The sequence below is a fragment of the Canis lupus genome, chromosome X, assembly GCF_003254725.2.
Source record: "Canis lupus dingo isolate Sandy chromosome X, ASM325472v2, whole genome shotgun sequence".
Taxonomy (NCBI): Eukaryota; Metazoa; Chordata; class Mammalia; order Carnivora; family Canidae; genus Canis; species Canis lupus.
The window spans coordinates 25,461,953-25,534,041 of NC_064281.1; the positions used below are offsets into that span (position 1 = coordinate 25,461,953).

A 72,089-nucleotide genomic window follows, 5' to 3' on the forward strand; every position below is an offset into this window, starting at 1 on the left:
GAGAGAGATTTGACACTTAGATACCAGGAAGAAAGCCATGTGTAGACAGAGGTGAAGATGGGAGTAATGCATCTACAAGGTCGAGAACACCAAGGATTGTCAGTGCCCAGAAGCTATGAGAGAGGCCTGGAACACACTGTCCTTTAGAGCCTCCAGAAGGAACCGACCTTGTTGACACTTTGATTTCTGACTTTGGACCTCCAGTACTGTGAATCAATTTCTGCTGCTTTAGTCCACCAAGTTTGTGATAATTTATCTGAGCAGCTTTAGGAAACTAATACATCATCCCTCCTCATACACACATTCAGACAAAGGTACACTTAGACTAATGGCCCCACTTGAGTATTAAACTTACCATAAAGTTGTGTTACCAGATTTGTATTGTTTTTATAATACTAGAAAAATCCATGGTGATTGGGAAAGTTTGTACCCCTTTCCTATGTCACTTCTTTGTGGTCCCAGTTTTCCATAGCCCTACATACTGAGTCATCACCAAGCTAGCAGTTTGTCAAAGTAACAGCTGTAAGCATTTCAACTTTCCCATCCCATGACACATTTCATCATTTCCTTCGTCGTGGCAGTTGATAACGCCTAAGAACAAAGTAGATCTCTTCTTGTAATTTGTTTTTTACTTAGAGTCCTAATTAGCATAAAGGGAGTTGAAGAGCAATTTCTATGTGGAATACTTATTACCGAGGTTAAGAGACACTATGCTTAACATTTAATTGGGTTATAGTGCTGTGAAGCTAGTCTTCAAGGTCATAAAAATCTTACTTATGAACACAAAAAGAAAATGCTAACAGCTGTTTTAAAAACATCAAAGTTGCATTTTCTTCTTGAGCAATGAGGAGTTGTTTCTTACATAGAACACCAAGTTTAATATGTCTTTAAATGTTCTTTTTAGTAATAGAAGAAAGAAACGACCCTGTTCTAAGAACAAATGAGTTGACTGCAAATGTGATGTCTTTTGATTCCCCAGCATTCCCCCATGCAGGAACCAATCTTCCAGTCATTCAGCTTATACTGACAAGGAAGTAAGACCCACTTGAGAGTCTGCCACAGTCTCACAATCTCCTGTCATGCAAGAACATGGTGGCTCAATGCTTTACTGCCAATGAACATACCTGGGTTATGGGTAAGCCTTGTTGAATGGACTAACTCAATACTGTTTCCAAATTTTTCCCTAACCTCCCATCCACCACAACCTATTTTTTATACAGAAGCCATTTAATGACCATTTAAACATTTAAACGAAATGGTCTATTCCCTGACAAAACTCTCTAAGGGCTTTCTACTACCTTTAGAATGAAATCCAAAGACACTACATGATCCAGTCCCTGTCTACACACTCTTCTTATTCTCAACTCAGCATTTGCCATTCCTTCTACCTGCTGTGTTCAGCCCACAGATTTTCCCATTGCTGAATTTTTCTTACCCGTCAGAATTGAACTTAGTGGTTACAAATCCCGAGGAACTTTCAAAAGAGGTGCCCCATGCCCACGGCCGGTCTGTCTATATGGCATAAGCCAACTTTATTTTTTCTGAAATTATTAATCATTTACTGGTGGACTTGTCATTTGTCCCCATCACTTTCACCCTAAACTCGATTATAAACTCCATTAAAGTGGAGCCCTTTTTCATTTTGAATTCTCCTGTCCCCAGAATGGTTCTTAATAAAATATTTGTAGAATGAATGAATGACTATAACCATTTTGATAAATGCCACTATGGACATAGGTCCTTGCTCAAAATTAACCCTCATTTACCACCAATAATTCATGTTTTCTTAAAAAAAAACACCCTTGTATGTAATTATACATTTCACCCCATGACTACTGTATTCATTATTTATGGCTGAATAACAATTTACTTAGTGGTTGGAAGCAACAAATATTGATGGGATGAGCACTGGGTGTTATATGTTGGCAAATTGAATTTAAATTTTTTTAAAAAGGAAAAAATTAAATACATACATACATACAGCAAATATTAATGATCTCATAGTTTCTGTGGGTCAGGCAACTAGGAATGGTGGAGCCGAGTCCTTCTGCCTCAGGGTCTCTCGGGTTGCAGTCAAGGAGTTGGCCAGGGCAGCAATTGTCTCACAGCCCCCAAAGAGAAGTGTATACTTTTAAACTCACTCTGGCTGTTGGAAGGATTCAGCTTCTCACAGGAGGTCTCACAGAAGGCTGAATTAGACTGGCTATCAGCAGAGGCTTTCTTCAGTTCCTTGCCACGTGGACCTTCCCATATAGCCACTCAACACATGGCATTTTGCTTTGGCAGAGTGAGAAAGTGAGAGAGAGTAAGAGCCCTAAGACACACAGAAACGAAATCATTTTGTAGCCACATCTTGAAAATGACATACCATGACCTTTACAGTGTCCTATTTGTTGGAATTGAGTCACTAGATCCAGCCCAAATTGAAGGGAAGGAGATTTCTCTTGAGTATTGGAAATCAGGGATCATTGGAAGCCATTTCAGAGGCCACCTGCCACAACAAATACCTCCATGTTTGCCTAGTGTTTGTCCCTCCCCTCACTCTGTCTAGTTTTCTTGGAGTTTTCTGTTCTTGAAGGCCAAAGCTCTGGTCATCAGGCCCACTTTCTGTCACTTGCCAGTTATTCTTGACAACTTAGCCATCTGGAGTGAAAAGTTTCAGTTCAAAGTATGTAGGAAGCTGGGACAAACAGCAGGTTACAAAATTTCCCTAACACATGGGTATCAGAACTATATGTACCAAGGACTGAGTATCATTAGAAGACAAATATTCATTCATTCTTTCAAGAAATATTTATTGAATGACTGAATGTGCTACATACTGTTCTAGATACTGAGATACATCAATGTTCAAAACTGGAAAAATAAAGCTTGCTCTCATCAACCTTTATAAACTGATGTAGATAGAAGGCAGGTAATAAGCTATAAATAAAAATACACAGTGTGTTAGTGCTAAGTGCTAAGGAGAATGAGGGGGGATATAAGGTGCCAGATTGGGAGGGGGTAACATTTTAGCTGCAGTAGACCACCCTTCTTCCAATCCAGCACTTTATATTTCCTCTCGTCCTCCTTAGCACTTAGCACTATATCCTCATTGAGAAGATGCCCATTGAACAAAGACCTGAAGGATGATCTGCAAAAACCTGGGGGAAGTCATCCAGCCAGCTGAAATAACGAGTACAATGGAGAGACCAGGACCAATGTATGACAGAAAATTTCAAAGTTCAATGTGTCTGAAATGAATGAATAGGGGAAAGTGTAGAAGGAAATGAAGTCAGAAAGTGGGGGTCAGATCATACAAGGCCCTACAGATCGTTGTTACAACTTGGTTTTTCTTGGCAGTGATGTGGGGAGCTTCTTGGAAGATGTCGAGCACAGGACTGATCATGAGCTGCTGTAATATGTTAACAGGGTCATGTTGGCTGCCATGATGGGAGAGCAGACTAATGGGAACTTGGGAAGAAAGAATGAGACATCCTTTACATGGCCAGTGCTATGAGCCAGATTAGAGATGCTAGGCACTCCAAGTAGAGTAGCAACAGTGGGGGTGCATGAGAAGTGATCAAATCCTGGGTATATTATGTTTTGTTTTGTTCTGTTTTTGTATATTTTTTATTGGAGTTCGATTTGCCAACATATAACGCCCAGTACTCATCCAGTCAAGTGCCACCCTCAGTGCCCATCACCCAGTCACCCCATCCCCCCCGCCCACCTCCCTTTCCACTACCCCTTGTTCGTTTCCCAGAGTTAGGAGTCTCTCATGTCCTGTCACCCTCACTGATATTTCCCACTCATTTTCTCTCCTTTCCCCTTTAATCCCTTTCACTATTTTTATATTCCCCGAATGAATGAGACCATATAATGTTTGTCCTTCTCCAATTGACTTATGAATGGATAAAGAAGCTGTGGTCTATGTATACAATGGAATATTCCTCAGCTATTAGAAAAGACAAATTACCCACCATTTGCTCCGATGTGGATGGAACTGGAGAGTATTATGCTGAGTGAAATAAGTCAATTGGAGAAGGACAAACATTATATGTTCTCATTCATTCGGGGAATATAAAAAATAGTGAAAAGGAATGAAGGGGAAAGGAGAGAAAATGAGTGGGAAATATCAGTGAGGGTGACAACATGAGAGACTCCTAACTCTGGGAAATGAACAAGGGGTGGTGGAGGGGAGTTGGGCAAGGGGATGGGGTGACAGGGTGACGGGCACTGAGGGGGAGGCACTTGACGGGATGAGCACTGGGTGTTATGCTATATGTTGGCAAATTGAACTCCTATAAAAAAATTTTAAAAAGAGAAAGAAAAAAATCCTGGGTATATTTTGAAAGCAAAACTGAGAGGATTCATTGAGTGATTAGATAGTATTTGTAGCAGAAGGAGAAGTCATGTCTGACTCCAAGGACTTTGGCCTGGACCAACAAAGAATGAAGTTGCCATAAACTGAGATGGGGGAGTCAGGTTGTGGGAGGAACACATTTGAGGGAGGGATATCAGAGGACCAGTTTTAGACATGTTGACTTTGAAGAGCCTTTCTAGACATCTGAATGCAGATGTTGAGCAGGCAATAGTCTGGAGTTAGGAAAGAGGTTCGGTCTAGAGATAGACACTTGCAAGGACTTATTGTATAGTCGGCATGTAAAGCAATAAGACTGGATGAGATCACCTAGGCCACAAAGGTACCCAGAAAAGAAAGAGGTGAAAACCAAAACATCAGAGTCAAAAGCATGGTTCTGGAATCAGCTCTGTGCTTAAACTAGGTCCAATTACTAGGAGCATGACAGGAATTTCCTGCTGAATAGATGGCTGAGGTACTCCCAGGAGGGTCCCCTTGTTTAGATTTTTTTCTAGCCAGGACTAACATGAGTCAAATAAGATCTTCCTTCTGCCTTCGAGGTGGCAAACCTCAAGGCAAGCTCCACTTCATAGCTGGGCTTCAAGAAAGCCTATTATTTCCTTTCTTCCAACTTTGACCTCGGTTTCCTCTAGGTGGGTGGTTTTCAAGCATCAATGTGTGTAATAATCCCCAGGAGGGTTTGTAGTTTCCTCCCTCCAGAGAGTGTAGGGAGGCTAGAAATTCTGTAGGTGAGTGTAGGGAGGCTAGAAATTCTGAAATGAAGAAATCTTCATTCTTACTAAGTGCCCTGGTTAATCTTGATAAGGGTGCTCCACTTTGAGAAAGCTAGATCATGGCCATTGCTGCTATAAACATCGGGGTGCAGGTGTCCCGGCGTTTCATTGCATTTGTATTTTTGGGGTAAATCCCCAACAGTGCAATTGCTGGGTCGTAGGGCAGGTCTATTTTTAACTGTTTGAGGAACCTCCACACAGTTTTCCAGAGTGGCTGCACCAGTTCACATTCCCACCAACAGTGTAAGAGGGTTCCCTTTTCTCCGCATCCTCTCGATAGCCAAACTGTGGAAGGAGCCTCGGTGTCCAACGAAAGATGAGTGGATAAAGAAGATGTGGTTTATGTATACAATGGAATATTACTCAGCTATTAGAAATGACAAATACCCACCATTTGCTTCAACGTGGATGGAACTGGAGGGTATTATGCTGAGTGAAGTAAGTCAGTCGGAGAAGGACAAACATTATATGTTCTCATTCATTTGGGGAATATAAATAATAGTGAAAGGGAATATAAGGGAAGGGAGAAGAAATGTGTGGGAAATATCAGAAAGGGAGACAGAACGTAAAGACTGCTAACTCTGGGAAACGAACTAGGGGTGGTGGAAGGGGAGAAGGGCGGGGGGTGGGAGTGAATGGGTGACGGGCACTGGGGGTTATTCTGTATGTTAGTAAATTGAACACCAATAAAAAATAAATTAAAAAAAAAAGAGAAAGCTAGATCACCATAACGAGTACTAAGTCTTTATTACTCTAGAAAGGTAAGTTTAAATACTCATAGTGGCTATTAACTCTAGCTTTCTAATGATAATGTAGTTACTTCCTAAGTGCTGTCATAGATTTGAAGCTTAAAATCATATATCATCAGTTACTTAGCTGCTTGAAAATACATTTGGAAAACAAATACTCCTACTCTATTATTTTTTTAAAATTTTTGGAAAGAGTACCAATCAACTATTATTGATTCAGAGAGTTAAGTTCTAAGCATGCAAAAAACGCATTTCTATCTGAAGACCACTGTTATAGGGACATTTGTGATCTTCCATATCCAGTTTTGCTCTCCTTCCAGTTATAGAGGAGTTTTAAACCTTGGCAGGGGAAAGGAGCATGTCATTGGTTCTGGTCAATGGATTGTGAGCAGAAATATTAGAAATATTAGACCTTCCAGACCAAAGTATTTCAGAGTGAGTATTTGACCTTCCAGTAGTTTCTTCCTTTGCCAGAGCAATTGTAGAGGAAGCCTCATGTTGAGTTGATGGATATGGAAGATCAAAACAGTCCACATCTCTAGTCATCTGATGGTGATGTTCACCTTGGTTAGTCTCTGGATTCATAGCAGACTTTGTGAGTGAAAAATATATTTTGTGTGGAGCCACCAAAATTTTTCCTGGTTTATTTGTTACTGTGTCATAAGCCTATCATAACCTGACGCTGTCACTTGCCAATATATCATAAGATAACTATAAAAATGTAGACCCGGAAGAGATTTGATTATTTTAAGTTTGTAACTCATTTTCAGACTACATCCCACTTATTGAAATGTTTCCTTGCTATATATAAAAACAATCAGATCACCTCTCACATAACAACTCTTACTCTCTCTTATGTCTACAATTTCATATTGTTTGCTAAATGTAACATGAAACTTTGCTGCCTGCATGTTCTGGATTATTCTACTTACTCTATTTTGATATTTATATTAGGAAACTGAAACAGAGAGCATCCTATTTTTCAAACACTATTTCCTTTAGTTGTTTCCTGTCCTTTGTTCTTATCCTACCCCCCAATAAGCAAGATCACCAGCTCATCTTTCTAATTTTCCTTTTTACAGAGGCCAGGCTGGGTGCCTACCCAACATCTCTCTTTGCCACCCTCACAGGCTTCTGTAATATTCTCTGCGTCCCTCTCACCACATAATATCAAAGTCTGCTGTCTCTGTATTAGGCTTAAGCTCTTCACCCACAGGGATTGTATCTCATTTGTACCTAGGACCTAGAACATAGAAGATATTCAGTGAATGTTGTTGCACTGAACCTGACCACTTGAGTCACACATGTCAAGCCTGTATGTAGCTCTGCAGATGGAAGGATGGATTCTCAGGAGTGCTCTTCCTCCAGGCCTCATGTAATGCCCCAGTTGTCTCTGTGATAGTTGTAAGAAGCTCTTATGCTTAAAAGGAATATTAACAGTTATTAAAAACATGGAATACTAGCTGTTTGTTCCATATTGATGTGTCAAAAGAATCATACAGGCCTAGAGGATGTGGCCACTTTTTAAAGTAGTCACCATATGCAATGAATACTGGCTGATTTCTAATTCATGAAGTTTTTATCATCCATCTTCTGGAAATGAGTTGGGAATCTAGTTTTATAGACATCTGATTTTATTTGATTAGTTTAAGAAGCAAAAGCACGAGTTAATGGTGTATTACCATTCCCATGTACTAGAAAGATGTGTTAATGAAATATAATTGTCAACTATTCCATATGTTAATGGGAACTACATGTGAGAATCCGATATGCTTGCTTGCTCTATAAAACATCTTGAAGAGGTCTTTATGGGTATTTTACAGCTAATTCAGAGATCTCAACCATGGCCAAGTCAGAGTAACATGATTTTGCATTACTATCTACCTTTCTGCAAAGTGGTTATCATTGCAGTTTGAGAACAGAGAACCTTTTATGCAAACTATGTTTTATAGAACATTGGTAAACTTTGAGATGTTAATAGGACTCCGTGAGTACAAATTTTGGAAGTGCTAGGTAAACCAAAAGTAAACAGGATTTCTCTTTGTAAGACTTCTGCGAGTCTTGCCCTTGCCTTAAGAATGGGACTCATTTATCCAGTAGGCATGGTGCCAGGGCCCGTAATGCTTAGAGGAACCCACAAAAATATCTTCGTTTCTTTCAAAATGAGAAGAATAAATGAATATATAATAATGAATCCAGCCTGGATTATATTAATCTTTATACCAATGTAATCATAAAACATATTTTCATAGTTTTTTATGGAGGAAGTAGCCCACAAGCAAAAGTGTCTAGAACCCTTGGATATTAAAATGCAATCCTGTTTATAATTCTCTAAAAAGTGTGATATGCAGGATTTTCCAGAAATTACTTGTGTATGAGTATCGTTTCATACAGTTTCTCAGAGGACCAGAGCTAAGAACATGTGGGAATATTTATAAATTGAAATGAACACTAGAATAAGAGTTATAAGAATTAGATTTTAGTGATATCTGCTACTAACTAACCATGCATCTTTGAGTAAGCCATGCAACATCCCTGGCTCCCAGATTATTAAGAAAAAATGATGGTATTCAACTGGATGTCTTAAAATATGCTTTCCATCTTAAAGGTAATGTTATTTCATATTTTGACTATCCTTGCTTGGTTTGCTGATTTTTTTAAGTTTATACGCATAGGTTAGAACATGAATTCTGAGCGAAAGTCAGAAATACAAGTTTTATGCCTGCTTTTGGCCTTACCTACCTTCTTCCAATAAGAAAATATGCCAAATGTTCATCTCTCAAACAGGAAAAAAGAGTAAGAAATTGGGGCACCTGGATGGCTCAGTGGTTGAGCGTCTTGCCTTTGGCTCAGGTCATGATCCCAGGGTCTTGGGATGGAGTCTTGCATCTGGCTCACCACGGGGAGCCTGCTTCTCCCTCTGCCTATGTCTCTGCCTCTCTCTCTGTGTCTCTCATGAATAAATAAAATGAAATCTTTTTTTAAAAAAAAAAAGGGTAAGGAACTTGGGAAATTCCCATCTTAAATGTGTTCTCTATTCAGATAGATAGCAATTAAAGTTAACGTCTTTTTTTCCCTATGATAGGGGATGATACAGTGTTGGGGAGGGTGGTTGGTCAAGAAAGAAAAGGCAAATATGTCTCTCAGGTTTTAAGTGTGGGTGACTTCCTGGCTTGGCTAGTTGTACTACCAACTCACTTTTTGACATGTTGAGTTTTTGGTTATTTGTAAGATAACAAAAAGGAGATGCCCCACAGATGGTTCTACACACAAGTCTAAAATTCAGGAGAGAGGCCAGGTCTTGTGTCTTATATGTGGGAATCTTCAGCCTAGTGGAAGCAGTTCAAAGTACTGGAGTAGAAGAAATAATCCTAGGGAATAAGAGAGAAGAATAGTGGACTATGGATGTAAGTATGGGAAACATCAATCATAAGGGGTACTTATAGCAAGATAAACTCCCAAAAGGGGGGACAGGAAAAAACAGAGAAATACAAGAACTAGAAGAGGTTATCATTATACAAATAGAAGACATTATAATGGAAATGGATTAGAAAGTTTAAGACAAAAAGAAAAAGAAACCAGGTACTCCTACTCACTTCAGCTGAGACCATGAATAACTCCTGCTTTCCTAGGAGTCAGTCCGGTAGTGTACAGCACAACCCAAAGAACAATTACACCATGGGACCTGATAATTCCCTTTTAAATAATTTATGATAAAGAAAGAATCCCAAGGAAATTGTCAAAGACTTATGTTCAAGGATGTATATAATACTTTCATTTATTTGTAATTTAAAAAGATTACAAATATGGAGCAAATAGCCAGTAGTACAGGAAAGCATCACCTATGACAGTTTATTTTGTAGAATATCATGCAGTTAGAAGCATTTTCAAAAAATATTAAAGATACGAGGACATATTCACAATATCCATCTATCGAGGTATATGTGTATATGTCAAAATGTTAACAATGGTTATCACCATTTGTGTTTTTACAGGTGAAGTTAATTTTCTTTTTTGTGTTTTCCTATATTTTCCAAATACCGCATAATTGCTATGGTCTGAATGTCGCGATCCTCCAAAATTCATAAGCTGAAATTGTAACCCCCAGAAGTGACAGGATGAGAAGGGGTAGCCTTGGGGAAGTGCCTCAGTGCTTAGGGTGGAGCCCTCATGAATCAGATTAGTGCTTTCTAAATGAGGCTTCAGAGAGCTCCCTTCCCCATCTGCCTTGAGAGAGTTCCATGAGAAGTCTGCAGCCTGGAAGAGGGCCTTGGCTGGCCATGCTGGCACCTGAATCCCGAGCTCCCAGTCCACAGAATGGTAAGAAATAAAGTTCTGTTGTCTCTAAGCCACTCAGTCTGTAGTATTTTGCTTATAGGCATCTGAGTGGACTAAGATGGTAATGAACAGGAAGTGCTGATTTTATAATCAGGAAAAAAGATTACATTTTGAAAGGAGAAAGCAATTAGCAGTGTCAAAGAGTGAAGTCTGGTTACATAATACTAGGAATGTGTATCAGACATGGCAATTAGGTCATGATGGATCTTGGGAAAAACACTTTCAGTAGAGGAACGAGAGGAAGGCTGGTTGCAAGGCTCAAGGAGTAAAATGGAAGTGAAAGCCCCAGCCAGCTTTTCTGTGCTTTCACAAGATCTGAAAGTGGAGCGACGGAGAAGAGCCAGATGGTAGCTGAATAGGATGCAGGTGGGAGGGCCTTTTCAAATGAAAAAGTCTTCAGGTGTTTATAGACAAGGAGAGGATCCAGTAAAGAGTTTGAGAAAGAGATGACTGACAGAGCAAGGTCAGGGCAGATACAGGAGATGGAGTTGGACCACCAGCGTGAATTGGCCTTGAGCTGGGAAGGGACACCGCAGACTTCGGAGTGAAGGAAGGAAAGTCAAAACCAATGAATATAGATATGTTTACAGCGAAATTGAGCAAGACCTCCCTGATGACCTCAATTTTTTCACTGATGTAAAGGCAAGGTCGTCTGCTGAGAATGAAATCGGCAGTTGTTGGGAGGAAGGACCGGGGGTAACTTTTTCAGTTCTGGGCTCATCGTTGAGGGGGACGGAAAAGAGCTGACCCAGACCAAGGACAGAGATGGCCGGGTTGTGCTGGGAGGCCAACGGAATTCGGACACGATAAACGTGGGGAACCGTTGCATGTGAATATTTCTAAATTCCTTTCTCAGAATGAGGCTACCAGGGAGGAATCAAGTGGTGAGAAAAAGAAAAAGTAGGAAGTTGGGAGCAGTGAGTGGGAAGCGAAAAGTGGAGAGTGTGTCCACCATGATGAGATGCAGGGCAAGAGATTTTGAGTAGAGAGCTCAAGGAATGACAAGGCCCTTTAGGCTGGGTAAAGGTATCTCCATGTATCTTAAGTTATTCCAGGAGAGTAGGACTGGGAGCCGGCCTTCTTCCGTGAGGGGACAGATAACCAGGTGCCAAGTGGATTAGGACGGATGAAGAGTGCAGCCATAACGGTAGTGAGTAGGCCAGGAGAATGGGACCTTGCAAGCAATGGCAAAATCCCGTCCAGAGGCAACCCTGATATATGCCACCTCACCTGTGGGATTCACGGCTCCCCGAGTGGGAAACCTGGCAGCCTCTATGAAAATGGGCTAACGGAAAGGAAGTGGGGGACTGAGGAAGGAGCTAGTTAAGGCAAGCAGAGAGGAAGCTTTCTGGCCTCAATACTTAAGGCAGAGAGGAGATTGGTAGCAATGGACTGAAGTTTCCAACAGAATCCCCAGTTGAGTGGGGCCAGTTGTGAGAGGAATCTGGAAACAAAAACATGGGATGGTAAGAGGGTAAAGATCTAAGAAAGTAAAACAGGCTTGATATTCGGAAGTTAGCCAAGGAACATAGAGGGGCCTTAGATGCCCTAAATTTATAGTACTTGGTTTTGGGGTCAGAACAAGATGCCTCCAAGGCAGCGTCTGCCTTAACAAGGTATGAGGAAGGCCTCCTATGCACATACTCAAAAAACCATGGTAAACTATGGAAGAAGACAGCATTTTTTTTCTTCATTACAAAAAATATTCTTTAGTTGTTTGATTACTCTGTTTCTACTTTCCAAAAGCTATGAAGTCTTTTGTAAATGATTTGAGGAACCTCAGACTAGTGTTCAGAACTAACATGCTTGTCACATTTATTAAACATGTAGTTGAGGGGAAAACTCTGATTTTAGAGGAGTTCAATTTAGGTTGTTTTGTTTTGTTTCTTTATGGAAGGAGATCCATATCTGTTTTTCCCCCCCAGTTATTTAACTTGGGAGGAAACAGTCAATCTTAGAAACAGATTTTTTATGCCTGATATCCGAATACTCATCTATTCATTCCTCTGTTGGGAAAGTGCTTACATCAAACTTCCTTATATCTGTGGCCCGGGTATGGGACCTGAGCCTGACCTATCCGCTGTGTACACACCAGACTTTGAATCAGTGACTCGAAAGGCAAAGAAGCTGGGACAGAGGCATTCTTTTTTTCTGGCAGCAACAGCCAGAGGAATGCGGTATTAGTGGCGAGAGTTCAATGCTGACTATGCCAGCTATGAGATCTGGAATATAGCATGACTAAAACGTAGCTTTCCTGACGCTAGTACCATGGTGTGATGTTGGCTGGGTTCCAGGCCCTGGGGCCCTCGCTCCTCGCCTTTTCCTGAGCCTATTTCTCAAATCCTCCCAGTGATTTTATGACCTACTAAATGGTCTCTCAGTAAATTCCTTTTTTCTGAAATCTACCAGAGTTGGTTTCTGGTGCTTGCAACTATAAACCCTGATTGAAACGTGTAGACAGCTTACTATAGTCACCACCAATTACTGAGAATTCCAAACATAAACCTACCCTGTGACCCAGCAATTCTACTCGTAGGTTTAAACCACGCAGAAATGCATATGTGCACTAGAATATCCAGAGCAGCATTATAATAAAAGACAAAAACTGGGAACGATGCAAAAGTACATCAACATTTGTTCATTACGTAAAATGAATACATGTTGTGGCAAATTCTTTTTTTTTTTAAAGTTTCTTTTTTTAAATTTTTATTTATTTTATGATAGTCACAGAGAGAGAGAGAGAGAGAGAGGCAGAGACACAGGCAGAGGGAGAAGCAGGCTCCATGCACCGGGAGCTCGACGTGGGATTCGATCCCGGGTCTCCAGGATCGCGCCCTGGGCCAAAGGCAGGTGCTAAACCGCTGCGCCACCCAGGGATCCCGTGGCAAATTCTTAATACAGAACAACAACGACAGTGATGAATTACTGCTATCTCAACAATGTAGATGAATCTCAAACCAAATGCTGAGCGAAAGAAGCCAGATGACAAAAAATACATACCTATTAATTCAATTTATGCAAAATGCAAAAACTTGCAGGATGATATTAGGATATTCGAAGTCAGAGTAATGTTCCTTTCGTAGCATTCTGTAGTATTTCGTAGCATTCTTTCGTTTCCTCTACAAAAGAGGAAAAGGTTACTAGGAAGGGGCACTAAGTGGGGACTTCTGGGTCTCAGGTCATGTTCTATCACTGGACCTGCATGATGATTTTGTGAATGTGCTTCCTTTTTGGTAATTCTGACCGTACTCTTAAGTTCGAGTGAAGTTTTCCATTTGTGGTTATCAGTGACAGTGCATAGGGAGCAGGCCAAACCAAGGCTCAGAGAGATCAAATAGCTGCCCAAGATTATATAAATGTTCAGTTAACCAGGCTGCCTGACTCCCACTCCCAGGCTCTTAAAATTGCCCCCAACAGTCTTGGCAAGAAGACCTTACAAGCATCGTTGAGGGACTACGTAAGGTTCAGAGTTTTAGGCATCTTGCCCAAATCTCAAAGCTAGTGTGTAGGTGATGGAGCCATAATCTCTGTAAAGCCGGTTTCTATGTGTTTTCATTTCACTGCATAGTTCTTCTGAAAGTGAAAAGATTGATCGTACTGGCAGCATACAAATAGCGTATATAAAAACTTTATCTACTGTTGTTAGGAAATGGTATCCATGAAAGCAAACAACCAGGGTACAGATTAATATGTATGGTATGCTACCATTTGTGTAAAAAATTGAAAACCTTTGTGTGCGCCTGCATGCATGCGTACAGGTGCATTTGTGTATTTTCTCTTAAGTATTAAATATTTCTGGAAGGATCCCCAAGAAACTCGTAACATTGATTGCTTCTGGGAAAGTGAGCAGGTTGGCTGAGGGACGGAGATAGAAGAGAAAATGTTACTGTAGACCCTTTAAATCATTTAAATTTTGAAGCATGGGAATGTGCTATGTATTTTTAAATACATTTAAAAGTCTTCGTTCTACCTACAACCAAAAGTGGATCTCCCCCAGGTACCATATGAGCAGTGTTTAGAGGTGAAGAATTCAGGATTTTCAGGGACTTAGTGGATGTGTTCAATATGAGCAAACACTTATTTTCCTTGTGTTTCAGGTTCTTAATCTTGTAATGAAGTAAGATATTTCTTAGCTCCTTCTTGGTACTTCTGGAAAGTCAATGGCATAATAGATGAGTAAGAAAAAGTAAGATTTTTTTTTATGATTAGCAGCACTTGTGGCATATCACTAGAACATGACCCTCTTCTCCCTTTCTTTTTCTCACTTCCTATTTAAATGTGTCCACTGATTTTCCATGTCTTATCCCTCCTCACTCCAATCCTCACAAACACCAGTTACCCACAGTTTGAAAAGCCTCTGCTGCTCTCAGAGTGTATAGTCTTAGGCCTAAAATTTTGTGTGACCAAATTTTAAAACATTTAGAGAGTGGACAATGGGACCTTCATATGTTGATAATTAGAATAATAAATTGTGGGAAGTGCAGGAATCCCTTCTTCAGAGAAATTCCTTAACAGAATTCTAAACATAATGAATGAATGAAGTGGGTGAAATAAGGAACCCTGCCCATAAACATTCAGTATTTGGAAGGACTCTTGCCTTTATTTTGTTCTGACATCCAGTGCCTGGTGCTATCAGAGCGAGTTAATGTCTTGACCACCATTTTATTATGGAACTCAAGGAATGGCCTGCACGTTAGAAAGCTCAGTGCGCATGATTTTTATTTTTTTTTCAAGACATTATTTGAGGGACACCTGGGTGGCTCAGTTGGTTTAAGGGTCTGCCTTCGGCTTGGGTCATGATCTCAGGGTCCTGGGATCAAATCCTGATGGGATTCCCTGCTGTGTGGGGAGCCTGCTTCTCCCTCTGTCTCTGCCTCACTCTCTATGTCTCTCATGAATATATGAATAAAATCTTTTTTTAAAAAGACATCTGTTGATACAACAATATATATGGAAGCAAACAATACCATCTATAAGTTAATCATTCTTATTGATCATTTGGGCATGAACGAGTTGTCGTATGCCCTAATTGTATCAGGCCTCCTGTGTACCAAGAAAATTCTCTACCTTGTATATCTGTTAAACTTCTCTTTTTCCATTGACCATCCCGCAAGTAGTTGCTTAGGTTTACACGAGTATAGTACACACACATAAAAATACGTTTGGAGGGAAATCAGCATACTCCTCAATAAAATGTACATGAAAATAATTTTTATTTTTTTATTTTTTTTAAAGATTTTATTTATTTATTCATGAGAGACAGAGAGTGAGAGAGGCAGAGACAGAGGCAGAGAGAGAAGCAGGCTCCATGCAGGGAGCCTGATGTGGGACTCGATCCCGGGACCTAGGATCATGCCCTGGGCTGAAGGCAGGCGCTAAACCACTGAGCCACGCAGGGATCCCGAAGATAATTTTTAAATGATGTTGAATGGGAAGTGAAATTTTTCAAGGACATCAAAGCAGTTGGCAAGGGGCACCTGGGTGGCTCAGTCGGTTAAGAGTCTGCCTTCAGCTCAGGTCATGATCCCGGGGTCTCACTCTCTCTCTGTCAAATAAATAAATAAATAAATACTTAAAAAAAAAAGAAAAGAGGCAGTTGGAGAGCCTACTTAAATAGGTGAAGCTTTTTGTAGGAAAATATATGTCAAGATGGAACAGTTACACTGGCAGAATTTTAAGAACTATACTACCTTATTTTCAGTATTCCTTTGATACTTTTAAGTGTGGCTCAGTGACACTGATGGTAATTTCTGTTTTTAAAAAAAGATTTTATTTATTTACTTGAGAGAAAGAGCAAGTGAGAGAGCAAGCACACGTGAGGAGGAGGGGCAGAGGGAGAGGGAGAAGCAGACTCCCTGCTGAGCAGGGAGCCCGATGCAGGACTCAATCCCAGAACCCTGAGATCATGACCTGAGCTGAAGGCACATGCTTAACTGACTGAGCCACCCAGGTGCCCTGTTACTGCAGGTAATTTCAATTATTTGTTAATACTAGCGCTTTGTCAAAAATGAACTTTCTTCTTTAGATAGTTTTAAAGATTTGTTCATTCATTTAAAAATTTGTATTGAGGTCTAAGATACATAGAGTAAACACACAAATCATATATCTACAACTCCATGAACTTTTGTGCATGTGCACGCACACACACACACACACACACACACACCTACACACAGCAGGGTAACTACCACTCAGTTGAAGATAAAGGGCATTTCCAATACCCCAGAGGCTTCCCTCATGACCTTGCTGCTTGTAACATACTCCCAGAGGGAACCGCTCTTCTGACCTCTATCACAATACATTTGGTTTGCCCATTATTGAAATTCATATAAGTGGAATCATATGCTATTAATGGAGCTCATATAAATGGAACCTATTCTTCTGTATCTGAATTTTTTGGCTTATCATGACATCTGTGAAAGAAAGCCACATTGTAGAGTGTAGCAGTAGTTGATTCTTTTTTATAGCAAAATAGTATTCCACTGATTATACCACAATTTGTTTATTCATTGTACTGTTGATGGGCATTTGAGTTGGTTTTAGTTTGGGGCTATTATAAAGCTGCTAAGAGACATCTGGGTGGCTCAGTCCATTAGGCATCCTACTCTTGGTTTTGACTCAGGCCATAATCTTAGGGTCTCAAGGTCAAACACCATGTTGGGCTCCACATTCAGTGTGGAGTCTGCTTAAGACTCTCTCTCCCTCTGCCCCTGCACACCCCTAAAATAAGTAAATAAATCTTTTTTAATAAGCCTCTAAGAACATTCTTGTACCTGACTTCTGCACTCATTCTTGTGGGTGTAAATCTAGGTGTGTGATGGCTAGGTTATAGGGTCAGCATTATGTTTAGCTTCAGTAGACACTGACAAGAATCTTTCCAAAGTGGTCATATCATTTTACACTCCTGGCAGCTTATGTATGAGAGTTCCAGTTCCGTATCTTCACCAATACTGGGTGTTGTCAATATCTTTCATTTTAGGTAGGTGTTTAATAGTATCTCATTGAGGTTTTAATTTACAATTCTCTGAGTAGTAATGTTGAGAATATTTATATATGCTTATTGCCTGCTTGAGTATCCCCTTTTTGCGAAGTAATAACTCAAATCCATTGCCTGTTTTCTGACTTGATACTTTTTTACTGTGCTTTATTGCCTTTGTGATCCAGTTGGTTTCCCTCAAAAGTATAGAAGTCAATTAGAAAACAAATTAAATTTGAAATGCATTCTCTTTATGGCAAATGTGGTCAACTACCTCAATTTATCTTATAAAGTATTTCTATGTATATGTGTGAGATAATAACATGAGAGAATGTATACCACTTAAAAGAAATGTTAAAGAACTTGCATTATGTCCATTGTCACCACTGCTATTCAACATAGTACTAGAAGTCCTAGCCTCAGCAATCAGACAACAAAAAGAAATAAAAGGCATTCAAATTGGCAAAGAAGAAGTCAAACTCTCCCTCTTCACCGATGACATGATACTCTACATAGAAAACCCAAAAGACTCCACTCCAAGATTGCTAGAACTCATACAGCAATTTGGCAGTGTGGCAGGATACAAAATCAATCAGTGGCATTTCTATACACTAACAATGAGACTGAAAAAAGAGAAATTAAGGAGTCAATCCCATTTACAATTGCACCCAAAAGCATGAGATACCTAGGAATAAACGTAACAAAAGAGGTAAAGGATCTATACCCTAAAAGCTATAGAACACTTCTGAAAGAAAGAAATTGAGGAAGACAGAAAAGATGGAAAAATATTCCATACTCATGGATTGGCAGAATTAATATTGTGAAAATGTCAATGTTACCCAGGGCAAGTTACACGTTTAATGCAATCCCTATCAAAATACCATGGACTTTCTTCAGAGAGTTAGAACAAATTATTTTAAGATTTGTGTGGAATCAGAAAAGACCCCGAATAGCCAGGGGAATTTTAAAAAACAAAACCGTATCTGGGGGCATCACAATGCCAGATTTTAGGTTGTACTACAAAGCTGTGTACTACAAAGCTGTGGTCATCAAGACAGTGTGGTACGGGCACAAAAACAGACACATAGATCAATGGAACAGAATAGAGAACCCAGAAGTGGACCCTCAACTTTATGGTCAACTAATATTTGACAAAGGAGGAAAGACTATCCACTGGAAGAAAGACAGTCTCTTCAATAAATGGTGCTGGGAAAATTGGACATCCACATGCAGAAGAATGAAACTAGACCACTCTCTTTCACCATACACAAAGATAAACTCAAAATGGATGAAAGATCTAAATGTGAGACAAGATTCCATCAAAATCCTAGAGGAGAACACAGGCAACACCCTTTTTGAACTCGGCCACAGTAACTTCTTGCAAGATACATCACAAAGGCAAAAGAAACAGAAGCAAAAATGAACTATTGGGACTTCATCAAGATAAGAAGCTTCTGCACAGCAAAGGATACAGTCAACAAAACTAAAAGACAACCTACAGAATGGGAGAAGATATTTGCAAATGACATATCAGATAAAGGGCTAGTTTCCAAGATCTATAAAGAACTTCTTAAACTCAACAGCCAAGAAACAAACAATCCAATCATGAAATGGGCAAAAGACATGAACAGAAATCTCACAGAGGAAGACATAGACATGGCCAACAAGCACATGAGAAAATGCTCCACATCACTGGCCATCAGGGAAATACAAATCAAAACCACCATGAGATACCACCTCACACCAGTGAGAATGGGGAAAATTAACAAGGCAGGAAACCACAAATGTTGGAGAGGATGCGGAGAAAAGGGAACCCTCTTGCACTGTTGGTGGGAATGTGAACTGGCGCAGCCACTCTGGAAAACTGTGTGGAGGTTCCTCAAACAGTTAAAACTAGATCTGCCCTATGACCCAGCAACTGCACTGCTGGGGATTTACCCCAAAGATACAGATGCAATGAAACGCTGGGACACCTGCACCCCGATGTTTCTAGCAGCAATGTCCACAATAGCCAAACTGTGGAAGGAGCTTCGGTGTCCATGGAAAGATGAATGGATAAAGAAGATGTGGTCTATGTATACAATGGAGTATTACTCAGCCATTAGAAATGACAAATACCCACCATTTGCTTCAAGGTGGATGGAACTGGAGGGTATTATGCTGAGTGAAGTAAGTCAGTCGGTGAAGGACAAACATTATATGGTCTCATTCATTTGGGGAATATAAATAATAGTGAAAGGGAATAGAGGGGAAGGGAGAAGAAATGGGTAGGAAATATCAGAAAGGGAGACAGAACATGGAAGACTCCTAACTCTGGGAAACGAACTAGGGGTGGTGGAAGGGGAGGAAAGCAGGGGGTAGGGGTGGCTGGGTGGCGGGCACTGAGGGGGGCACTTGACAGGATGAGCACTGGGTGTTATTCTGTATGTTGGTAAATTGAACACCAATAAAAAATAAATTTATTAGAAAAAAAAGAACTTGCATTATCAACTGTAATTATTTGTTCCTCTTACCTGAAAGCCTATTCTACCATTGTGAAAATGAATCATATTCTTTGACAACATCAAATGCTGGTGAGGATATGGAGCACAGAAATGCTTACACATCACTGGTGGGCATGCATAATGGGAGAGCCATTTTGGAAGACAGTTTAGCAGTTTCTTACAAAACTTAACATCTGGGGATCCCTGGGTGGCGCAGCGGTTTAGCGCCTGCCTTTGGCCTGGGGTATGATCCTGGAGACCCGGGATCGAGTCCCACGTCGGGCTCCCGGTGCATGGAGCCTGCTTCTCCCTCTGCCTGTGTCTCTGCCTCTCTCTCTCTCTCTCTCTGTGACTATCATAAATAAATACAAATTTTTAAAAAAAGCTTTATAAAAAACAAAAACAAAAAAAAACAAAACTTAACATCTTCTTAACATATGATCCAGCAATCATGCTGGATTTACCGAAAGGAGTTGAAAACTTAAGTCCAAACAAAAACCCGCAAACTAATGTTTATAATGGCTTTATTGATAATTGCCAAAACTCGGAAGCAACCAAGATCTTCCTCGGTAAGTAAGTAAGTAAGTAAAGTAAAGTAAGTAAGTAAAGTAAGTAAACTGTGGTACATCCAGATAATGGAATATTACTCTGTGCTAAAAAAAGGAAATGAACTATTAAACCATGAGAAGACATGGAAGGAACTTAAGTGCATACTATTAAGTGGAAGGAGCCAATCTGAAAAGGCTATATACTCTATGGTTTCAACTGTATGGCATTCTGAAAAAGGTAAAACTATGGAGACAATAAAAAGATTAGCAGTTGCCATGGGGTATCTGGGTGGCCCAGTCAGTTAACCATCCGACTCTAGATCTCAGCTCAGATAATGATCTCATGGTCGTGAGTTTGGGTCCTACATTGGGTTCCATTCTGGGCATAGAGCCTACTTAACAAAAGATTAGCAATTGCCAAGACTGGAGAGGTGTGGGGAGAGGTGACTAGAGAGAGAATGGAATTTTGGGGGGCAGTGAAAATATTCTGTATAATATACAGCAGTGGATACATATCAATATAGTTTTGTTCGAACACATAGAATATACAACACCAAGAGTGAACCCTAAAATAAACTGGACTGTGGGTGATTATGATATGTCAGTGTAGATTCTTACTTAGCTTAAAAAGAAAAAGGTACCATTCTGTTGGTGATGATGATAGCGGAGCCCATGCATGTGTGGGGGCAGAGGATATATAGGAAATCTCTGTGACTTCCTCTTAATTTTGTTGTAAACCTAAAACTGCTCTTACAAATAGTCTTAAAAAATATCCAAATTTCCCCACAACTTCCTGCCTTCTGTAATTTACTTTAGAGTCTGTGATCAAGACATAAAACCTTGTGACAGGCACTAAGGAGGGTGCTTGATGGGATGAGCACTTGATGGGTGTTATACTATATGTTGACAAATTGAATTTAAATTTTTAAAAATTAAGAAAATAAAACCTTAATTTGGTAAATAATCATTATTCAAATTAGAGCAACTAACAGAAACACTGCCACATGCCTATTAATGATGCATTCTTGCCTGAGCAGATATGTAGAAGATAGAAATATATAAAATTTACAAAGTAAACTTTACAAAAATGAATCTCACATTGTGAAGTAATAATAATGGTACTTACAGCATGAAAAAGATTTTTAATTCTTCAAAACCCATTTATGTACATTGTTTTCACCAAGATTGGCAATGACTGGTGAAAAGGGTGAAGGTTATCTTATTTACAGTGTGAAGTTGAGCAAAGTAATGGACAGAAAGCTTAAATGTGTTTGTATGAAAACATGTTTCTCCATTTCAAATGTACTGATACATATTAATAATGAGATACTGATCTTCCAACGTACGGTTCTCCTTTGCCATCTCAATTTACTCCTCTTTTGGAACAATAGTGAATATCCTCTCTTGTGCACACCCCCTAGTATTCACAGAAGCAAATCAATGGACAATTGATCCAAGTATTTTCTTGAGTTAAATCCAACCATCTCAAAATGAGCACAAGATTGAATATCCTTCGGTGGCTTGTGACATCAGCTGAGCAACATGAGTGAATTACAGCTGCATGTCCCCTCTAGAGCTATCTATTATCCAATATGTCTTATTTAATTTTCAGTTTCAGGCAGGCAAATTGACCATGTATACTTGCTTGTGTCAGTAGCTAATTTTAGATCACTATTCTAATTGGAAATGGCATGCCCCTTTAGCTTGTCATGTAAAAATTCACATTTTCTGATTAATGTGATTCATTTATATTAGATTTGACTTGACAGAATGGCAATGTGTAATATAGGAGGCAAGTATGACAGGATTCCTCTCTCCCTCACTCAGTCACCCTCTTTATAAATGATCCAATCAAGGCATCAGACTGCAGTGTCTTCCTTTAAATAGATAAATTTTGAACTCATACCTATTCTAATGTGACTTTCGTGGTATTTTCTCACAAGTCAGGCACCTTTTATCGGGGGGGGGGCAATTTTATTTGTAGTGTTGCCTTTACATTCTTTCATGGCAAATGGACAAACTGCTGTGATCGAAAGGTTGCTCTTTTGCTATTGTTTTTGTGTGTCTGGGTTTGTGTCTAAACTGCAGATCAGACAAAGCTGGACATTCAGGTTTTAAATGCAATTTGAAGACAGTAGTGGGAATTGTGAATTATATAAGCACTATGTAATGTCACTATTAGTCTGAAAAAAGTAAGAACTGGTAAAATGAGAATTGCAACTAAAAGTAAAAGGAAATGTTTAAAAGACTAAAGGAAAAACATATCAGGTTAGGAATTCCTGTTATTAAAAGAAGATTTTATTTTATGTAACTTATGAGTTTTCTATACTCTATGCCCTTCCCTTTGTTTTATTAAAGCATGTTCTCAGACAGCCCGGGTGGCTCAGCGGTTTAGCACTGCTTTCAGCCCAGGGCCTGATCCTGGAGACCTGGGTTCAAGTCCCACGTCAGGCTCCCTGCATGGAGCCTGCTTCTCCCTCTGCCTATGTCTCTGCCTCTCTCTCTCTCTCTCTCTCTCTTTCATGAATAAATAAATAAAATATTTTTTTAAAAAGTACGTTCCCTCTAAACCTACTTTGTTGAGTTCTTTTATCGTGAATGGATGTTGTACTTTGTCAAATGCTTTTCCTTCATCTATTGAAATGATCATATGGTTCTTAGCCATTAACATGATGTATCACATTGATTGATTTGCAAATATTGAATTACAGTTGCATCCTGGGAACAAATCCCAGTTGATTGTGAATGATTTTTTAAAATGTATTCTTGAATTTGGTTTGCTAGTATTTTCTTGAGGATTTTTGCGTCCATGTTCATCAGGGATATTGACCTGTAGTTCTCTTTTTTTGTGGTGTCAATCTGGGTAGCAGGATAATGTTGGCCTCATAGGAAGAATTTGGAAGTTTTCCTTTCTCTTCTATTTTTTGGAATAGTTTGAGGAGAATAAGTATTAATGCATCTTTAAATGTTTGGTAGAATTTACCCATGAAGCCATCTGGTCCTGAACTTTGGGAGTTTTTTACTACTGATTCAATTTCTTTGCTGGTTATCAGTCTGTTCAAATTTTCTATCTTTTCTTGTTTCAGTTTTGGTAATTTATGTTTCTAAAAATTTACCCATTTCTTCTAGGTTGTCCAATTTGTTGGCATATAGGTTTTCATAATATTCTCTCATAATTGTTTGTATTTCTGGAGTGATGGTTGTTATTTCTATCCTCTAATGTGTGATTTCATTTATTTGAGTCCTATTCTTTTTTTTATTGAGAAGTATGGCTAGAGGTTTATGATTTTTTTTTTCAAAGAACAAGCTCCTGGGAAGTCCAGTGGCTTAGTCGATTAAGTGCACAACTCTTTTATTTCAGCTAAAGTTATGATCTCAAGGTCCAGGGATCCAGCCCCTTGTTGGGCTCCATGATCAGCAGGGTGTGTGCTTGAGAATTCTCTCCCTCTCCCTCTGCCTGCACCTCCACCTGCTTGTGCACACAATCATTCTCTTTCTCTTTCTCCCTAAAATAAAATAAAATAAAATAAAATAAAACTTAAAAAAAAAAGAAAACCAGCTCCTGGTTTCATTGATCTATTATATATATATTTTTTTAGTTTCTATATAATTTATTTGTATTCTCATCTTTATTATTTCCTTCCTTCTGCTGGCTTTAGGTTTTGTTTGTTGTTCTTTTTAGCAAGCTTAGGTTGCTAATTTGAGATTTTCCTTGCTTTTGGAGATAAGCCAGTATTGCTATAAACTTCCCTCTTAGGACTGCTTTTACTGCATCCCAGAGGTTTTGGACTGTTGTGTTTCCATTTTCATTTTTTCTATGTACCTTTTTATTTCTTCTTTGATTTCCTGGTTGACCCATTCATTGTTTAGTAGCTTTAATCTTCATGTGTTGTGATCTTGCCAGATTTTTTCTTGTGGTTGACTTCAGGTTTCATAGAGTTGTGGTCAGAAAAAATCTTGAATTTGTTGAGGCTCGTTTTATGGGAAAATACATTATCTGTTCCGAAGAATGTTTTGTGTGTACTTGAAAAGAATGTGTATTCCACTCTTTTAGGATGGAACATTCTGAATATATATGTTAAGTCCATCTATTCCAGAATGACATCCAAAACCATTGTTTCCTTGTTGATTATCTGCTTAGATGATCTGTCCGTTGATGTAAGTGGGGTGTTAAAGTCCCCTACTATTACTGTATTATTATCAATTAGTTACTTTATGTTCAATATTAATTGTTATATGTGTTTGCTTCCATGTTGGGTGCATAAATACTTAAAATTGTTATGTTTTCCTGTTGGATTGTCCCCTTTAGTATGATATAGTGTCCTTCTTTGTCTCTTGTTGCAGTCTTTGGTTTAATGTCTGTTTTGTCTGATATTAAGTATTACTACTCAACAGCAAAGAAACAAATAATCCAATCATGAAATGGGCAAAATACATGAACAGAAATCTCACAGAGGAAGACATAGACATGGCCAACAAGCACATGAGAAAATGCTCCACATCACTGGCCATCAGGGAAATACAAATCAAAACCACAATGAGATACCACCTCACACTAGTAAGAATGGGGAAAATTAACAAGACAGGAAACCACAAATGTTGGAGAGGATGTGGAGAAAGGGGAACCCTCTTGCACTGTTGGTGGGAATGTGAACTGGTGCAGCCACTCTGGAAAACTGTGTGGACGTTCCTCAGAGTTAAAAATAGATCTACCCTACCACCCAGCAATTGCACTGCTGGGTATTTACCCCAAAGATACAGATGCAGTGAAATGCCGGGACACCTGCACCCCGATATTTATAGCAGCAATGTCCACAATAGCCAAACTGTGGAAGGAGCTTCGGTGTCCATCGAAAGATGAATGGATAAAGAATATGTGGTTTACGTATACAATGGAATATTACTCAGCCATTAGGAATGACAAATACCCACCATTTGCTTCGACGTGGATGGAACTGGAGGGTATTATGCTGAGTGAAATAAGTCAATCAGAGAAGGACAAACATTAAACTGGTCTCATTTATTTGGGGAATATAAAAAACAGTGAAAGGGAATAAAGGGGAAAGGAGAAAAAATGAGTGGGAATTATCAGAAAGGGAGACAGAACATGGAAGACTCCTAACTCTGGAAATCGAACAAGGGGTGGTGGAAAGGGATGTGGGTGGGTGGAAGGGATGTGACTGGGTGATGGGCACTGAGGGGGGCACTTGATGGGATGAGCACTGGGTGTTATGCTATATGTTGGCAAATTGAACTCCAATTTAAAAACATATGTAAAAAATAAATGAATAAATAAACATAGACAAATTTAAAAAAATTATTACTACTCCAGCTTTCTTTTGACATTTTTTGCATGATAGATGTTTCTCCATCCCCTCACTTTGAATCTGCAAGTGTCTTTAGGTCCAAAGCGAGTCCCTTGTAGACAGCATATAAATAAGTTTTGTTTTGTTTTTTTAATCCATTGTGTCATGCTGTGTCTTTTGATTGGGGCATTTAGGCCATTTATGCTCAAAGTAGCTATTAATAGATATTAATTTATTGCCATTTTATTATTGTTGTTTCTGAAGTTCTTCTCTAATTCTTCTCTTTCTCTCTTTCATGGTTTGCTGGATTTCTTTAGATTTCTTTCTCTTTATTTTCTGCATAAATATTAGTGGCTTTTCATATATAATTGCCATTCAGTTTGCATATAACCTGTTCTGCATATAGCTGTCAATATTAAGTTGATAGTCGTTTAAGTTTGAACCTGTTTTTTCTTCCTTTCCTCCCCACATTTTAGGTATATGTTATTATATTTTATATCCTTTTATTTGTGAATTCCTTCACTGATTTTTTTATAGAAATAGTCATTTTTACTTCTTTTGTGTTTCCTACCTTTATACTGTCACTTTTGACTTCTTTCCATTCAAAGACTCCTCTTTACTATTTCTTGCTGGTTTAGTGGTCACAAACTCCTTTATTTTTTGTTTGTCTGGGAAAATATCTCTCCTTCTATTATGAACAATAGGCTTGCTGGTTAGAATATTTTTGGCTGCACATTTTTCCCATTTAGCGTGTTGAATATACCATTGCACTGCCTTCTGGCTTGTCAAGTTTCTGTTGAAAAATCTTGCTAGCCTGATGGGTCTTCCCGTGTAAGTTAATGACTTCTTTTGTCTTGTTGCTTTTAAGATTTTTTCTTCATCACTATAATTTGTGAATTTAATTATAGTATGTCTTGGTGTGGGTCTGCTTTTGTTGATTTTGATGGAAGTTCTCTGTGCCTCCTGGATCTGGATGTCTGTTTCCTTCCCCAGATTAGGGAAGTTTTCAGCCATTATTTCTTCAAATAAATTTTCTGCCCCCTTTTGTCTCTTATCTTCTTCTGGAACTTCTGCAATATGAATGTTATTATGTTTAACGGAGTCACTGAGTTCCCTAAGTCTATTCTTGTGTTGCATAATTCTTTTTCCTCTCTTCTGTTCAGCTTACTTTCCATTACTCTGTCTTCTAGGTTACTAATTTGTTCTTCTGCTTCTTCCATCCTGTTCATTCCATCAAGTGTGTTTCTCATTTCATGTATTGAGCCCTTTATCTCTGCTATGTTATTTCTTATCTCTGTGGTAAGGGTCTCACTCATGTCTTCCCCTCTTTTCTCAAGTCCAGCGAGTATCCTTATAATCATTGCTTTAAATTCTTTATCAGGCAGGTTACTTTTATCTGTTTTGCTTAGATATCTGGCCATGGCCTTGTCCTGTTCTTTCATTTGGGGTAAATTTCTCTGTCTCCTCATCTTATCTGCCTCTCTGTCTGCTTCTGTGATGAGAGTCAACTGTCTTCTGGTCTTGGAAGTAGTGTCTTTGTGAAGAGTAGGTCCTGGAGTGCCCTGCAATGCAGTATCCCCTGTTCACCAGAGCCTGACACTTTAGGACAGTCTCCCATATGTGTTACTTATGCTCTACTGTTGTGTCTAAGTCACTTTTCCTTTCTTTAGAGATGTGTCTACTGACTCTCTGCCTGCTATGGGCTATCCTTGCTCTCTGTGGTGTTAGTGGGACCCAGACAGGCCAGCTCTGAGGGGGAGTGCCTGCCAGTGAATTTGAGAGCCGGAAAGTGTGGTGCTAGGAAAATTTGTGCTGGGCCACTAGTCCTGTACCAGATCCCCCAAAGCACTATGGTGGCTGGGGCTCTGCCCTGGGGCAGCTGGGGGCACATGGATGGGCACAGCACTGATGATGGCTGGGTGTGGCTGGGCCTGGCATGTGATGGTGGCTGGAGATGTGCAGCTGTGCACATGGCAGTGGCTGTGCACCTGGCGGCTGTCACGACAAGGTGATGAGGGCTTGAGATTTGTGGAAGCTAGGTAGGGCATATGTGGGGCTTTAACAAAATTTGCCCTAAGCCCAGGCCCAAGGCCAGCAGTCTTGGAGTGGGTGGGTCCTCAGGAAATCTTGTGAGTGTGGCACACTACTAGCAGGTTAGGTTACAAATGTCTGTGTAGCCCCATCTTCTTCAGGTGGCTCTGTGTTTATGCTGGGAGTGGAAGAAGAAAATGATGCCTGCCAGCTCCTTCATTTCTAAAGCGGTCCCCCAACATACTGAAACCAGTATGAACAGAGTCTCTGGTTTGTCCCATGTCTTATGTAAAGTGCCATTTTTATGTGGTTTCTCCATGTAGGCCACTGTGTCTTTAAGGATGACAACCCAGCTATCACTCGTCTTCTTGGCTGGCCCAGTGCTGAGTCAGCTGACTTTGCAAGCTCCAGGTTCCAAGCCCTACTGGTTTTACAAACTCATGGAATTCAGCCACTCTGGTTTTTAAGGCCAAATGTTATGTGGATTAGTCTTCCCCATGTGAAATCCTTAGTGTGAGGGCCTGTTTGCCCACCTACTGTGCTTGCACGCAGCTCCCTCCCTCCTGGGGATAGCCTCTTTCCACCATTCTGACCTTCCTAACCTTTCATATGCAACTTCTTCTCTATATTTAGTTGTGAAGTTTGTTTTGCCAGTCTTCTGATCGCTCTCCTGGTCACTGACTTGTATGTGGATGCTATCTAGTTGTAAACTGGGATAGGGTGAGCTCAGGGTCCTCCTACTCTGCCATCTTCCCAAGCTCCTTACAATGAATGTAATTAACACATCCATCACCCCCACATACTTACCATTCTTTGTGTGTGATGAGAACACTTGAGATCTACTCTCAGCATGTTTCAGGTATATAATACAGTATTATTAACTATGGTCATCATGCTGTACATTACATTCTGAGAACTTATACATCTTATAACTAAAAGTTTGTACCCATTAAGCAACATCTCCCCATTTCCTCCAGTCTGCCCCCAGCCCCACCATTCTACCCTCTGTTTCTGTGAGTTCAATATTTTTAGATTCCATGTATGAGTGGGATCATACAGTTTTTGTCCTACATCACTTAACAGTGCTCCAGGTTTATTTATGTTATCACAAATGGCAGAATTTCCTCCTTTTTCATGGCTGAAAAATATTTCATTGTATATATACACCACATTTTCCTTATCCACTCATTTATGTTGTTTTCATATCTTGGCTCTTGTGAGTAATGCTACACTGAGCATGGGAGTGCACATACCTCTTTGAGATACTGATTTTATTTCCTCTGGTCATATACCCAGAGGTGGAACTGCTGGATCACATGGTATTTCCATTTTTAATTTTTGGGGCAACCTTCATACTGTTTTCCATAGTGGTTGTACCAGTTTGCATTCCCACCAACAGTGTACAAGGGTTCCCCCTTTTCTCTACACTCTCACCAGTACTCGTTATTTCTTGTCTTTTTGAAGTTCATCCTAACATGGGTGATGTCCTATCTCATTGTGGTTTTGATTTGCATTTCCCTGACAGTTAGTGATGTTAAGAACCTTTTCATTTATTTTTTTGGCCAAGTGTATATTGTCTTTGGAAATATGTCTATTCTGAGATGCTTTATATAAAAAGGATTGTGAGTCACTGGTGACGACAGTCACCAAAGCAAATTTCTTAAAAGACCTTTCTAATCCTCTTTGAGGTTATTCCTACTCCATTTATCTGTGGAATCTGTTTTAGGGAAACTGGAGTAAATACCTATAAACTTAAAATAAGGAAAATGAGGGATATATCATGTGTGTGGATAATTTTCATGAAGTAGACCCAGAGCTATTAAATATAATAATACTAGGCAGCTTATCAAGATGTAATCCCAGGGGTGCCTGGGTGACTCAGTTGGTTAAGTGTCTACCTTCAGCTCAGGTTATGATCCCAGGGACCTGGGATCGAGGTTCACATTTGGCTCCCTGATCAGTGGGGAGTCTGCTTCTCCCTCTCCCTCTCCCTCTCCCCTCCTTCTGCTCATGTTCTCTCTCTCTTTTTCTCTCAAATAAGTAAAATCTTAAAAAATATATAATAATACTTGCTTTGTGGCAAATGTAAAACTCTCAACTGCAAAAACAGAGCAGTCACAGAGCCAGTAAGTGGTGGAACAAGGTCTTGAATGTGAGTCTTATGATTCCACATCTAATGTTTTTTAAGACTCAGAATTCCAAAATATGCCACCATTATCCACTGCACTTTATTACTAGTGACCTAAATTGGGAGTGCTAACGGGGAATTATGACATAAATATTCTTCAATGTAGCTAGTTGTTTTTAAATATCTAAAGGGATTTCACTACTCACAATATTAGATGTTGCTTTAAGCATTCTTCACAACTGTGCATTTCCAAGAAGGCAGATGATTGCCACATTCTGTCATTTCACTGGGCAGTAATTGATGTACTGGTTGACCATTGATAATTAGTAAAACGATTTCAGCTGTTGGTTCAGCAAAACAAAGGAAAATTATTCATGGCTATTACTAATATGTATTACAGCACACCATTTTTTGTTTCCTGTCTGAGTGAGAATTCTGCATTTCATATCTACAACTAGGCTTTAGAACTGTCAATACTATTATATACCATGTAGTATATATATATATATATATATATATATATATATATATATATATACTATTATATACTGTGGTTCATGTGTGTTAACATGAACTAAATGCTGATTGCTTACCCTGAGATTGGAAAATATTATCTTCCCTGTATTCTGTGTAAGTTGGTGCCTATCATCTTGTCCTATATATACAGACCCAATGAAACACATTTATTTAATTTGAATTATTTTTTTGTTTTTTGGGGTGTTTTTGTAATTTGAATTATTATTGACAATTTAAGAATAAACAGTATCATCAATTTATAGCACCAGAGAAGGTACCTATCCATCTACTTTTAAGTATAATCTTTTTTTACTCCAGTATAATGAACATACAGTATTATGTTAGTGTCAAGTGTACAATCTTTACACAAGGTAGGTGTCATATGTGATTAAAACATATATAATGAGTCCAGCCCTTCCTCACAATTCCTTTGTTATCACTCTAATCCACAGTTTACAATGTCAGTCTGAGACTTCTACAGTGGCTTCATGGCTAGCTTTCTTGAATCTGATCTTCAACCAGCCAGGTTGCCTTGACTGTCATTAATAGGAGCAATTAAAAACAAAATAGGAGTAAATTTTCTTAGAGGCTATTGTAATTATGCTACTTTCTTGCTCAACATGTCTTATCCCATAGAGTCTCAGTACTTCTGCCCTAATGCCAGTTTTCCATAATCATCGTAATTGTGCTAAAAAGCTCACCTGTTTATATTTAATCCTCAGCAAACAGGTAATTTTACATATAGGGAAACTGAGGTTTAGGGTGGGAGATGACTTGAATATAATCGCAACCAACCTGTATTTGGCAGAGTCTGGATGTGACTTCAGCTAAGTCCTGTTGCCTCAATTTACCTTTCTAACATTATTCCTCCTTACTTTGCTATACATACAATTAGCAGTGGTCATTCTGGTGTCCACACGTTCTCCACAAATACAGTATGCTTGTACTTTTGTTCATCCTGATCTTTTATTGGAATGCCCTTTCTCTTCCCTTTAGAGGCTCAAATTCTACGCATCTTCCAGGGCAGCACAAGCCCCAGATCCTCTGTCTTCATTGACCTCCGTCTCCTTTCACTTTCTTTTTTTTTTAAGATTTTATTTGCCGATTTTAGGGAGAGAGAGAGAGAGCAAGGAGAGGAGCAGAAGGAGGGGGAGGAGCAGACTCCTGCACTAAGCATAGACCCCAATGAAAGGCTTGATCCCAGGACCCTAAGATCACTACCTGAGCCAAAATCAAGAGCCGGTCACTCTTCCAACTGGGACAGCCAGGCACCCCTCATTTCCCTTCTATAGCACATTAAAAATTCCCAGTATTAGCATACTGTCATCATTATTTTGTGGACATTAATCATTCCTACCAAAACATATTGTGAGCTGCCCGAGGGCAAGACCATGTTTTACATGCCTTTGGTATTTCTTGGCACAGTCATAAGCCCATTGTAAATGATAATAAATGCTGGCTGTTTAACTGTTATTTTGCTTTAAATGAGCCTTTCCTTTTTTGGCCTTTTCTCAATGAGAATAAAAAGGATTTGTTAAAGCCTGTAATTGAACTTTAGCTATCAGCCATTCTGCATTTTAGTTTTGTAATATAATAACAGTAATTCTTATTGGGCTCATTTTTTTTTCCATTCAACATAAAATAGTAAATGTAAAACATGGGAAATAACAAATTACTTTAAGGAGTATTCTGAGCACCATTTGGAGTTCTCAGACTGACCTGAATAAATAATTTGAAAATGCGGGTGTGTCCTGCATTTTTATGCTTCTAAAATGGTCTATGAAGTGAGATGTTTAATCATTTATTAAAAACAAACAGATCATTTAGACCCAGAAAAATGTAGTAGGCAAAGTAAGATTAACCCCTTTAGTTGCTAGTGTCACATAATACTGTCTAAACAATGTACAGGTGGGGAGACCACTCTAATACAGTACTGGCTAGTGCGTGCACCCCAGCTTGCTGCTTCTTTCTTTATGGAGAGCTGTATTTCTCTCCCAGGCCCTTCACCTCTGTTTTGCGCCCCTCCCTCCCTCCCTCCCCTGCCCAGCCAAGTGTTGAAACATTTTGTAGGACTAATTTAGTCTAAGTAATTTCATTTGAATTTTGGTAAAGTGACATTGAGAAGTTATGGTTCTTTGGATAAATCTTTCTCTTAATTGGTATAGGTCTCAAAGGTATAAAAGTAGTATATACATGCATGTGTGTAGAGAGAGAATATCCCCCATACTAGCTTGATAAATAAGTACATAAGTTATGTATATCAAAGGTATAAAAGAAGAAAGCTATATATATCCATATATACATAAACATGTTTGCGCAAGTGGGCATGTGTGTGTGTATGGAGAGAGTGGGGTGGAGAATATCCCTATACTAGCTTGGTAGCCCATTTCTATAAACATTTTTTGTGATGATTCCTTAGATGTAAAGTTTGTATCCTTCTTGTATCTTTTTTATTCCTGCATCACCCTTTTCTCAACTTTCTTGTGCATTAATGATCCTGGTATAGGCATTTTCCAAGATTGATGGACGACTAGCTAAAAGGTTTCATAGCCCAAGGCAAGGGAGAGGTCCATTAACTTCACATGGTCAATAATTTCCCTGGGTAATGCCCTCTTCTGAGATTTTATTGCTAATAAAACCCATGTTATAATGTTCAGAAAAATTAAACATCATTGTAAGTTGCTCATTCTTAAAATTAAACCTGTCCTTGCCTTTTTGCTGTGTCTTCATTCCTCATATATGTTGGTATGCTTTTTTTATATATATCTTTAAAACTTAAATTTTACTTTCTTTTTATATATTGAGTCCCACGCTTAGAAACTAATACTCATTTTCAAGTGACACATTTATATAATTCCCTTAACTAAAGGAATCAAGCGTGGTATTCTGAAATGGAGTGTCTGTAACTGATAGCTTTAGTCAAAATATATATTTATATCTGATGGGTCTACTAGGATTACTAGGTTGCCAAATCCAGCTAAAAAACTTAGTGGAAAAAAGACACTTACCATCAGCTGGGAAAAAATAACATAATTTTGTTGTTTCTGTGGTGTTTAATGATTTGACTGAGGCAGGCTGAATATAAGACCATCTTACCTGCAGACCTTACTTTTTCATCCAAAGAAACCTTCCGTGGACTTTTATTGGCCTTTTGGTTTAATTTGTCACCCCCTCTAAAATCACTAATTCTTTGTATGGCTTTTAATTTTTAAATCTCTTCATATACAGAAACTTAAAATAGTCCTTTGTATTTTCTGAAATATGTCCAAATGGGCTTTGATTTTTCTTTAAGACAGAGACAAAGGTATTAAAAGTTCCAAGAGTGGGAAAGTTTACTTAAATATTTTTCATACACTTGGGGAAATTACCAGTAATCTGTAGGCTTGGATACATCCGATCTCATCCACATTGTGTCCAAATACGGGGTATAGAGCTTCCTCTCCCAGTTTTCTTTCTTTCAATGATGGGATTAAAAAGTACAGAGGGAATAAATTGAGAATCAAAACACTTTATTTTGAGCTCATCCTTACCAGCCAAGTGACCTCTGGAAAATCGCTTAACCTGCTAGTACATTAGTTATATATCACCCCCTCGAAACACTATTTAGTAGCAGTGATATTTGCCCTGCCTACCTATAGGGCTATAGTGAGAATCAATGCAGGCAATGTAGACAAAAGTGCTTTCTAAAGTCTAAAACCCCAAACAAATATCATATACCAAATGAGAATATAGCTGCAGCTCGGCCTTGCTACTTTCCTTGGCATGAAATGTCTCTCTATAAATTACTTAGTCTGCCATTGTAAACTTGGGAAAGAAAAAAAGAATCAAGGTCAAGAAAAATATGCCTATGAGTTATTCTTCTGCATGTTAATAAGTGAAAATGGTACCCATTATGGCCCTATAAGTTGTAAAACCTGGGGGAGCCATGTTGGCTAATTATGTTAATGGTTAGATGCTGGAGGATGTTGAATATTAATTCCTATATAGAATTTGTCTAATCATCCATTTCTTACCTGCCAATCTGTTCCAACTACTAATCAATCAGGCAGAAAACACAGAACTCCAGCCATTAGAAAACAAATGGCCACACATATGTAGCTACCCATATGCCTGAATCCTTCATTTTTGATAAAAACATATTGCCTGTAATGAAATAACATTGTGAATATTTACTTCACTTTTGTATATAGAATGGATTCCCCTTTCTGTATGGAGCTGTGTAATATATGCATACATAAAAATGGCTGTTCAATCAGATCAAATAGTTCCAATAATACTGTCCCTATAATCTGGTCAAGAAAAACTACTCCATTGTCTAACTGATAAAATAGAAAACTAAAAGTAGCTACTGATGTGAGTCCACTTAAAGTGGACTGTGGGGAAATTATTAAGATGTTGGGCAGGAAATCTTCATCTTTAGAAATTCATTAGGTGGGAAAATCCGTATTCATTAATAAATTTAAAACCTATAAATTATTTTTCTATAAATTATTTATGTTATTTATAAATTCTTTATTCTTTTAAAATTCATAAAAATTTTTAAATTTATAAATCATTTAAAAATCAATAAATTTAATTTCCATATTCATAAAGCACTGCACTCAAATATGTGCAGTGCTTTCAACCAGGGTAGTATTGTCATTTGGGAAAGAACAGTTCATCGAGGGGGCCCATACCTCAGAGGGCAGGACATTTAGCAGTCAGGCTCTTGCTCTGTAATGACCCTACCCATAGTCATTGTGACAAAAGGCTCTTAGGAAGATAAATATCCCACTATCGAGAGCTACTGAAAGGAAAATTCTACATGTTAAGGTAGGACAGACAGAAAACTAAACTTTTGTCAGAGAATGGAGCCTAGAAGCACAGAGAAAGAATGATTAAAAATGACAAATGAAATTTTGAAGATAATTTTAATTAACAATTGTGAAGAAAGCAATTTTTTAATAATAAATTTATTTTTTATTGTAGTTCAATTTGCCAACATACAGAATAACACCCAGTGCTCATCCCGTCAAGTGCCTCCCTCAGTGCCCGTCACCCATTCACTCCCACCCCCCGCCCTCCTCCCCTTCCACCACCCCTAGTTCGTTTCCCAGAGTTAGGAGTCTTCCATGTTCTGTCTCCCTTTCTGATATTTCCCACACATTTCTTCTCCCTTCCCTTATATTTCCTTTCACTATTATTTATATTCCCAAATGAATGAGAACGTATAATGTTTGTCTTCCTCCGATTGACTTATTTCACTCAGCATAACACCCTCCAGTTTCATCCACCTTGAAGCAAATGGTGGGTATTTGTCGTTTCTAATGGCTGAGGAATATTCCATTGTATACATAGACCACAGCGTCTTTATCCATTCATCTTTCCATGGACACCGAGGCTCCTTCCACAGTTTGGCTATTGTGGCCATTGCTGCTAGAAACATCGGGGTGCAGGTGTCCCGGCGTTTCATTGTATCTGTATCTTTGGGGTAAATCCCCAACAGTGCAATTGCTGGGTCGTAGGGCAGGTCTATTTTTAACTCTTTGAGGAACCTCCACACAGTTTTCCAGAGTGGCTGCACCAGTTCACATTCCCACCAACAGTGCAAGAGGGTTCCCTTTTCTCCGCATCCTCTCCAACATTTGTGGTTTCCTGCCTTGTTAATTTTCCCCATTCTCACTGGTGTGAGGTGGTATCTCATGGTGGTTTTGATTTGTATTTCCCTGATGGCCAGTGATGTGGAGCATTTTCTCATGTGCTTGTTGGCCACGTCTATGTCTTCCTCTGTGAGATTTCTGTTCCTTTCTTTTGCCCATTTCATGATTGGATTGTTTGTTTCTTTGCTGTTGAGTTTAAGAAGTTCTTTATAGATCTTGGAAACTAGCCCTTTATCTGATACGTCATTTGCAAATATCTTCTCCCATTCTGTAGGTTGTCTTTTAGTTTTGTTGACTGTATCCTTTGCTGTGCAGAAGCTTCTTATCTTGATGAAGTTCCAATAGTTCATTTTTGCTTTTGTTTCTTTTGCCTTCGTGATGTATCTTGCAAGAAGTTACTGTGGCCGAGTTCAAAAAGGGTGTTGCCTGTGTTCTCCTCTAGGATTTTGATGGAATCTTGTCTCACATTTAGATCTTTCATCCATTTTGAGTTTATCTTTGTGTATGGTGAAAGAGAGTGGTCTAGTTTCATTCTTCTGCATGTGGATGTCCAATTTTCCCAGCACCATTTATTGAAGAGACTGTCTTCTTCCAGTGGATAGTCTTTCCTCCTTTGTCGAATATTAGTTGACCATAAAGTTGAGGGTCCACTTCTGGGTTCTCTATTCTGTTCCATTGATCTATGTGTCTGTTTTTGTGCCAGTACCACACTGTCTTGATGACCACAGCTTTGTAGTACAACCTAAAATCTGGCATTGTGATGCCCCTAGATACGGTTTTCTTTTTTAAAATTCCCCTGGCTATTCGGGGTCTTTTCTGATTCCACACAAATCTTAAAATAATTTGTTGTAACTCTCTGAAGAAAGTCCATGGTATTTCGATAGGGATTGCATTAAACGTGTAACTTGCCCTGGGTAACATTGACATTTTCACAATATTAATTCTGCCAATCAATGAGCATGGAATATTTTTCCATCTCTTTGTGTCTTCCTCAATTTCTTTCAGAAGAAAGCAATTTTAATAGTACTTTATCACTTAGAGATGAGTAGCTTTTGTTGAAACCAACCTTTGCATAATTCTTGTTAATCACTTTGCCCCTTTCAGTTATTGATGATAAAATGCCCTTTACTCCACAAAGCAATCATCAATTTTATTTGTAAATTGACAGTTTTCTACCATTGACTTAAATTTTCTCAGTAAATACAATTTGTTCGAATTCCCCCAAGAGCCCCGGCTCTGGTGCTGCAGCTCCTAATACACATCACCCTGTCCTCACATGCCTTGGACTCAAGGAAGTTTCCTGTTGGATTCTTCTCCACATATTTAGAGACTAGCTAAGAAATGTCCCACCCTTTCCTTAAAACACACAGTCACGGGTAGCCTGGGTGGCTCAGCGGTTGAGCGCCTGCCTTCGGCCCAGGGTGTGATCCCAGAGTCCCAGGATTGAGTCCCACATAGGGCTCCCTGCATGGAGCCTGCTTCTTCCTCTGCCTGTGTCTCTGCCTCTCTTTCTCTCTCTCTCTTTCTCTCTCTCTCTGTGTGTGTGTGATGAATAAATAAATAAAATATTTTAAAAAAACACTCACGAACTAATAGCTACAAATGCCGTCATTGTTTCGCCATAACCTCTGTATTAGAGGTTAATTGTTTAGGGGAATTTAACCCGCTAAATGTGAGCTAATGAACACCAATCAAAGAGTAAGTATAAATGATCATTTATAATTTTAGATCATTTATAATTTTGGGTTTGGTGTGCCTTGGTCCCCAGCCAGCTCTGAGACGATTTCCTACTCCTTAGCTCTTTGCTTTCCCTTTTGTGCCCCGGCCGCCTTGTAATTACTGCCAGTTTGCTCCCACTGGAGGGACCCTGCCCCGGTAGATCCATCTGCCAGGACACTTTCCTCCTGATCTTCACTCAACCCTGCCTTTTCTCCTTTCAGACCTCAATTCATCTCCTCAGGGAGGTCTCTCTAAGGCCAACATATCTAAACATGTGCTTCTCTCTCCCCCATTCTGTCATTCTCCATAGCCTTGAGCCAGCTCTACGTCTCTTCAGAGAGCTTACTGCCCCCTGCTATGTGTTGGAGTACTTATCCAATAAAGTCTTTATCAATAACATATTGAGATGGTTAAGGGTGGGCTACCTGGGCTTGAGTCCAGTGCTGTGCCTTCCTACCTGGCGACCTTCGGCAGTTGCTTAACGTTTCATTGTATCTCCTTCAGAGTGCTGCTGCCCCATCTTCCTTGGCATGAAGATATGGCCTACGGAAAAAGCACTTGAGAGACTATTTACTCCAACTTTCTGTCAAAGAAAATAATATTTGCTCCTCTCTTCTTCTCCTGCATCTCCTCTTCTCTCTTAATTTTATCTGTTTCTTATTACTCAGTCTCAGAAAGGCGAGGAGGAAGAATCACTTTCAGAGCTTTTCGCCATCTTGTGTATGTCCTTTTTATGAGACTCTTAGGTAGAAAATCTCAGTGATCTTAATTTCACCTCACATCTGCTTTTCTTTCCTTTTTTTTTTTTAAAGATTTTATTTATTTATTTGACAGAGGCAGAGAGAGAACACAAGTAGGCAGAGTGGCAGGCAGAGGGACAAGGAGAAGCCCCGAGCCTGATGTGGGACTCGATCCCAGGACCCCGGGATCATGACCTGAGCCAAAGGCAGACAACCAACTGAGCCTCCCAGGTGCCCCTCACATCAGCTTTTCAGTGAAACAGCTCTTCAACTGATTTTCTCTATCATACACTACAAAAAGTGACAATTGTCATTTGATTATTTGACTAATTTCAAGCCTCAACAAATATCTACACAGACCAGCTCTTACATCCTCACAGGTGGTACGTACTGAGAGTAAAAGCAGAGATTGCCAATAAAGTTTAGATTATAGCCTGTGTCCTTAACCAAAACTCAGAATATAATTATGCATATAAAAATCAGTGCTCATCCAAAAAAAAAAAAAAAAATCAGTGCTCATCAAACAAGCAATCTTACTTGAGTTTTTTAAACATCTAAGGGTATTATTTTTTTGTTTCCAGAAGAAAATTTTTGCTACTATGTATTTTTTAAATGACTATTTTGGTAAAATTAAAGAAATTTAAAACCCAGATTTTCTCAAGCATTTAAGTTCAATTACAAATCTTATACTCCTTACAGTTCTAAAATTATAAATGATCATTTATACTTACTCTTTGATTGGTGTTCATTAGCTCACATTTAGCGGGTTAAATTCCCCTAAACAATTAACCTCAAATACTTAAATTCCCTTAAGAATTTCAACATATCTACCAATTTAATATATCTGATTATTAAAATTCTTTACACAGCTCCCAGTACGACACAATCTTCTTCACTTAAGCAGCTCCTGTGAATCTAATAGAGCAGAAACATTAATAAAGTAAATCAGGTCCACTTACACATTTAAATACTTTTATCAACTTTAAGATTCCTTTATACCTCTCAAGTCAAAGTCACAAGTCTAATGTTGATTAACCATTTCAAATCAAATCATTTCACATGTCAAATTCTCTAGCACATCAGCTTCTTTGAAATGTGTTAACCATCTTAAAAAGCGATAATAACTGAACTGGCAAAAGGTAATCCTAAACTTAACACAAAGTGATATTATTATTGTTTTAATTTCAGTTTCTGCTTTTAGAATTGCAAAGATACAACTATAGGATCTGAGACATGACGCCATAATTTCAGTTTGTGGTTAGAAAAGTCAATCCATAGGAGCCCCCTCATACAGTTTTATACTGAGTTTCTTCCCCATTTCAGTCAATTGAGCTAGTCTCTTATCATCTGATCGGATGCCATTTTGTCCTAATACTTTTTCCTGGCTGGTTATCATCAACAACCACCACTTATCATAATTTTATATTAGACTACATAACATGAATTAGAGTATAATATCTAATGGCTTCACTGTACCATATACACTGCATGCACAAAAGTAAACTATTTTCATGTTGCCTGGGGAATTTCTATGAGCAGATATATGCTAGTATTAAAAGATAAGATTCTGTTTTAGCTCATGTTCATGTTTCATTTCAGAAATACACTGTTGTCTATTAGTGGATCTTAAAGCAAACAGGATAGCGACAAACCCAGTTTTGAGTTTGATTGAGCACCTTTTTAGAACAAATGAGAAAAATTGATTGAAAGGTATTTTTTAAAAAGGACCTAAAACCAATTGGTGTTCAGGAGATTTCCCATGCAACTTTCCAAGTTGCTAAAAACAAAAAAACAAAAAAACAGGTTTTAAATTATAGTCCTGCTCATGAAACTATGAGCAGATGACCAACTTCAATGGCTGGAAACCCAGATTCAAAGTCAACTTCATTTATAGCCCCTCCTTCTTTTCTTTTAAACTGCCTCAACTTGTATTAATGGCATTGTAACTAAAGTCAAAGCTAAAGAATAGAACCGGAGGACAGGAAAAGCAGTTGAATTAACTTTAAAGTACTCTTCATATTATCCTTTAAAATCTTTACTTCTACAAGGAAGAAAAAAGTCTTCAAAGTGGAATGTTATTTAAAAGGAATTTTCAAGTGCAGGCGTTGGCAAAGCTGGCCGAGGGAACTATAGGCAATGAAGTAGCCGGAGGAAGAATGTCAGAACGAGCCTGAGGTTTCCATGTGAAGGCCTTGCTTCCTAATTGTTATTATGCTTACAAGGACATTCTGTAAAAAGAAAAATGAACGAACGCCTTGTTCAACACCTGCTGTAAAAAGATGCTGGAACTCTGTGGCTTGCTTAAATCATTTTTTTTCCAGAAACAAATTGCCGAACAAGCCCTAGGCCATTTAATTTCCAAATACCAGTAATTAAAATGAGTAACATCGTCAGAATTTGGCAGGGCCACAGCTTTCCTTTCCCTTTTCATTTTCACATAAATTTCAGTGAAGGTCAGATTTGTTGAAGGGAGGAGAGGGGGCGAAGCCTGCCGGCCGCGTGCTCATAGGAGGTTAAAATATGACTCGTTCACAGTGTCCCTCATAGTTCAGGACTTAATGGTCCTTGACGGGGATAACCTAGAAGTTCATTTTACTCTGTGTCCCAAAAGCAGTCATTGTCAATGTAATCTTTCTTGTGGGCTGAAAGATATTGTCAACAAATGATCTGACTTTCAATAGCAGTTGACCAGCAGTGCCTCAGATCCAAAACCTCATGAATGTGGATCCTTGTTGATCTGTTTCCTACTCATAGCAGTACAGATATTTATTCGGGTTTCCTTTCATTTTGGGTTTTTTTTTTTTGGCTTTATTTCTTATACAGGTCATTTTTACCTATCTCTCCCTAAAAACCAAACTTTTTAAGGTGATAGCTAGGTCTTGTTCTGGGAAAGATGGGGTGCAGCAGTGCAGAGAATGTGTGCCCTGGTTGCAGTCCATTTCTCAGCTGAGCACTGCTACTTCCTAGATGGGCACACTGGGGTACCTGTCTCACCACACTTGGCCTTATTGCCTAATCTGTGAAGGGGAAAGATTAAAACTTGCCTCAGTGAAAATCCAAGGACATGGAGCATGTGAGGGAGATTGACTTTGCTGAAGGATAACCTGAGTCTCATTCCCACAACAGAGTCATCGTGGATAAGCAAATAAGGTTTTTCCTTTTCTAGTCTACCCCACCCTAAAGAGAGCAGTGAAGTCCAAGCTCCTGGAAGGGTGGGTTCTCCTCACCCAGCTGAGAGTAACAGGCATGGATCTTCAGAATGCCAGCCACCTGGGTTGTTCTCCACAGGGGCCCTGCTGGAGAGGATGACTCTCGTAATCTATGGAAGCTAGACGGTAAATGCCAAGGACATGAGCATCATCAAGGACCTTGAGTGGTAGAGCCTGTTGGGAGGGACATTGCAGTAGAAGGGCTGCAATCTGTTGGAAAGCCTCTAATAATGGAAAATGTGGGACTAGAGGACAAAAGGACCAGTCAGAAAAGAGCTCATCTGAGGCAGGAGAAAGAACACATGGAGACAATGTATTTGTCACATAGCATGGAGGACATCCTGATAGACCATTGCAGACAAATGGACAGCAAGACGGAGATCTACCTGGTTCTCTCCATTTGAGCCCCAGGAAACCAAAAACTCCAAAGAAATAGAAAATATAGAGTGGTTAAACCCAGTTCTTTGTGTTCTTGAAAGAATGAGTCTATAAGTGGGCAGATGGAGAGTCTCTTCACTCTCGGATGGTTTCAGATCACGAATCTTACAATACAACTTGAGAGCTGCTTCTTGTCCAATTATTTCTGATCTGATCCACAAGGAGATGAAAGATGATAAACAGAGCACAATGAACACGGAAAAGAACTAGGTGAGGAGTGAGGCTGCTGGGAATTTCATGGCCTACGTCATCTTCCCACGCCTCACTAGTCTGCAGAAATGTGGTTGCCTTGACAATAATAATGGATTTTCTAGCCCTGACCCACTTTTCCAGGACGTTTAGGAAAACCCAAGAGAGTAATGTACTCAAGAGCAAGTTCATTCCCAGGTTATCACAAAGCTTTGCCAGGAACATGATATTCTGGGTGGAAAAGAGCATGGGACTCCTTCCCCTCTGTTGAATTGGGTTCTGCAGCAGGGTTATTCCCGGTCCATATGTTTTGAGTTTAATGAAATAGCTTTCTCAGCTTTTACTTAGAGCGTTCTTTCACTTCAGCATTTACCTAAGTGTCCAAGTGACTGGAGAAATGGATTCAAGCAAAAGGCAGAATGTTTCTCTTCCCTCAGAGGACATAAGATGAGAATAAGCTTGTAACAGATACTGTCAGTGCCCTGTCTCTTAGTGTCCCTGGAACTTTCTGTATGTTGCTGTAGATGTCCAGCTACCCAAATCCATATCCCTGTGCCTAAGGATGTGACCAGTGCTAAGGAATGCACACCTCCTGGGAGCAGCCCTCAGCCCTTGATTCTCAAGATAGGTGTGTAAACTTCTCAGCTCTCATACTTCATGTGTTGTGTACTATTTTCCAGAGGAATTCTGCTCCAGAATTCCCCTGGGGCAGTTGGCTTCATGTATTGGTTACCTTCCCTGCCCTGTCTCATGACCCCATTCTTCTACCAACGTTATCGGTACCTCCCAGTTAAGCTCCTTGAATTTGGATCCTTCCCTCAGGTCCTGAATCTGGAAAAATACCGAGACAAGAATCTTCAAATAAATTCTCTCCCAAGAAGTTTCTAGCAACTCCTACAAATAAATGACTCTTTAGTCATCCCAACTCATTAGAAGCATTCAGATATGTCTGTGCCACAACAGTAGGCACACACTGAGATCCTTCCCAGGACACTTCCATGGCAGGATGACCCCACCAGTTCACCAGTCATGATTGAATTCTTCCTCAACTCAAGCCATAACTCATCCTCCTTTACCTATACTGCAGCCCAAATTGCTTTTTATTAAATTTTGGCTTTATTGAAATATAACTGACAAAATTGGAAGGTATTTAAAGTGCACGTCATGGTGATTTTGATATATGTAACTATTGTGAAAGGATCTCCCCCCATCTCATTAAGTAGCTCATCCACTGCCTCATAGATTGATCTATTTTCATTTTGAAGAAAATATTTAAGTTCTACTCTCTTAGCAAATTTCATTTACACAATGGTGTTATCAATCAAATTGCTTTAAGCAAGAAGTAACAAAAGGGTTTTTAGTTTGCAATGACAATTCAGTTATTAGGATCTTCTATAGTTGTTCAAAGCCCCAGAGCATTAAGAAGTGAAAATAACGTACTATGGAAGGCAGCAATGATAGAAATAGTCATTATCCAAAATTATGATTTCCACAAATATTTTTCTCTTGACTATTTATTCTGATCCCATGTAAGTAAACTTTGTTCCTTGCTTGTTTACTGGGCATGAGATAGGGGTTTTAGGAATGAGAGAGGTTTGATTTTCAAATAAATATTTGAAAAATGAGAAGTATTTTACCTTAAAAATGGACTTTTGTGGGGGACCCTGGGTGGCTCAGCAGTTTAGCGCCTACCTTCAGCCCAGGGTGTGATCCTGGAGTCCCGGGATCCAGTCCCACATCGGGCTCTCTGTGTGGAGCCTGCATCTCCTCCCTCTGCCTGTGTCTCTGCCTCTCTCTCTCTCTCTCTCTCTCTGTCTCTCTCTCTCTGTCTCTCATGAATAAATAAAATCTTTTTAAAAATGGACTTTCAAATAAAGACATTTCAGGAGAACACTATTCTTCCAATACCTATAGCCTTGGTAGTTTTTATATGTGTTTTTTCATATGTGTTTTCATTTGTGTAATTTCATATAGTGTAATTATTTGAAACATGGTCGATTTGAAAGCCTCTCATTTACTTGTTCACTCTTAACCTTTCCTCAAAAATGAAAAATCAGGCAAATATAATTTAGGTACAAAAACTCCATGTTATTTTTTAACTTCTAAATAGAAGGGAAAACCACAAATTAAATTACTAAAATGCTCCCCACATAAATCACTCCATGTAGAAATAGAGTAGAAAAGTTACCTTTTCAAGATGTGGTAAGCAGAACCCTAAAATGGCTTCCAAGAGTCCCACCTGTTGGTATATACATCTTTATAATCCTTGAGTGTGCATAGAATCTGTGAATATAATGGGATGTGACTCCCCTGGTTAGGAGACTGAACCCTCATGATTCAGTTGACTTTGAATTAATCAAAAGGGAAATTATCTCTGGTGGGCCTGACCTAATCAGGTGAGTCTTTACAGGAAAGATCTGGCCCTTCCTGAAGTCCTAGAGATTTAAAGTGTGAGAAAGATTGTTCTTCTGCCCTCAAAGAAGCTACGAGTCCTGTTCTGAAGTGGCCTGTGGAGGAGATGACATGATAAGAACCTGAGTGGTCTGTAGGACCTGAGAACCATCCCTGGCTGACAGAAAGCAAGAAAACAGAGATCTCAGTAAGGAAATGAATTTTTCCAACAACTTGGCAAAGATTCAAAGAGAAACCTTCCCCCATCAAGCTTCCACATGGGGACATACCTCGCCAACGTCCTGGTTTCAGCCTTTGAAGACCCTGAGCAGAGGACCCCAGCTAAAATGTGCCCGATTCCTGACCTGTGGAAACTAGGAGGTAATAAATGTGTGCTACTTTAAGCTGCCAAGTTTGAGGTCATTTGTTAAGTAGCAATATATAACCAATGCACAAAATTTCCTTTGAAATTGATTTCCAGGGTCAGTCTATTATATTAAAGGCCTGTAATCCCCTGCATAAATTTTTTGCACCTCAAAAGACACCATCAAGAAAATGAAAAGGCAACCTACAAACTGAGGGGGAAATATTTGCAAATCATATGACTCAAGGGGACTTGTACCCAGATTTAAAGAACTCTAGAACACTTCAATAATAAAAAGCCCAGTAACCCAATAAAAAATGTGCAGAGTCTGAAGAGATATTATTCCAAAGAAGATAGACGGAAGGCCAGTAAGTAAACGAAATGCTGCATAACATTATTAATCATCAGGAAGATGCAAATCAAAAACACAATGAGACTTCACTCTCTATCTGCTGGGAGAGCTCTAATAAAAAGAGGACAGAAGACATTTGAACCCTCCTACACTGCTGGTGAACGTGTTAAATGGTGCTGCCGTTTTGGCAAACAGTCTGGTAGGCCCTCAGCAATCCCACTCCGAGAAATCTACACAAGACAGATGAAAACCTGTCCACACAAAAACTAGTATATGCATGTTCATAGCAGCATTATTCATAATAACAAAAAATGGAAACAGTCCAAATATCCATCAGCTGATGAGTAAATTGGGATCTATCCATACAATGAACTAGTATTTAGCAATAAAAAGGAATAAAGTACTGCTGCCTGCTACAACATGCTAAGTGAAAGAAGCCTATCAGAAAAGGCCACATAGGGACACCTGGGTGGCCCAGCGCTTGAGTGTCTGCCTTCGGTTCAGGGCATGATCCTGGAGTTCCAGGATCAAGTCCCCCATTGGGCACCTTGCATGGAGCCTGCTTCTCCCTCTGCCTATGTCTCTGCCTCTCTCTCTCTGTGTCTCTCATGAATAAATAAATAACATCTTAAAAAAAAAAGAAAAGGCCATATATTGGGGCACCTCAGTCTCAGTCAGCTAAGCATCTGACTCTTGGTTTCATCTCAGGTCATGATCTCAAGGTCATGGGATCAAGCCCTGAGTGGGGCTCTGTGCTGGGTGTGGAGCCTGCTTAAGTTTCCCTCTCTCTGTCTCTGCCCCTCCCCCACCCTACCCACTGACTTCCACTCCCACTCTAAAAATAAATAAATAAATACCACATATTGGGGCACCTGGGTGACTCAGGCAGTTAAGCATCTGACTCTTGATCCCAGCTCAGGTCTTGATCTCAGGGTCATGTGTTTGAGCCCCATGTTGGGCTCCACTCTGGGCCTGGAGCCCACTTAAAAAAAATAGAAAATAAAAAAGACCACATATTGTATGATTCTATTTATATGAAAAGCCCAGAAGAGGCAAATCTATATAAATAGAAAATACATCATTGTTTAGTTGGGGTGAGGGATGGGAATGGGGCATGGCTGTAAAAAGTATAGAGATTCTTTTGAGAAAAATGGAAATATCCTAGATTGTCATGATGATTGCTTATCTCTGTAAATACAGTAAAAATTGTTGAGCTGTACACTTAAATGAATGTTATGGCATGTACATTATATTTCACTAAGCTGTTTTTATTGAGGCTAGTTTCTCCTTTGTTTTGCTGGGGTCATGCTAGGAGAGCAAGGGTTCTATAATAATGAGACCCAAAAAAAGGGAAAAAAAGCCAGTCCCGTGATAGGCATAAGTCAGTGACCAGATTTTATATGCTTTCTGATGGTGTTGGAAAGGCAGCACGGCAGAGGGAGAAGCCACACTCATGAAACCGTGAGTTTGCTTATCTTTGCCCATTTTCTCACTAGCTCGGGAACCTCTCTGACTTGGACTGGATAAATTCCCAGTCACTCACAATTCTAAATGTTCTGTTCAGCCTAATGATTTATACAAAGATAGTCACTAAAATGACATTTGAAGTATCCAAGTATGCCAAGATATCACTGAAAAATGTTCTTATCTTCTTTAAATGAAAGAATTCATTTAAATCCAAAAGTGTGACCGAGAATGACCTCAAACATTTCACAGTACCTTTTCTGTGTTACTTGTCTTAAGTTTAATGCTAATGTGAGATCAGGATTTCATGCAAGCTACCACTTAGATCGGAAGCCCAATTATTTGCCTTAGTTTTCCTAATCCCAATTTTGTTCTTATTCTCTAACTAAATTATTTTCAGGCTGTTTTTCATTTACCTGTTCTGAAAGCTCAGAAATGAGGAAAAGAAAGAACACAAACCAGTTTAATGCAATGAAAAAAAAATTCGGGTGCACTTAGAACATCTAAATGGCTTTCCACTTTCCTTGGTCACTAAATACTCGCAAGGTCTTAGTCTATTAGTTACTAAGGTAACTCAAAGCTGGCAATATGTTGACATACCTTTCAAGGCCAACAGATTTTTCAGTATTTCACAGATAATGTCACATTAACCTCAAACTTGGCCTTTTCCCAAAAGAACAATGGTTGTTTGAATGAATCTGTTACAATTTTATTTTTTGTTTTTTTTTTAAAGGAGCTTTTTGCTGCACTTTCCTTCAGCTCAGGTATCATTGATTCTGTTTTTAGAATAACATAATAGTACAAGTCAGATATCTTTATTGATGCCTGCAGTAAACCACTCATTTGCCCCTTTTGCCAGATACTCACAGCCTGAGTCAGAATCTGTGTAGTCATCCAAATGGTGCTCAAAAGAGAGGACATCCTTTCATTTACCCAGACAGCCCCACAAAGATATTCCTGGTGTAGGGACGCCTGGGTGGCTCAGCGGTTGAGTATCTGCCTTTGGCTCAGGGCGTGATCCCGGAGGCCCCAGGATCGAGTCCCACATTGGGCTCTCTGCATGGAGCCTGCTTCTCTTCCCTCTTCCCATGTCTCTGTCTCTCTCTCTCTGTCTCTCATGAATAAATAAATAAAATCTTTAAAAAAAAAAAAAGAATATTCCGGGTATAAATCAAGGCAAAGAGGATGTCTTTAGGATAGAAATGGACAGTCTTTTTGCCTTTTTTGCCATTAATCATGGTGTATAAATTCACATGTGCAAAGTAGGATTTTCTGTCCTCATGTTGAGAATGAGAAGTTGTAGCCAGGAATCTAGTGTATTCCTCTCATAGCCCATCATTACAGTGGGAAAGCAGACCTGGTGTGTCTAAGAATCAGCTACTAGTCAAATTTACTCACTGCACTCACTGAAAGGAAAAAAAATACAGTGAAGAGAGTTAGTCTTTTCCAAAGAACCCAAATTAATAGTAAGATAAATGTAAATTTGAGCAGATAAATTAAATATTAACAAAATCTAATATACTGACAGCAGATGATCTCTCTGTTTAACAATGTATATACTTAAGAAACATTTGAGATAATGTACATATACTAAATCTGATCCAAGAAAATGCCAGTATCTAAAATCATGGTAGTGTTCAACCATTTGCAAACCCCCGCCTCTGCCACCCGCCGCCCAGACACATAAATCTTGATATTTGTGGTGGTGAATTCCTTCTTCTTCTAAAGTTCTTCTTGTTTTTGGAGATTAAGTAGTTCTTGGGAGCTCTGAAATGTATTTACTTTCAGGAGCATCTGGCTGGCTCAGTCAGCAGAGCATGTGAGTTTTGACCTTGAGTTTGTGAGTTCAAGCCCCACATTGGGTTAGAGATGACTTAAAAATTTTTATTTTTAATTTATTTACTTTCAGTTTAGTGAACTTCAGGTATCCTTAAACTTGACCTTATTTACTTAGATTCTATTTTAAAAATATTTCTGAATCTTGCCAGTTATATCAAGTTCATATTGAATTCATCAAAGGGGTTAATAAAATGACTCCAAATAAAATATTTTCTCTAAAGCGATAGTGTGCTTTCCAGTTTAGCCCTGTAATAGTTAAAATGCTAAACTAGCACTATAGTCAATTCAGTGATTTATTTACTTATGTAACTTCTCATTTAAAGTTTGCTTTATTAAAACTAATTTTTATTATTTCCCTGTGGCAATCTAAACTTTGAAGAGTGGGGAAATTATCCACCCTATGCATATTTTGTACTATTATTAACATCCAGTTGTGTTGTAGTTGATTTAAAAGTGTTGAAAAACAAATGAATGTTTTGCTTACTGCAGAAAAGCTTGTCATTGAAAATTCAATGTTAGTGAATACCCCATTTCTGTATTCATGATTATAAGAATACCAATTTGCATGGCACTTTAGGATAACTAATGAACAGTGTAAGATTAGAAGTTGGAGGTTACTTTAAGTCATAATACTTTTCAAGAAACATTTTGTAGCTAATAATCCTGTATTATGTACTTGAAAGTTGCTAAGAGAATAAATCTTAAATGTTCTTACCACAAAAAAAGAATTAGTAATTATGTGACACATGGAGGTGTTAGCTAATGCCATGGCAATAATCATTTTGCAATATGTAAGTGTATCAAATCAACACATTGTCTACCTTAAGCTTACACAATGCTATATGTCAGTTGCATCTCAGTAATAAAGCCTGCAAAAAGAAATATTTTGTTTGTTGAAGTCCACTGTGAACAATGTAAAGTTTGAAAACAGAATCAACAGAATAAAAAGCTGTAAGACAAAGAATTGAGTGCATTTTTTTCATAGTTGCATATTCAGGTTTGTCTAGGTAAAAATAACTTCTTTGGTGTTTCCCCATTTTAGCTGGGGTTTTTTTTTCTGCCTATTTCTAGTTTGTTTTGTCTCACTTATGTTAATGAAATTCTAAAAGGGCAGCCAAATGTCATGAAGCTTTATTTCATCACCTAACCCTTCGGTTTTTTAAAACTAGGTTCAAAATTCAATTAAGATCACATAGATTGTTGTCAAATGAGCTGCCTTAAATAGAATAAAATATTAACTGTAACATAGGAAAATGTAAAAACATTTGGAAAGGAGCAATGCTTGGAAAAGTTCTAAAATGTAAGAAATAATCTGATAATATAATTGAAATTGTGTTTTCACATACTGAAAAGATAATAAATAGCCTTTGCCTTGTCAGGCTTTATTGAAGAGATGATACACTGAGAGTTTGTTTTCTCTGTTTTTGAGCTGTATATAACTTTTGATTCTTTTTATTTTCACTGAATATATTTAACATGTAACACTAAATTTAAGGTATATGTTACTTTCATACATTTATAGATTGTAATATGATTGCTATTGTAGTGACATTTATCACATTATATAATAACAGTAAAATATTGTTTATATTCATGATAGTGTGCATTAGATCTCTGTAGCTTATTTACTATTCATTCCATGTTTGTACCCTTAAATAGTATCAGTCATATCCCTCACCCCTCTCCTTAGGGTAACTATTATTCTACTCTGTTTTTACAAGTTCGAGTTTTTTAGATTCCACGTATAAGTGATATCATACAGTATTTGTTTTTCTCTGTCTGACTTACCTCATTTAGCATAATGAGCTCTCTGTCCATCCATGTTGTCACAAATGGCAGGGTATCCTCCTTTCTCGTGGCTGAATAATATTCCATTGTGTATAGATACCACATTTTTTTTAATCCATTTATCCATTGGTAGGCATTTAGTTGTTTCCATATCTTGGTCTGATTCTTTTCAAATTAAGAAACTTTCCCTTAAATATTTCACTACCGTTGCTTTACTCAAGAAGAACAAACACTGTAATATATTGGAGGGAATGGGATAAACCCTTAAAGTCAATTCATCCAGTCTGAGAAAACCTAGTCATATATGGCCAGTTATACTATCGGAGAAGCAGATAATAACTGAATCACAAATACTTTATCATTTACTCAAAGCCTAGCACTGTGGCAGAAGTTGATGAGTACAAGGCAATTATTAGACATTTAAAGGAAATGTAACCTTATTTTGTAAGTAGGCTAGTCAAGCAGGATATATTGATGACATAATCATGCTTAATCTTTCCTTCTAGACTATAAACTACTTAGAATCTGGGATTGCTTCTTATTCAACTCCTTACTCTTCATAACTGGTATCACTGAATCCTGGATTCAGAATGTGAACAGATGAAGGAACAAAAACCAGACTTTTTCTTCTTGACAATTTAGTGTAAATCCTGGTAAGAAAGACTCCCATGATTATGATTTCTCTAAACTGCCCTGCTTGTCCGTACTATCCCTCATAATCAGCTAAATTTCTCTACAGAAAACAGAAGAGACTGACTCTCAGCTGTTTTCTATTAAAAAAAGTTATCTTACTCATGTGGTGACCTCTCATGATTTTCTAGCCTTTTGTGGCTTTTGTGTGCTTTAATGAAGACCCATACATATGCATTGTTTCCTTCAAAACCATTGTTATGAAAATATTCTGAATCTATAAAAGCATTTTCTAGTTCCTTTCCACCCTTGGAAGCCAGCCACTTTTTTTTTAAGATTTTATTTATTTATTCATGAGAGAGACACACACACACAGAGAGAGAGAGAGAGACATAGGCAGAGAGAGAAGCAGGCTCCTTGCAGGGAGCCCAATGTGAGACTTGATCCCGGGACCCCAGGATCACATGCTTGGCTGAAGGCAGGCACTCAACCACTGAGCCACCCAGGCATCCCAGAAGCCAGCCACTTTTAACGTTAGTTACAGTAATCAAGATTCTTGGTTCAAATTATTTTTTGAAAATTGCACTCTTGGTGTTGGGGGTAGGAGAAGATGGCAATCTCCACAGACAAATTATGAAAACAGAATACATAGCCTCAAAGTAGAATATGGACCTAAATATCCAGGAGCCCCTCTATCAGTTAGATTTGTAACCAAAATTAATATGAATGGAATTAATAATTCCAATAGAATGGTGGATGCACAGAGCATACCAGTGTTGGCAAAATAGCAAAATATAACATTAAAGTTGTACTTCAGGAGCTAAGATGTCTAGTGATGTCCAAATATAGGAAGTTTCCACAGCCACCAGAAGGACAAACACAGAACAACTAATTTTAGTGGATCTCAAACTTGTCTTAAACCAACAATCTTCTACTCGTGTTAATGTCTTGATTAAATATCACAGTGCAGGGCAGCCTGGGTGGCTCAGCGGTTTAGCACCACCTTTGGCCCAGGGCGTGATCCTGGAGACCCGAGATTGAGTCTCACGTCAGGCTCCCTGCATGGAGCCTGCTTCTCTCTCTGCCTGTGTCTCTGCCTCTGTGTGTGTGTGTGTGTGTGTGTGTGTGTGTGTGTGTCTCATGAATAAATAAATAAAATATTTAAATATATATATATATATATTTCACAGTGCAGAGTACCCACACATTAAGTAAAAGAATTCCAGCTGGTAAACATGACCTAGACATTGGTAAGAATATATTTAAAATATATACACCATTATGTTTTCAGTTTACAGGAGGAAAAATGCAGCACAATTTTCCTTCCTCTTGTTGAGACACCGTCACTTAAGCATAAACTCGGAGTACTCAAAATAGAATTCAGGTTTACAAAATGAAAGCCTGGGAGAAGAGTCAGATTACTATAGAAAAGTAAAAAAAAAAATCTCAAGAAGGGAAAATAGGCATGCTTTATCCATCTTGCTTCGTGAAAGAGCTTCAGTTGAGATTGTCTAAAGTAGCAGGTACAATGAATATTGCCACAAATTGTGAATGTTTGAAGCGGTATGAGTGCTGACTACTAGTAGTATCATAAATATGTTCAGAATTGTTTTGATGCCTGTATTTTATAAGAAAAAATGTTGTGGAGGAGGTCGATGAATTTCTGTTAAAAGCCATTCCTTTGTGTTACATGTAATAGTGTAAATATTGGTTTACAGTCTTTATTTGACAAACCATGCATTTAAGTGAAATCAGCACAAAGGAAATAGGTGTACAGATATGTGATTTGGAGATTAAAGTGAGTCTTAAAATGTGGACAAAATGTGGAATGTGTCCTCAGGGGGGAAAATTGCACTCTTTAGTTGGCCAGTTGCACAATAAAGTTCATCATGTCAGTTTTGACTGCTTATTTGGGACAATATATCCTTTTACTCATAAAGCATTTAAAAATTTTGAGAAAGATAAGCACAGGAGGGAGGGGAAAATGTTAGTTGTCTAGTTCTGATCAGTTGAAATGGTAATAGGAAAAAAAGGCAACTGTGATTACTTAAGATTCTGGGGGGAAACAAAACTGCTTAACCAACATGTTCAACTCAAGAGCTCCAGAGAAAAAAAAACCCTTGTCTTTGACAAGGGTGCTCCCAGGTCCATCCTTGAATTTTTGATCCCTGAGGGAGTCTAGTTGACATTTTGTCTTAGAACTTTAAGTACTTTGTATTCACGTTCTGGCAAAGCCCTTTATTAGAACTTTTCCTTATTGATGCCTGGTCATTTGGTTGCCCTCTCCCCAAATTTCTAGATTCTTCTGTGAATGCCTACAAGTCATCATATTGCCAATATGAAGTTTATTAAGAGAAACCAGCTCACTTCTACTCTTGTCACTCTTCAGAAGCCAGCTGATCAATTGTAAAATAGTAAGAGTAGCTACCATTATTGCATGCCTAATTTGTTCTAGTACAGTAGTAGGCATTCTATACATGTTTCTTAAGGATAGAGAGCAGTCATTTTATTCAGTAGAAGTATGTACACCTTTGTTCTGCAGTAGGTTATCTGGCCCAACATGTAAGAATCCGCAAATACTTGAGGTTAAGATTTCACAGCTTTGTAACTGGTTTTGTTTGCTCCTCCATCCACAGACCAGGACTCACACATTTCACAACTGTGGAAAGAAAAGCCTCATGTGTGCTGTCACCAGTGGCCTGAGGCCTCAGTTTTATTCTTTATTCTAGCTCTAAGATGGACCCCTAGGGAAGGTTATAAAGATTGTAATATTGAAAGTCGAGAAGGGGTTATTGTTTAGTAAATCCCCGCCCCAGGGAAGGAATAGATGGAGCCTCAGTGTACGTCTTCCTTCCTTACACAGTTCACTATGTGACAGAGGGTATGGTCACATACCACCCGTGTATGTGCCATAGCATCGCAAGGGACATGTGAACCCCAGTGGGATCACTTCCTTCCTGGAAAGAATGTTTGTTGGTGTTGTTGAGATTGCCTGGTCTAGTGCTTTAGCACCCAGAGTACTGCCACAAATGTACTGGGTCACCTCAGGATGTTGGCTCCCTTTTAGGGGGCCGTTATTTAGCAATACATAAATACAAAGGGATGCAGGGTGCCTGGGTGGCTCAGTGGGTTAAGTGGGTTAAGCACCTGCCTTCAGCTCAGGTCACGATGTCAGGGTCCTGGGATGGAGCCCCATATCAGGCTCTCTGCTTCTCCCTCTGCTCCTCCTCCCTGCTAGTGCGCTTGCTCTCTCTCTCGCTCTCTCACTCTCTCTCTCTGTCTCTCTCTCTCTCTCTCAAATAAATAAAATCTTTTTAAAAATGGAAGGATTCATCTAGGCTTCTCTTCAAACTAAACAATCCATGAACAAAACTCTGAGAAATTGTTTCACTAAATATATCATCACTACTAACACCATAACCTCTAAGGTGATTCCAGTCAGAAAAGAAATTAAGACACTATAGCCCTACAAATGCAGGCAGATTTAAGAAAGTAATGGTGGCCCTCATTCTGCAACTGTATCCTATGTGCAAAGAGTGGGTTCTGTGAACCAGACCATACCCCTCCTCCAGAAGTTGAGCAGCAGCTGTACCCAGGCCCTAGAGCCTGGCACAAAGACCAGCCATCCTTATCCCATAAAGTCACAGCAACCTTCACCCTCAACACTTCTTACTATGTCTCCCCTCTTCCTCAGATTAGAAGAAAGTGGTACTTGTAGTTATCTGTGATCTCAATGTGGGTGAAACTTTGTTGTTGCTGCTAAACTGTTTTGCTCTCTGGCTCAGTACTTGTGCCCAAACCCCACAGTCCTGTCTAGCAGAAGACCTATGTTTAAAGTCTCCTATTTGTGAAATAATATGTGAAAGTAGTGAGATGGTGTCCATTATTTAACAACTGTCTCCTCACCCTGGAATAAGTTTCTTTTGTAAAGGATTGACAGAACCCAAACTGTAAATACGGTGAATGGAGCAATACCATGTCACTGACTGCAGGGACTTGTCCCTTTAACCTCTTCAACACACAGACACACAGTGGGTGATGTGCTTGAGGTTTAGAAGTAAAATCTTTGGTTTAATCCTCAAATGCCATGATTTATAAAACATTTAGCTTTCACACTGCTAGCAGGTAAAGGTCACCTACCAGTATTTTTATTTTTTTCTAATGGTAAAATGATATATATTTGTTCCAGGAAATCTGGGAAATTCGGAAACATACAGAGAATGCGAAGCTAGCGTATTATCCAATTAACCACAGAAAATGACCATTAATATTCTAGCGTATTCCTTTTTTTGTTGTTGTTCTAAATTTCCTTTAACACGTTGATTCATTCATTCATCAACTATCACAGTTTTCAACTTGAGCTACACATTTGGATCACCTGGGGAATTTGAAAAATGCTGATGTGGGGGGTCCACTCTCCTGATTCTAATTCAGTTGCTTGGGATAGGGCATGAGCTTCAAGATTTTTTTTAAATAAGCTCTTAGCCCAGCATAGAACTCTACATGGGACTTGGACTCATGACCCTGAGATCAAGACTTGAGCTGAGATCAAGAGTTGGATGCTTAACTGACTGAGCCACCCAGACACCCCTAGGCATCAAGATTTTTTTAAAAGATTTTATTTATTTATTCATGAAAGACACAGAAGACAGAGACACAGGCAGAGGGAGAAGCAGGCTCCTCGCAGGGAGCCCGATGTGGGACTCGATCCCCAACTCCAGGACCACGCCCTGAGCCAAAGGCAGACGCTCAATTGCTGAGCCATCCAGGTGTCCCAGCATCAAGATTTTTATAAAAGATTTATTTATTTGAGACTGGGGAGGGTCAGAAGGAGAGAATCCCAACAGACTCCCTGTGAGCACAGAGCCTGATGTGGAGCTCAATTTCAGGACCCTCAGATCATGACCTGTGCTGCAATCAGGAATCAAACACTTAACCAACTGAGCCACCGAGATGCCACAGCATCAAGATTTTTTTTTTTAAGTATTCTTCCTAGATGACTCTAATGTGCAATCAAGATTGAAAAAACACTGATTCATCAGATTTCTATGATGTACCTGACATTGCGTGGCATACAAATGACAAGAAGATGTAGAATGCCCCAAGAACCTTAATTCTTGTGGAGGGATAGACAAATGAAGGAACAGTTTGGGGAACCTAAAATAAATATAATGGAGGACTCTACAAAAAACTGTAGAGAAGCACAGGAAAAGGAACCCTTTACTCCGTCTTGAAAAGTCAGGACAAACATTTCATAGAGTAAGGCAGGCAGACAAATGAGGTGAGCATTCCAGTTGTAGAAGCATAGGAGAGGATAGAGTGCTTAAAAACTCCAGGTGGTTAAACTGTTTGGAGATAATGCTGGGTATGTAGGCAGCAGGCAGGTCCTAAAGGATCTCGTCGGTATTGAGAATGATGGGCAGCCCTTGAAAAGTTTTGAGCAGGTTAATGACGCAATTACCTCTGTGTCTAACTCACTTGTCTCTGGCGTTGATATGGATTTAAGGGCCTGGGGAGACCAGATGCAGCAAGGCGAGACCCAAGTCTCTAACAAAACTACAAGAGAGCAAGCATGACTCTTTCTGACTCCCGAAGAAGTTTCCTAGAGATTCGTGGTTATCACAATTTCTTGCACTTGAATTCTAGGCAGTCATGGTAAAGCTTTCTTCTGTTTTTCAGAAACAAAATTCTTTTCAAAGCCTAATGCTTTGTTCCTGGGGATCAGCAAGGATCCCAATAGGAAGTATAACTTATCCCCATGTAGTTCAAAACTAAGAGATCTTAATACAGAGTTGAGGGGAGAATGAGGCATGCTGAGGCACCCAGAGTCTAGCAGCAGTGGAAAGTCATTGCCACTTCTAAGGCTGAAGGGCAAGAGGGCGAAGCAGACACTAGTGAGAACCAGAATCGAGGAAGAGACGCTGCCAGCAGGTGTGGACCTTGTTCTCTTTCTTCCCCCAACCTCTGACCTACCGATGACTCCCATTGGCCAAACCCAACTTGAAGCCATTCATAAGGAAGCACAGGAGATTTCATTCAGAGTGGTCAGACTCCTGGGAGCATCACGAAGGTCAGAAAAGGACAAAGAATGCATCCAAAGGCCAACGGAGAAGAACGAACCTGTGGATGAACATGATTTCATAGCAAAAAGATCTTAGATATGACCTCCCTCCAATATTCAGTAGAAGCCTAAGGAAAATCATGGTAGACTGACAACAACACATCCCCTGGCAATAAAACAGGAACCCTCTTCCCATGAACCAGACTACTATTTTCCCTCACTCCACCCTTCTTCAATTATCAAATGTTAAATTATAAATTCAAGCTTTTTATTAGCCTACAAGTCAGGGTAAAACTGAGCCACTGGGGTGGGTGAGACTGGATCCTTCATATGAAGAATTGCAACATCATTACTACTGTGTATACTGACTGTTGATATTTAAAAATGTTCCTCATCAAGGGTGCCTGGGTGGCTCAATCCATTAAGCATCCAACTCTTGATATCCACTCAGGTCATGACCTCAGGATCGTGGGATCGAGCCCTGCACTGGGCTCTAAGTTCATCACAGACTCTTCTTGTCCCTCTCCCTCTGCTCATCCCCCCTGCTCGCACTCTCTCTCTCTCTCAAATAAATAAATTAAATCTTTAAAAAAATTTTAAAAATTAAAATGTTTCTCATCATTCATCTCTGAGACTCTGCAGCAGTGGTTTACACATAACGTGAAGACATTTGTTTAAAAATATTTTCATTATACTTTTTTTTAAGATTTTATTTATTTATTCATGAGAGACACAGAGAGAGAGAGAGAGATACAGGCAGAGGGAGAAGCAGGCTCCATGCAGGGAGCCTGACATGGGACTCGATCCCGGGTCTGCAGGATCATGCCCTGGGCTGAAGGCAGGCGCTAAACTGCTGAGCCACCCGGGCTGCCCATATTTTCATTATACTTACTTATATGTATACCTTTCTGCCCCATCAGATTGTGAAGACCTTAAAGGCTTTGTCTTATTGTTTCTGTAGTTTTTATATGAGCTCGTACACTTTTTTGTATATTGTAGCTGCTCAGAAAATCTATATCAAATGCTGAAAAGAACTGCTACGTTAAATCTGTATACAATTTAAAAAATCTATTTATTGTTAGTCAATCTGTTGAATTGAAAGTACTATACTTCTGTGCCACACTTGGATCCTCAATCTTTTTTTTTTTTTTTTTGAATCCTCAATCTTAAAAACATTTAAAGATGTTAACTGGAATTATTGTCGTGATCATTCTGCAGTATATACAAATATTGAATCCTTACACTGTATGAAATATGCCTAATATTGAAATGATATTGAAGTCATTCCATCTTTCTTCGATAATTTGAGAAAGCTTTCAAGATGTTTCAGGGCCTCAGGGCCACTAGTGAGAATATCAGTTTTCAATTATCCGTGTGAGAGAAAGCATTAATAGGAATTTCTAGTTGATAAAATATCAAAAAAAGTAGACTTTATTTTATTATGGTTGGTTCTCATTGAAGTAACTGGAATGTGGCCTGTTGACCTTTATACTTAAAAGTCTCTAATCTTATTACATAAAGTTAGTTCTTGGTGTTCAAAAGTCCTTGCTTCATCCTGCTCCCCATAGTCCATTCTGTGAAGAGGAAAAAAAGTTTTCAAGCTCTCCCAAGATGACTGAAGTTGACCTGCAGGCTTGAATAAAAGAGACATCTCTTAGGTCCACAGTGACAATCTCAATCCTTCTAAAGATCTTCTATTTCACTGCCAGGGGCTAAAAAAGAGCTTTGTAACATTCAGCTGTCCTGCAGGGTTTAATGCTTCCACTAAATAAAATCTTTTATTTTGGATTTAGGCGAAATGTTCCCATCACTCATGAGTATGCTGAAAGACTGTAAAATGCCTCATACAGTTGCAGCAAAGACAAGGTATGTTTGAATGAGAAAAATACATGAATTATACTTTTTAATAATGGAAGAGATTTCTTACAACCTTCATCCCCACACACATCTAAGCTTGATGAAAAGTTGTACAAAACTCCATTTCATAAAAGTAATTTCAACTTCACACACTTTTTACTTGTTTCTTTCAACACAAAGCATTTTTCTGTATATCACCCCTAACATAAATCAGTTTTCATAAACCAATTTTTATTATTTTATTTTCTATGTCTTATAGAACTAAAAACTATTATTTGGGTTATGTTGCTGGTTATAGATCTCTTTCATACTCTTTTATGTCAGGTCGTGCTTTTGTAAAACAGAAGAATTCACATCTGTGGACATGCGTGAACGCACACACTAGCTTTATAGCTGTTCCTCCCACTAATTGGCTGACAAAGCAAGAGAAAGGAAGATCCTGGCTCTAATTTTGCCGCACAGTCTTGCTAGTCTGGTTGGTGCACACTAACAGAAGTGAATAAGTATTCCTCCCAGTACATTGGTTCCTCTGGGAAGCTGGTATGTTCTCTATGGCCATGAGACTGAAATTGCTTCAGTTGGCTTCAACAAGTGTGGGAGTGTCTGTTAAGCCAAAAAAAGAGAATTTTAATGAAGCTAAGAATAATGGTGACCAATTAGGTCTAGCTTAGCCACTTTCCACTAAGTCCCAACCTTCAAGCATGCATTTAAGTTTTCATCTCATTTAGCTGGTAGTCGGGTGACCACATAAAGGGAGTCTCATTATAAAATTGATGTTAATGGCCATGGAGAAAATCAAAGACCACAGAGATGTTCGGGGATTTTCTCCAGTTAAACCCATCATTTACTAAAAGAGGTGAGTTTAGATAGAAGAATTTAGAAACTACTTCCTCTTATACCTTTTCAGGAAGCCTGTATTCTATAAATTACAGGGGAAACTTTAGATAGACTAAAACAACGAGTATTGCCAACTTTAAAAAAAAATGTAAGGCTAAGAGAAGAAGATATAACCCAGTTTTTAAGTAACTGTGAGGATGAATTTACTGACTTAATTCTAATATAGTAGAACCCAGTTGAAAGTTGAAAGATATAGTTCACTGATAATAAGGGTGCATAACAATCTTAAAGAAGTAGTACCCCCTGGAAATCTGAAGACTGGATTTCTGACCTTTCTGATCGTGCTTCATCTCATTGGTTCTTCAGAGCTTGGAGACTAGACTAGATACTCATGACTGATCTAACTGCAGAAGTTCACTCTTACTTATTTTCTCTCCGGTCAAGGGTATAGCGTTTGCTCTGTTAAATCATCCGTGATGTCTTGACTATTTTCTCTTAACTTCCTTCCTAATTGATGGGAAAGTAAGAGATTAAGACACCATTTCTGACATCAAAAAGGGGATGAGCACTGGGGCACATGGGGGGCTCACCAGTTAAGTGTCCAACTCTTGGTTTCGGCTCAGGTCATGATCTCATGGTCCTGGAATCGAGCCCCACATTGGGCTCCATGCTCAGTTTAGAGTCATCTTGGGATTCTTTCCTTCTACCCTTTCCGCTTAAGCTCTCACTCACTATAAAATAAATAAATAAAATCCTTTAAAAAAAGAGAAGGGGATGAACATTTAAAAAGGTGAGGGGAGTCATCACCCAGGATGGGTTAAGTGTAGGGTTAGAGGAAATGTTAGGAGAAGCTATACCTAAGTAAAGTCTTGATATATCTTTGGGATTGAGCTAAGTAAAGAAACTAGAGAAAGTCTTCCAAACAGAAGAAATGAAAGGAAAAGCTCTGAGGCTTGACACGACATGGCTAGTGCAGAGAATCATAAGAAGTCTGGTATGCATTCAAGAAGCATTAAGTGGGAAGTGGGAAGTGATGAGAACTAAGTTCATAGAGAAATTTCTAGCACAGATCAGATCCTGCAGGTGTATATCATGCTAAAAAGCTGTGTTTTGTTAAGTCGCTTAGTATAGAAGATAAGTTTGAGGGACATAGGACAAGAATCAGGGTGTTTCTTAGAAGTCCAGGTAAATGCTTCTACCTCAAAATTGTCAGCATAAATCTGTTTCAGAATACTTCATTGACACATGTAATGAGCTGTCTCAAAAATGAGGATAAACACATTGTTTTGGAATTTAAACTTTAATTTGAGATAAAATTTTGTGCCAACAATTCAATAATTGATAAATATGAACAAAGAAATGGCATTATACTTTGGAATAGCTGATGGAATAAAAGGAGAATTTAAGACTGCTTACCAACCCCATTGGTTATGCAACCAAACCCTTTAGTTATATAATATGTCCTAGAAAGAAGACTGACTACCTTTGGACAACGGCTGCCTCCTCCTCCTTAGATATTTTGAGTAAAGATTAAAGTAGCACAGGCTTATGTAAAAGTTACCTTTCTAGTTATGAATAGACACATCAATCTCGTGAGGGCATGTATGCGTGTGCCATGATCATATCACATACCTTACACCTAGCACTTCAGTGGTACATGGTGGGTTTTATGTGTCTATTTTAAAACTGATTTCTGAAAATAGTAGCTATTTAACTTGATAAGCAACTGACACATTTGGCTTAACAACAGCCCCCAAATTGTGTGAGAAACTGCATCTTATGAGGATCCTAAACTGAAGGACAAAACAGGAGGCACAGTGAGAATGCCTAGATTAATACGTGGGTGTTTGAAGTGTCCCTGACTTGGCTTGTCCACATCTACTCTAAGAAATGTATTTAGTAGCATTAATTTAACCTTTATCCTACATAAACTGCCCAATAGTGCTCATTACTTCTTCTGTTGATATCATGCATGGTAGGCAGATTGCTGGCCCCCCAAAGATGTCTACATGCTAATCCTTAGAACCTGTGAGTGTGTTATGTTACATGACAAAAGCAACGTAAGTTTGCAGGTGAAAATAAGGTTTCCATTCATCTGACTTTAAGATAAAGAGATTATCCTGGACTATCTGGGCAGACCCCAGATGATCACAAGGGGCTTTAAAGATGGAAAGGTACCACCAGTTAAGGAAGACAGGTGATCTGTAGAATCTGGAAAAAAGGGAGAAATTAGATTCTCCCCTGGGGGCTCCAAAAGGAGTGCAGCCCTGCCAACACCTTGATTTTAGTCCACTGACACCCATTTTGGACTTGTGACCTCCAGACCTGGAAGAGAATAAATTCGTGTGGATCTAAACCACTGTTTGTGGTAATTCATTATAGCAGCAATTGAAATTGACACATAATGTATGTGACAGATGTCATTTAGCATTGTTAGCTGAAACTCACATCGATGCATAAAGAGGAATCTAAAGCACTTAGCTTCTACTCAATCAACTGTTTTATTCATCCTGCAACATCTGCATTTTTGTCAAAGGCAATAGGGACACAATAGGACACCAAAGAACCTTGGGGAGATGTGAACAAATATGCTTTTCTATTTTTCATGAGCTGATTAGATAAGGTTTCATACAATGTTTTATTTAAAGTCCTTTCCTAAATACAATCACCTTCACCCCTTGGAGGATTTAGCCAGAGCAATTTAGCAAGTGATTATGTGAACTGAGAATTGATAAAAATAATAATAATAATAATAATAATAATAATAATAATAAAAAGAAGAAGAAAATAGGTCAGTGTTGAGCTCCTTTTACCTTAACCAGATTCAGTGTTTCTTTCACTTACTTCTTCTTCACCCTCTTTCCTTCTATTTCTTCTGTTAACTGCTGCCTGTATTCTGTATTCACTTCAAGAGAACAAAGCACACGGTTTCACTCCCCCATTTCTGGACTGCCAAAGAGGACCTGGCCCTAAGGTCAGCACATTTGCGGCACTGATGACAATTGTCTGTAGGTAGCAGTTGCTACAGCTCCCCCGCTGGGGAGGCCTTGACAGCTCTCTGACCTCGTCCCTGTCCCAGTCCCCCCTCTGTAGACCTTCCTCCTCCCGCTACCTCTTGTGCTGCCGCCTGAACAAAACATCACATCAGCACTGTTTACTGCAGGAAGCCAGCCAAGGAAGTCATAACAGGACAATAGACATACAATCTGATAACCTTGTTAGCTCCAGTCAAAGCTCCTAACAAGTGGGAGAGGTTAGTGAAGTGGGATAAAACTATTGTAGTATTTGGGTTTGCTGAATTGGCTTTTCAGATTTTCTTCCCCGGTTGGAAAAAAAAAAAAGTAGCATTTCTTATCCCTTTATTTAAGATTAAAACCAGGCACAAGGACACTAAACAAAACAACATGTACAAGGCTAAGGTTAACTTTTAAAAGAATATAAATTATAAACGGAGAAGGATCTACAAAGCTCATGATTGTCTTCTAATGGAAAATAACATAAAACTTTCTTTGTGTTGCCAGATCTCTGCAGAAGTGTAGTTTAGTGTGGAATAACCTTCAGTATCCAGAAAAAGTTAGGGATGTGAATTAATTTGTGTAAATGATAACCAGTAATGAACTCATTTCAGATAACAGGCAAGGATGATCAAGGTCTTTGTATTTTCTGTTTTATTTACTTCACATAACAGGATACTGTTTCAACACACAGAGATTTGGCCAGGTCTGATTCTGGCCTCTAATTGCCTCCCCATATCCACCTCATGCTTCAAGGAACATTTCAACCTTTAAAAAATATAATTTTAATCCCACCATTATCTCCCTAGTCGCAAAAGACATGAACATACACTCCACAGCCACCTAAAATGCAGGGTCTTCCACAGTGTCTTACTTACCCTCTTTCCACCTTCAGTTCCCAAGCTCTTGCCATTTCTCTGATCCTGGGAGAAATAGCACGAACCTCCAAGTCAGCACCCAGCACCAATCAGGCCCTGTGACCTGGTAAATAGTCTCTGTGCCTCAGTTTCTTCATCTGTAGCAAATGATAAAAGCATAGATTCAATAAGTGGGCGTGTGGATCCATTTGAATGTGTCATATTTATATTTGGTGCTATTTTAAGGTTAAAAATCGGTGAAGATTTGGCATGGCTCCTGATGTATCTTTTGCTCCTGTGTTTCCCTGAAAGGTTAATTAACCACAGCTAAGTTCATACAGGTTTAGTACTCTGTATCTATTTAGGGGATTTTATTGTGAACATTTTGTTCAACCATACTTTACTGTTTTACTAACTGGAAGTCCAAGTAACGATTCATTGTGTTTGTGTGTGTGTGTGTGTGCATGTGTGTGTATATGTGTGTGCGCGTGTACCTGGGTATGTGCACCCTTTACCTGGGGAGAAAAAAGCTTCTTTTATAGCATCTGGAAAATTGCATTGATAGACAGTAACCATTTTCCCTTTCCTATTGCCCTTTATTTGTGAGGGGTGATAAAGTGGCATTTCTCCAATTATGACTCAGGAAGCCTGAAAATAATAAAAAGGTCTACATTGCTTCCTCTCCATCTTGTGTATGACTTAAATAGAAAAAAAAATCTTAGAAATGAAATCTGGACAATTACTTTTACATATATAGTACATGTGTAGTTCCTATTCAACAAGATGATGGTGAGAAAATAAAAATAAAAAGAATATAAAGTAATATATTTGCTATACATTTGGCACTCACCTACATAAATAGGTGGCGTATTGCAGGGTTTATCTAACAATTACATAAAACAATTGGATATTCGCAGTGAGAAGTTAAATACGGATTTTCTGTTTCTTAGCTTTGAGTGTTTTCAGTTTAAAAATAATCCTTTACATAGAGTTCCAGGCAGCCTTTCCATAGACATCTATGAAAACATTGTTTGAAAGGCTTTGCTGCCCTAAATATCTTCACCACTGGTCTCTTCCAGTATCTAAAATTTGTAGCACTTTTACACCTTTGTACTAGGCCATTGAAAGACTGTTAGACAATCCACAGTATCCGGAATTGATAGGTAGATAATCATTATTCAGCAGCAATTCTAGCATGAATTAGATTAAAAAGTTGTGGCATTTCCTGGGTTATCAATCTTCATGGAGTCTTAGACTTTGGACATGACAATTAAGACCTAGTTGATTCTAATCTTATTTTTACTCACCCAACTCAAGTGAAGGTTTGGTTTCATTGACAAGCATGCTTCTTGGCACTAGACCTAGTCTAGCCATAATTACCAAATCTTCTTTAGGAATACATTGAAGGAAGAAATGATAAGTATCTAAATTTATTCAGTGCCTCCATTTCTTTTTGGAACTCAAGATAACAAATAAAATTCAAAATACTGCATCAAGGGTGCTTGGCTGGCTCAATCAGAAGAGCATGCAATTCTTGGTATTAGAGTCTGTGTTAGCCCCTCATTGGATATAGAGATGACTTAAATAAATAAAACCTTAAAAAAATACTAGACCATCCAAAAGTAAATATGACAACTATAAAACAGGAATATATACCACACACACTGCCTGAAGTAGTGTAAGGCATTTAAGATGTCCATGAAGTACCTTACCACTCAAAGGCCAACTCTAAAGAATTCTAATGCTATATGTTCAAATAAAGCAGTGTTTTATGTTTCAATATGAAAATATTGACTCAGTTTAGCTCACTGATATGAAATGTGGAACTTATGAACCTCAAGCATACTCTAGAAGTCCCATTTTTTTCTAAGAGTTCTTACCTGTAATCAAAGTAAAACCCAGCATGTAAACAATCAGCTTGAGTATTTGAAATGTAAATAGGAAACAGTTTATTAGCTTATTGATTGTTAGTCCCTTAGAACATGGACTATAATTTGATTTTTAGTCAAATTGGAGACATGCCAAATAGTGATGTAATTGGGATGCCTGGGTGGCTCAGTGGTTGAGCATCTGCCTTCGGTTCAAGGCGTGATCCCAGGATCCAGGATCAAGTCCCACATTGGGCTCCCAGTGAGGAGCCTGCTTCTCCCTCTGCCTATGTCTCTGCCTCTCTCTCTCTCTGTGTGTCTCTCATGAATAAATAATACATCTTTCAAAAAATAGTGATGTAATTGAGAATAAGAAGAGAGTGTCAGGACCCACCGCTAGCTAAAGCCAGATGTGCTCAACTGAATGGAGCATATATCCATTTGACCTTCAATCTCCGAAATTCTAGCCACTCAGAAAAGCCAAGTGAAAGGGATTTCAAGACAGGGCTCACTTCTTGTTTATCCTGCATTTCCTATTGTACCTAGCACACCACTGAGTCTGGGCTTAGTAGGTGCACAGAGTTGAATGTTTGAGAAGGAATCAAGAGAAGTCCATTTCTGACTTCCATTCAAATGTTCTCAAGGGCACTCAGTTATTTGTATTTCTCCCCAAAGTTGATTGATTCATTTTGATCTTCAGTAGCTAACATTCCGCATTGGCTTTTCTGCATCAAAAGATTCAAATTGTATTGAAATGCCTTAGGATCAAATTAGATGTTTCTAGCATTGATAGGCATCACTTGGATGGGACTTGGACCTAGTCAGCTTTTAACTAAAGAAGGAAATACTGTGTTGATTTTACCTAACAGGTTATTTGAAACAGCAGCTCATGTTCTTAAATGAAAAATTATCTTGTGATATGAGGACATAACTATAAAATACAGAAAGAATGGATATTTTATATGGTCTTAAAATATGGTATCCCCTAGTTTTATGATTAATGTGACTCACATAGCATCAGGGGTTTCTTAGAGAAGCCGCATGAACTGGCATTGTAGAATCTAATTCCTTCCATTCTGACACTGGCAACACAAGTCATTTATTAGTAATTACTTCTCAGACAGCAAACTTAGCCCTCTGACTACTGTAGTAGCAAAACTCCAAACTGAAATACTTCCTTAAGACATTCTTTACATTTGCAACTGCTTTTGCTTGCCCTTGGTTGTTCGGCTCCAAGCCTAAATTTACAAACTGTGTGTGTGTGTGTGTGTGTGTGTGTGTGTGTGTATGAGTTCCTCACACACTGGTACCCTTGGGAAGCCTATAATCTTTTAAACTAAGATATTTTTGGTATAAATTGTAAATTAGAACAATAACAAAAGTGACACTGTATCTTGATTGAATTTCAAATGCAATCTTTGTTCAGTTAAAAAATAACAAACCAGATTTATTTAAAGGCTTGAGTTATGACCTTGCAAATAACGTAGCTTTGAAAATGACATGAACTCTTCTAGGTTCTTATTTTACTTCCAAATGGCTTTGCCTATAATTCACCATTAATGTTAACCCACCTTTGTAATTGAACAAATGACCCCTCATCAGAATAACAACAGAAAGAAGAACCAAATATCACCTCTGGAAGCAGAGATTCTCTGGGCTTTCCTGTCATAACACCACAGGGAAATGACACCTCTTTACACAGTGCCTTGCTGTGGTCAGCATCTTGGGTTCCCAACATGAGGATGAAGTTCATGGATTCAATGATGGTGCTCAAGCCTCTTTGACTGTTCTGTATTTGAATAAGAGACATAAGACTGAACAGAATCAGAACGTCAAAGTAGGAAGGAGTGTAAGTGATTGTCTAATTCAATCTGTTAGTACAGGTTTCCTCCACAAGCCTAGCTTTCCAGAGTTTTGGCTTGTGACTCAGGATAAAAAAGAAATGTATAAATACATTATGACGTAGTATGCACAAACTGGAGCCTAACTGAGCCTAACTGAGAGTTTCCATAAAACAGTATGCAATGAATTCAGATACTTTCCTCCTTACATTCAATTTCCTGTTTTTTTTTATTTTTTTTATTGGAGTTCAATTTGTTAACATTTAGCGTAACACCCAGTGCTCATCCCACCCAGTGCCTTCCTCAGTGCCCATCATGCAGTCACCCCAACCCCCGCCCACCTCCCTTTCCACTACCCCTTGTTCATTTCCCAGAGTTAGTTGTCTCTCATGTTTTGTCACCCTCACTGATATTTTCACTCCTTTCCCCTTATTCCCTTTCACTAATTTTTATATTCCCCAAATGAATGAGACCATATAATGTTTGTCCTTTTCTGATTGACTTATTTCACTCAGCATAATACCCTCCAGTTCCATCCACGTTGAAGCAAATGGTGGATATTTGTCATTTCTAATGGCTGAGTAATATTCCATTAATCGAAATATGAATGGATAAAAAAAGATGTGGTCTATGTATACAATGGAATATTATTCATATCTGTTTTTAATCCACTAATAGGTTGAGACTTGTTAGACATCCTTGCTACAAAAAATGTGGCCCGTGAACCAGCAGCTGCAGCATCACTTATAAATTTCTTAGAAATGCAGATTCATGGCTCAGTCAGTTAAGTGTTAAGCCTTCAGCTCAGGTCATGATCCCATGATCCCGGGGTCCTGGGATGGAGCCCCACTTTGGGCTCCCTGCTCAGCAGAGAACCTACTTCTCCCTCTCCCTCTAACCCTCTCCCTGCTCGTGCACTCTCTCTCTCTCTCTCTTTCTCTCTTTCTCTCTCTCTCTTTGTCTCAAATAAATAAAATATAATCTTTAAAAGAAATTGCAGAGTCTCATGCCCCAGCCCAATCTAGTGAATCAATATGCACATTCTAACAACATCCCCTGGTGATTCCCAACACTTTGAATTTTAAGAAGCATTGTTCTACATCATCCCTAAGGGTGGTCAAGCCTTTCCTTGAACCCTCTCACCATGAGGCATTTTCATCCTCCTCAGGTGCCACTTTTTATTTTCAAACAATTGTGCTTTAGAGAAATATCTTTGTTATACTAAGTGGAAATTGGTATGTAAAGTACCAGCTTGGAGACCAGCACAGAAACAGCATTTCACAAATGAGAAATCCTTGTCCTTTCCCACAGTTACTCCACCCACTGACACTAGTGTATCTTCCTGTGAAATTAATTTAAACTTCCTTGCACATGGAAGTCTCTCTGCTAAAAATAGGGAAACTTTTGGGACTCTTGACCGTCTCTCTGATCTCACACCTAAACAGTTAACAGTCCTGGTGAATTTACCTTCCAAATATTTCTCCAACCAAGGATGTCTCAAATCAGTATCCAATAATCTGAGGACAAAGGAGGAATGGTTAACAAACATGGAAATTTCAGCATTCACTATGTTCATTTAGTGAGACAATCTACATTCTGGAAAAAAAAGTGACAATTCTCAGTACATTTTGTTAATTAAGAGCTATTGTTTTGATCTCTAGAGACCCTAGAGCTCAAAAGGATGCCACTACCTAGGGTACCCTACTATCTCCCGTTTCTTTTTGGGCTATTGCTCAACTCCTTGGCTTCTGACTCAACCCTCTGGGAAATCTGGAATATTCTGCACTCATTCAAAATGCAATGAATATTTATTTCTTTGCATGCTTTCGATTCTGCCCACCTGGAGCTGGATAACTATTCCCACTGTTCATTTCAAAGTGTGTCTCCCACTGTGTGAGCTATTGAGTTGGAGAAAGGCCACTTAATTATCCAGCTGTAACATAAAACGTAATTGAGAATCATCCCTGGGCTGAGATATTTTCTCCTTTGAGACTCCACTGATTGAAGTTGGGTTACATACAAGTGTGAGTATAAACATATTTCCCATATCTTTTTTGACATTCAGAATGCCTTGTATTCTTAGGAACAAGAAGAGGACTTGGTATTTAAAAGGATGTCACTGGACTGATAAGATAAAGTCATGAGAATAGATTCCTATTCCTTGGGAAATGTCTGGGATGTATGTTGAGGGGTAAGGGAGTTGTCAGGCCAGTTCTGTGATCCAGTTCCCTGGAGATGAAGTTTCCTTCTCAAAATCAGTTCTTGCCAATACTTACTACTTTGCTGCCATTGGGTCAAGGAAAAATGCTTTAAAGTTTCGAAGCTGTAGAATCTCAGGCATTGGGCTGTCTTATGAACAGTAAGATGGACGAAAGAACACTTCCCAACTTTGTCCTCTGTGTGAGTTCTTGAGAACAATCCAGTGTAATGGACAGGCCAGTCTCTGTGTTACTCGGGGAAGGCTGATGCTTCTGTAGTCCAAGCAGAACATAAAGCTTTCTGCCCCCATTGAGAATTGTTTTTATTGTTTTGCTTCATGACCAACAACTAACTGATGTGAGTTGTACTGAGCAAAACAATACAACTAAATTCTTGCATCATCGCCATGTAACGTATCAGATGACCTAATGTTAATAAGTTTTGTTGGGAGCAAAGGTGAATAAACACTTTTTAAAAAATGGCTTTACTGACATACCATAAATTCACCCATTTAAACTGTACAATCAGTGGCTTCTAGTATATCCATGGAGTTGTGCCTGCATCATCACAAGCCATTTTTGAACATTTTCATCACCCTGGAAAGAAGTCCCATACCCTTTAGTAGTCTCCTAACATTTTCCCCATCCCCCCTACTCCTAGGCAGGCACTAATCTGCTTTTCATCCACATAGATTTGCCTATTCTGAACATTTCATATCAATGGAATCATACACTATGCAGTCTTTTGTGACATTCTTCTTTCACTTAACATAATATCTTCTAAGTTTACTCATTTATTGTAGCATACGTCAGTATCTCATTGCTTTTTTTAAATTTTTATTTATTTATGATAGTCACAGAGAGAGAGAGAGAGAGAGAGGCAGAGACACAGGCAGAGGGAGAAGCAGGCTCCATGCACCGGGAGCCCGACGTGGGACTCGATCCTGGGTCTCCAGGATCGCGCCCTGGGCCAAAGGGAGGCGCCAAACCGCTGCGCCACCCAGGGATCCCAGTATCTTACTGCTTTTTATAGCTGAATAATATTCTGTTGTATGGATATGCCACCTTTGTTTATCCCTTCATTAGTCGGTGGGCATTTCGGCTGTTTCTACCCTTTGGCCATTATGAATAATACTGTGATGAATTTTTTGTGTACACTGGTGTTTTAAATTCCCTTCATTATATCCTTAGAAGTATAATTGATAGGTCATATGGTTATTATATGCTTAAATGTTTGAGCATCGCCCAAAGTGTCCTTCAAAGTGGCTGTACCATTTTAGGTACCCACCAGCAATACATGAGGGTTTCTGTTGCTCCACATCCTCACTAGCACTTGGGATTATCTATTTATTTTTTATTATAGCCATCCATGTGGGTGTCAAGTGGTATCTCATTGTGGCTTCGATTTGCATTTCCAAGGATAAGCACTCTTACAAATGTCTCTCACTTACTCACATGTAAAAAGTGAATATTTCAGTTCAATTAATTCCTGGGTAGACCATGTCTGGAGAGTCTGCTAAAATTTAAAAAACAAAACAAAACACCAAATCTGATGAATCTCCTGGGAGGAAATTTTATTACATAAGAGATTATCTGGGTTTGGGATTCAGAAATCATCATTTTGAATAATTAAATTCCCAGACCTAGTCCAAGATTTAGCCTTAATCGTTAATTTTGTCTTTATTAAGAGTAGAAGTGGTAAGAATTAGAGGGAGAGTCATCTTGTATTCATCTGGCAAATCGTCCAAGTTGCTCATCTTCTCTGAGACTGAGTTTTACCATCTACAAAATTAGGTTAATAATGCTGCCTAACTCGGGGTGCTTGGTTGGCTCAGTAGGTTGACCATCCGACTCTTGGTTTTGGTTCAGGTCATGGTCTCCAGGTGGTGCGATCGAGCCTTGCCTGATGCAGGGCTCGATCACACTCAGCGCGGAGTCTGCTTGAGATTCTCTCTCACTCTGCCCCTCCCACTCATGCTTTCTCTCTCTCTCTCTTAAATTAATTAGTAAATCTTTAACAATAATAATAATGCTACATAACTCACGCCATCATGTGAGGATTAAATGAGATTTTTTTCCCCATGTGAAATGCAGTACCTGACTGAACAGAAATGTTTGCTGCTATTAATGTCTAAGATGAGTCATCAGAGGTCTTCTCTGTTATAAGAACTTAAGAAACCATCCTCTGCAAACATGGAGGATTTATTGAAAATTTTGATTCGTTGTTTTCCATCTCTACAAAAGGTGTTTTTAAAATTAGCTCCAAAATTCCTCTGAAACTTAAGTTAGCTTCCAGTAAGAACAAACTCTGAAACAGGCTAGTAGATAAGGCAGTATATTGTCCACCTCCCCCCAGAAGTCTTCAGTGGTGGAGAAGACTTGCAACTTTTCATCAAGTTAACTGTGATCCCACCAAAGGGGAGAAGTGGCATTGAGTTTCCTCAACCAAATAATTCTGTTTGTTACAGAATGAAGGTCTTTGGATTCCCTGGCAACCTAGGAAATATAACTCCCTGGCCTTGAATCACTTAGCCTTGTCCTCAGAAATGATGCTGGACAAGGTAAGGCTTGTGTTTCTCCTGT

General features: G+C 38.9%; 1 protein-coding gene and 1 long non-coding RNA gene across 3 annotated transcripts; one reads left to right on the plus strand and one right to left on the minus strand.

Annotated features, from left to right (window-relative positions):
• The first annotated feature begins 27,425 nt into the window (after positions 1 to 27,425).
• LOC112655355 (ubiquitin-conjugating enzyme E2 variant 2-like) lies at positions 27,426 to 51,865 on the plus strand. The gene is given in 3 exon segments (XM_035712281.1): positions 27,426 to 27,544; positions 51,578 to 51,762; positions 51,765 to 51,865. Coding segments are annotated over 3 exon segments (405 nt in total).
• Positions 51,866 to 58,448: 6,583 nt separating this feature from the next.
• Positions 58,449 to 62,984, minus strand: LOC112654655 (uncharacterized). Of its 2 annotated transcripts, none has more exons than XR_007409380.1 (3): positions 62,573 to 62,984; positions 60,319 to 60,459; positions 58,449 to 58,667 (listed from the first exon to the last, which is right to left on the minus strand). It is a non-coding gene; the product is annotated as an uncharacterized LOC112654655 (long non-coding RNA). The 2 variants fall into 2 exon arrangements; XR_007409379.1 differs by having other exon boundaries at positions 62,542 to 62,984.
• Between the last annotated feature and the right edge of the window lie 9,105 nt (positions 62,985 to 72,089).